Source organism: Schistocerca piceifrons, chromosome 1 (assembly GCF_021461385.2).
Source record: "Schistocerca piceifrons isolate TAMUIC-IGC-003096 chromosome 1, iqSchPice1.1, whole genome shotgun sequence".
NCBI lineage: Eukaryota > Metazoa > Arthropoda > Insecta > Orthoptera > Acrididae > Schistocerca > Schistocerca piceifrons.
In genome coordinates, this window is record NC_060138.1 from 568,470,607 (window position 1) to 568,542,695 (window position 72,089).

The window sequence follows — 72,089 nt, forward strand, 5'->3', positions numbered from 1 at the left end:
ACAATGATTAATTGGTGCTTGGTAGAGGGTATTTTCTGTGGGGACATTACAAGCTGCCTACTTGCCATTCATTTCGCTGCTCTGAAGTAGCAGATCTATGTTTTACAACTCAGTCTCAGAATTCTTTCAGTGGTCGATTCCCCACGTAGCAAACACAGACCTATCATCGTAGAGATAGAGATGCCTATACATACCTGTTGTACTATCACACCCTAATCTGAGATGGAACCTCAAGAAAGCCAACTGGACTGAATTTGCAAAGTGAACAGACTCGAATATTACACGGGCCAGTCACATTAATGTGACTACGTATGTTCGACGTCAACTCGCAGTAACGAGTCAGAGACGGAAGGTGGCAGTACTATACGAGTATAAGGAGTCCGTAGGCCCTTACTATAACTTTGCACTCGGCACAGGTCGATAGGGCGAACAATCGATTGTGACGTGTTGCGAGAGCGAGTGTCGAGATGCGCCAGAGTGGTTGGCGGGAATGGTGTGTGTGTGTGTGTGTGTGTGTGTGTGTGTGTGGAGGCCATTATTGGAATAAAGGGTTTTTAACCGAGAAGGGTGTCACCATCGCCGTGGTTAGACCCCTAAATAATAAATAAATACCGGGAAAGTGATGAAGTATCTTTATAAAAGTGATCAGTGACGTTACTAGTGCAAATATTTAGTTTCGCGTCTACCGCACCGGCCTAACCTTGGATTGCAGTGTTGGATGCAGTGATGGATTAGCGTGTGACGATAATGGCAAATGAAGAAAGCCTGTGCTGAGATTAGCCGTAATTAGATATGTATGACGAAGGCAGTGGCTGTCTCCTTTTTGTGTTGTGAGAAGAATATAAGTTCGTAATTAGTAAAACTGTGTTGGTGTTCCTTATTACCATACATTCAGTATTATAGTATTGAACAGGACTAACTGGAAAGTAACAACCGTAGCGGTCAATTCCGATTGCCAGCCCCATTAGGTTCACGGTCATGTTAATAATAAATATTGGGCTGCTATTCGATCAGATCAAGTCGGGATAAAAACGGAGGTTTTACAACTAGCAGTGGAGGGTATATAAAGCGCGTCGGGGAACGTGGGAAACAGTGTGGTCGTTGTGGTAATGAGGACACGCAGCGATGAATCTGACGTCCAAAAGGCACGATCATTTCCGAAACGGCTAAGTTTGTAATCTGTTCGCGTGCCGAAATGGTTAAAGTATACCGTGCAGGGCAAATTGACGCTATCTAAAACCGGCAACTGGGGGGAATCATGGGTCGTAGACGACAGGGGTGAACGGCAACTGCGGAGATGTGTAGGGGCGAATAGGCGTGCAACTGTTGAGCAACTGACCGCCCAGATGAACCAAGGGGCTATCAAAAGTGACTCCACAACGACCGTTCAGCGAAGTTACCTGCGTAAGGAACTCCGCTGCAGGTGCTTGGTTCATCATCCATGCTGACTGCTCTTCATCGGAGGCGAAGAATGGAATTTGCACGCCAGTGCTGCACCTGGACGTCCACTAAATGGCGACAGGTGGCCTTTTCAGATGACGAATAGCCGCTAGCGTGTACGTCGTGAAACATCTGACAGCAGATATTCTGGAACAACAGTCGGGAAGGTCCAGGACATAGGAGGGAGAGTTATGGTCTGGGGAATGTTTTTATGCCGTTCCCTGGGTGATGTCTTCTTTCAGTAAGGCGCAATGGATCAACATAAGTAAGTATCTATCCTTGGGGACCTTGTCTACCCCTGCACTCAATTTGTTTTCCTCGCATACTTGCGTGGCTCGAAGATCGTCAGGGTGAGTTTAGCGAACGTCCCTGACCACTAGACTCCCAGAATTTAAACCCAATGGAGAATATGTGGGAGCACCTCGATCAGGCTGTTCGCGCCATGGTTTCTCAACCGAGAAACGTAGCGTAGCTGGCCGCGTCATTGGAGACAGCGTGGCTCCACATCGCTTTCGGTACCTTCGAGATCCTCAATGACTCCATTCCTACACGTCTCGCAGATGTCAGCGCTGCAAAAGGTGATTATACATGCTTTTGGCAGGTGTTCACATTACTGTGACTGGACAGTGTAAATGGGTCAAATCAACCTTCAACAACTACACTAGATTTGTTGGGGTTATTGAGGCTGCAGCTAGACGGTGCATTCCTAATTGGTATCGTAAAAAGTGCATCCGTGGTTGGAGTGAAGATAGTGACAAATTACTAAGAGAATATAAAAAACATCCTAGCTCTCACAATGCAACAGATTTCCAATCCTTGAATGAAGGTCAAAGGAAGATCTGGCATGAAACAGTACAATTCTTAGATTATACCCACTCCAGCAGGAAAACCTAGTCGATCATTAGGAAACTAGATTGTAAAATCCAGCAACCAAAAGATCAAAAATCAGCATCACTATCACTGACTTTGCTAAACATCTAGTATAAAGAAAAAAACGAAAACAAATGGGATGTCAAACTACAACTGAATACGAAAAAAAGAGCTGCCGTACAGACTTCTGAATTCTCCATTCCATTTCAAGAAGAGGAAACATAAAATGTAATCAGAAGTATGAAACTTGAAAAAGCTGCTGGATTTGACGCAATATACTCTGAATGTTATCCCATGTCGCAAACTTACAGACTTTCTTATAACGTATTAACCAACAGATACTTTCAGATCTATTCTGACAGTGACAGAACTAAATGATGGTTCTGTTTTGACTCTCCTCCTTTTCAGTCTGTACATCCACGACTTATCGCAAGTGTCTTCAAGAAAATTCATTTATGCTGATGACATTTGTTTGGTGATCCAGAGCTCCAGTTCTTCTAGTGCTGAGTGTTCGGACTACCAATGACAGATTCAGCCATCAGCGCGAAATCAGAGAATCTCAAACAGGTGGCCGCAAACGATGTATACAATGATTCTGTTGTACAAAAGCTTTATAATGCCAAATAATCAAAGCTTGTGAAATATCTCTGCACAACTCGGCAATGGGAAACACAAATTACATTAGTTTGCCACTTTTGCGTAATTTTTCCTACGATACAAGCAAATTATTTCGTTATTTAAACGTGCGGATAGTGTCCTCATTTTTTAATAATGTGGAATGACCAACCGAACAAAGACGGGGTCATGAGTGTGGGGAATGCGACTCTACCTATATAGACCAGACTGGCAGAACTTTTAAGGCCAGATTTCATGACGATCTTTTAAAAAAGAAAGGCCAGATGAAAGATAATTCGGTTTTTGCCGGACACTTAAAAGCAGCTCCCCACCGATCATCCCCGTCATTGAATTTGAAAGTCCTGCATCCTGCACAAAAAGCGAAAAAAATATTCTTGAGGAAATCGAGATTGTAAAACACGCACGAGGATCAAATAAGCGCCTTGAAAATGATCAACTAATTAGTAAAAATCAAGTACGTTGCGATGTAAGTTCCTTGCTGAGAAATTTGTGGCAAATTCCATAAAAGAGCTGACTTCGCATCAGCAGAAAAACGATGCTGCTCTAAATATTACGGCCCAGATACACTCTACGCTTGTATTAATGTATTTTCGGTTTCACAGTGATAATCACTTCATTTAGCTGAATGGTGTTCATATCTAAAATCGCCGCTTCACAGGAAAATACACAACGCAATCCATCTGAATAGTGCTCTTTCCATCACAGCATCTTGTAACACGGCTGTTATTCCTACGGTTACCATATGAGGAGCATCTGGCACATCTTGTACCGTCAAAGACTGCTGCAACTCTCAGTTTACGTGCCCCTGTTCCAGTCCAGCTGTTCAGTCTATGATACCATATTGCAATCTACACACTCCTCCACCTATACTACTAATTTAAGCGGGTGCCACCAAGAAGTAATCACTGAAAAATGCGTTTGTACTCGCATTAGCTTTGACAAAGCACTTATAGGCCATTTCCACGCTGTACAGCCTTCGGTATATAATAATAATTACATTGCACCCATTTGAGTACCAGAATGGAAATGAAGTCCCATGCTTCTTGGCAGAGCGTAGGGTAACGATGCGGATAACCCGCACCGCCGTACTAGGCAAGGTTCTAATGGAAGTGTTTGCCGTTGCCTTCCTCCCACGGTAATGGGGATGAATGATGATGATGAATACGACACAACAACAACCAGTTATCTCGGGGCAGGTGAAAATCCCTGACCCCGCCGGGAATCGAACCCGGGACTCTGTGCTCGGGAAGCGAGAACGCTACCGCGAGACATATTTAAGTACTTGACACCACAAAATTCATGAAGAGGGACATATCGCTGTGCTACGAGGAGCATTCAATAACTAACGAAACATGAAACTTCCTGGCAGATTAAAACTGTGTGCCGTACCGCGCCTCGAACTCGGGAACTTTGCCTTTCGCGGGCAATTGCTCTACCATTGGGTAAACTTTACAGAAGCTCTCCTGTGAACCTTGCAGAACTAGATCCCGAGTTCTAGTCTCTGTTCGGCACACTGTTTTGATCTGCCAGGAAGTTTCATATCAGCGCACACTGCGCTGCAGAGTGAAAATCTCATTCTGGAAACATCCCCCAGGCTGTGGCTAAGCCATGTCTCTGCAATATCCTTTCTTTCAGGAGTGCTAGTTCTGCGAGGTTCGCTGGAGAGCTTCTGTAAAGTTTGGAAGGTAGGAGACGAGATACTGGCAGAAGTAAAGCTGTGAGGACGGGACGTGAGTCGTGCTTGGGTAGCTCAGTTGGTAGAGCACTTGCCCGCGAAAGGCAAAGGTCCCAAGTTCGAGTCTCAGTCCTAAGAACAAGTTGGTTTATTGAGGTTTCCGGTACTCCACATTATTCTCCACACTTTTGGCTGTATGATCCTATTTTCCAACGTAATTTCCGTTCAATGGTATAGCCTTATAGCATCTTACTGGGAGGGCTTCAGCCGGCCGGAGTGACCGAGCGGTTCTGGGCGCTACAGTCTGGAACCGCGCGACCGCTACGGCCGCAGGTTCGAATCCTGCCTCGGGCATGGATGTGTGTGATGTCTTTAGGTTGGTTAGGTTTAAGTAGTTCTAAGTTCTAGGGGACTTATGACCACAGCAGTTGAGTCCCATAGTGCTCACAGCCATTTGAACCATTTTTTTTGGGAGGGCTTCTATGCCCGCGTGGTACCACTCTACCGGTCACCGTCAGAGCCAACGTCTTGCTGCATTAATAACCACCCCATTATCCACATACTTCTTCCTGCAGATTGGATCTTTCACTGGGCCAAACGAACGAAAGGTCTTTACTGTCTTCTTTTAGGCGGCGAAGATCCCAGGGTGCACACACCTTTGAGCGACGAGTGTGTCAGCGCTACGATCAGAGCCGCTCAGTTGAGCGGTAAGGTGTTTGTGGTTCATCGACCACCTCGAATGGGCGCGTCCGCACGTTCCAACACTACAGGAGTCAGAGTTGTGTGGGGCCGACCGGCACGTAGGAGACTGAACAAGTTTGCGCGACCTTGTTGCGATGATGTCAGACGCCTCGATTACAGACTCACCGTGCTTTTGTTCACTGGCAGACCTCCGTAAACATTCTGCAAGTGCCTATGAATATCTGCGCTGCTCTGGTTTTCCGCCAAAAGAAACACAATGACAGCTCTCTGCCTGGAATGCACCTCCGTTACAGACGCCATTTTTAAGACTACGTATAGCGCCGCCACCTATCGCCACTTAATGAAACTATAGGTTCCGAAACGGGAATATTCCATGATGTCCCAAACAAATTCCGCATTTTTTCAAACGAAGTCGGACAATGTGTTGCATTAGTTATAGAACCCCCCCCCCGCCCCCCTCCCCCATGAACCGCGGACCTTGGCGTCGGTGGGGAGGCTTGCGTGCCTCAACGATACAGATAGCCGTACCGTAGGTGCAACCACAACGGAGGGGTATCTGTTGAGAGGCCAGACAAACATGTGGTTCCTGAAGAGGGGCAGCAGCCTTTTCAGTAGTTGCAGGGGCAACAGTCTTCGATGATTGACTGATCTGGCCTTGTAACACTAACCAAAATAGTCTTGCTGTTCTGGTACTGCGAGCGGCTGAAAGCAAGGGGAAACTACAGCTGTAATTTTTCCCGAGGGCATGCAGCTTTACTGTATGATTAAATGATGATGGCATCCTCTAGCGTAAAACATTCCGGAGGTAAAATAGTCCCCCATTCGGATCTCCGGGCGGGGACTACTCAGGAGGACGTTATGAGGAGAAAGAAAACTGGCGTTCTACAGATCGGAGCGTGGAGTGTCAGATCCCTTAATCGGGCAGGTAGGTTGGAAAATTTAAAAAGGGAAATGGATAGGTTAAAGTTAGATATGGTGGGAATTAGTGCAGTTCGGTGGCAGGAGGAACAAGACTTTTGGTCAGGTGAATACAGGGTAAGAAATACAAAATCAAATAGGGGTAATGCAGGAGTAGGTTTAATAATGAATAAAAAATAGGAGTACGGGTAAGCTACTACAAACAGCATAGTGAACGCATTATTGTGGCCAAGATAGACACGAAGCCCACGCCTACTACAGTAGTACAATTTTATATGCCAACTAGCTCTGCAGATGACGAAGAAATTGATGAAATGTATTATAATATACAAGAAATTATTCAGGTAGTGAAGAGAGACGAAAATTTAATAGCCATGGGTGACTGGAATTCAAGCGTAGGAAAAGGGAGAGAAGGAAACATAGTCGGTGAATATGGATTGGGGTAAGAAACGAAAGAGGAAGCCGCCTGGTAGAATTTTGCGCAGAGCATAACTTAATCATAGCTAACACTTGGTTTAAGAATCATGAAAGAAGGTTATACACATGGAAGAACCCTGGAGATACTAAAAGTTATCAGATAGATTATATAATGGTAAGACAGAGATTTAGGAACCAGGTTTTAAATTGTAAGACATTTCCAGGGGCAGATGTTGACTCTGACCACAATCTATTGGTTATGAACTGTACATTAAAACTGAAGAAACTGCAAAAAGGTGGGAATTTAAGGAGATGGGACCTGGATAAATTGACAGAACCAGAGGTTGTACAGAGTTTCAGGGAGAGCATAAGGGAACAATTGGCAGGAATGGGGGGAAGAAGTACAGTAGAAGAAGAATGGGTAACTTTGAGGGATGAAATAGTGAAGGCAGCAGAGGATCAAATAGGTAAAAGGACGAGGGCTAGTAGAAACCCTTGGGTAACAGAAGAAATATTGAATTTAATAGATGAAAGGAGAAAATATAAAAATGCAGTAAATGGAGCAGGCAAACAGGAACACAAACGTCTCAAAAATGATATCGACAGGAAGTGCAAAATGGCTAAGCAGGGTTGGCTAGAGCACAAATGTAAGGACGCAGAGGCTTATCTCACTAGGGGTAAGATAGATACGGCGTACAGGGAAATTAAAGATACCTTTGGAGAAAGGAGAACCACTTGCATGAATATCAAGAGCTCAGATGGAAACCCAGTTCTAAGCAAAGAAGGGAAAGCAGAAAGGTGGAAGGAGTATATAGAGGGTCTATACAAGGGCGATGTACTTGAGGACAATATTATGGAAATGGAAGAGGATATAGATGAACATGAAATGGGAGATATGATACTGCGTGAAGAGTTCGACAGAGCACTGAAAGACCTGAGTCGAAACAAGGCCCCGGAGTAGACAACGTTCCATTAGAACTACTGACAGCCTCTGGAGAGCCAGTCCTGACATAACTCTACCATCTGGTGAGCAAAATATATGAGACAGGCGAAATACCCTCAGACTTCAAGAAGAATATAATAATTCCAATCCCAAAGAAAGCAGGTGTTGACAGATGTGAAAATTACCGAACTATCAGTTTAATAAGTCACGGCTGCAAAATACTAACGTGAATTCTTTGCAGACGAATGGAAAAACTAGTAGAAGCCGACCTCGGGGAAGATCAGTTTGTATTCCGTAGAAATATTGGAACACGTGAGGCAATACTGACCCTACGACTTATCTCAGAAGAAAGATTAAGGAAAGGCAAACCTACGTTTGTAGCATTTGTAGACTTAGAGAAAGCTTTTGACAATGTTGATTGGAATACTCTCTTTCAAATTCTAAAGATGGCAGGGGTAAAATACAGGGAGCGAAAGGCTATTTACAATTTGTACAGAAAGCAGATGGCAGTTATAAGAGTCGAGGGGTATGAAAGGGAAGCAGTGGTTGGAAAGGGAGTGAGACAGGGTTGTAGCCTATCGCCGATGTTATTCAATCTGTATATTGAGCAAGCAATAAAGGAAACAAAAGAAAAGTTCGGAGTAGGTATTAAAATCCATGGAGAAGAAATAAAAACTTTGAGGTTTGCCGATGACATTGTAATTCTGTCGGAGACAGCAAAGGACTTGGAAGAGCAGTTGAACGGAATGGACAGTGTCTTGAAAGGAGGGTATAAGATGAACATCAACAAAAGCAAAACGAGGATAATGGATTGTAGTCGAATTAAGTCGGGTGATGCTGAGGGAATTAGATTACGAAATGAGACACTTAAAGTAGTAACGGAGTTTTGCTATTTGGGGAGCAAAATAACTGATGATGGTCGAAGTAGAGAGGATATAAAATGTAGACTGGCAATGGCAAGGAAAGCTTTTCTGAAGAAGAGAAATTTGTCAACATCGAGTATTGATTTAAGTGTTAGGAAGTCGTTTCTGAAAGTATTTCAAAAATGGCTCTGAGCACTATGGGACTTAACATCTGTGGTCATCAGTCCCCTAGAACTTAGAACTACTTAAACGTAACTAACCTAAGGACATCACACACATCCATGCCCGAGGCAGGATTCGAACCTGCGACCGTAGCGGTCACGCGTTTCCAAACTGAAGCGCCTAGAACCTACGGCCACACCGGCCGGCTGAAAGTATTTGTATGGAGTGTAGCCATGTATGGAAGTGAAACGTGGACGATAAATTATTTGGACAAGAAGAGAATAGAAGCTTTCTAAATGTGGTGCTACAGAAGAATGCTGAAGGTTAGATGGGTAGATCACATAACTAATGAGGAGGTATTGAATAGAATTGGGGAGAAGAGGAGCTTGTGGCACAACTTGACAAGAAGAAGGGACCGGTTAGTGGGACGTGTTCTGAGGCATCAGGGGATCACCAATTTAGTATTGGAAGGCAGCGTGGAGGGTATAAATCGTAGAGGGAGACCAAGAGGTGAATACACTAAGCAGATTCAGAAGGATGTAGGCTGCAGTAGGTACTGGGAGATGAAGAAGCTTGCACAGGATAGAGTAGCATGGAGAGCTGCATCAAACCAGTCTCAGGAGTGAAGACCACAACAACAACAAAAGTTATAGAACGCCACTCGTATGTTAAATAACTTAGTTAACTCATCACAACATTAGTTACTTTTAGTATCATCCAAATAAGAACTTATGTGCCCTAGCGTCTGCATTACGAGCTAGCCCATGCACTAGGTTTCTTTACAGCTATGTGACTACATGCATTACGTGCATGATCTGAAAAATCCTTCTCCACGGTTTATGTCTGTACTTAATTTCACTAATTATATTCTAATATGCTTGAGTTTTAACGTAGTCACTGAAGGCACTGTTAATATAAAACAGCATTAGTTTCCTATACTACTTTATATATAAAAAATGTAACGTTATCTGGAAAAGCTTGAAAACAACTACTGTAACACTGTGCAATTTAACTAATGGCGTACCAGTGCCACCTTCATGAAAAATGTACTCTTGCTGCAGGCAAATGCGCCTCAGCACTCAGTATGGTTGAAACGTCCCCTTTGAAAAATTATGAATGATTGTGCTGGTAAAACAGCTGACCAAAACTCAACGTACTCAAACAGTTTTCTCTTTACTTATTCTGATCATCACTAAACTGACACAATATTTTCAGAGCAACGAAATCTGACTTTCAAAAATCCCTACAAAAGAATGGCCTGACTAACAATAACCTAGACCTTTCATAAATCACTTACCTCACAAAAATCTTCTTTACTCGAACTACTGCAATACAGCGAGCGATATATATATATATATATATATATATATATATATATACTCCTGGAAATGGAAAAAAGAACACATTGACACCGGTGTGTCAGACCCACCATACTTGCTCCGGACACTGCGAGAGGGCTGTACAAGCAATGATCACACGCACGGCACAGCGGAGACACCAGGAACCGCGGTGTTGGCCGTCGAATGGCGCTAGCTGCGCAGCATTTGTGCACCGCCGCCGTCAGTGTCAGCCAGTTTGCCGTGGCATACGGAGCTCCATCGCAGTCTTTAACACTGGTAGCATGCCGCGACAGCGTGGACGTGAACCGTATGTGCAGTTGACGGACTTTGAGCGAGGGCGTATAGTGGGCATGCGGGAGGCCGGGTGGACGTACCGCCGAATTGCTCAACACGTGGGGCGTGAGGTCTCCACAGTACATCGATGTTGTCGCCAGTGGTCGGCGGAAGGTGCACGTGCCCGTCGACCTGGGACCGGACCGCAGCGACGCACGGATGCACGCCAAGACCGTAGGATCCTACGCAGTGCCGTAGGGGACCGCACCGCCACTTCCCAGCAAATTAGGGACACTGTTGCTCCTGGGGTATCGGTGAGGACCATTCGCAACCGTCTCCATGAAGCTGGGCTACGGTTCCGCACACCGTTAGGCCGTCTTCCGCTCACGCCCCAACATCGTGCAGCCCGCTTCCAGTGGTGTCGCGACAGGCGTGAATGGAGGGACGAATGGAGACGTGTCGTCTTCAGCGATGAGAGTCGCTTCTGCCTTGGTACCAATGATGGTCGTATGCGTGTTTGGCGCCGTGCAGGTGAGCGCCACAATCAGGACTGCATACGACCGAGGCACACAGGGCCAACTCCCGGCATCATGGTGTGGGGAGCGATCTCCAACACTGGCCGTACACCACTGGTGATCGTCGAGGGGACACTGAATAGTGCACGGTACATCCAAACCGTCATCGAACCCATCGTTCTACCATTCCTAGACCGGCAAGGGAACTTGCTGTTCCAACAGGACAATGCACGTCCGCATGTATCCCGCGCCACCCAACGTGCTCTAGAAGGTGTAAGTCAACTGCCCTGGCCAGCAAGATCTCCGGATCTGTCCCCCGTTGAGCATGTTTGGGACTGGATGAAGCGTCGTCTCACGCGGTCTGCACGTCCAGCACGAACGCTGGTCCAACTGAGGCGCCAGGTGGAAATGGCATGGCAAGCCATTCCACAGGACTACATCCAGCATCTCTACGATCGTCTCCATGGGAGAATAGCAGCCTGCATTGCTGCGAAAGGTGGATATACACTGTACTAGTGCCGACATTGTGCATGCTCTGTTGCCTGTGTCTATGTGCCTGTGGTTCTGTCAGTGTGATCATGTGATGTATCTGACCCCAGGAATGTGTCAATAAAGTTTCCCCTTCCTGGGACAATGAATTCACGGTGTTCTTATTTCAATTTCCAGGAGTGTATATATATATATATATATATATATATATATATATATATATATATATATATATATATATCAGTTCATGACATCCAGTCTTACAAATTTCCTTTTTCTACGGACACACGTCCAGATCGTCCACTCCCAAAACTCTGGCATCTCTCTCCCCACATCCACCACTGCTGGCGGCTCACCTCCAACTGCCCAACGCTACGGGCTGTTCACATCCAACTGCCCAACACAACAATAGCGAGTATTCCAACAATGCCAACCAGCCACAGACTGCACACAGCACAGTCAGTGCTTTTCATACAGAGCGCTACGTGGCGTTACCAACATAAAATCCTAAACAACCTACTTACATGGTGTACCAGACCAGAGAACAAGAACGAGCTACACAGACCAGCTACACAGGCTAGCAAGGTAATTAATTTACTTCTTCTTCCATTTTCTTACCCATACGGACAATAGCCATAGTAAAGCCTACTGCTATAAATTTTTCCATATTTTAGTTTAATTTATTCATCCATAGGTGATTGGGGAATACGCTATTAACGCATGACGTGAGCACATGCTTGCTTCGATTTATTTTACTATTTATGACGACGGCAGTCTATTTTTACCGATGTCCTAATCGTTGCACCGAAAACCCACGTAACCAACAGCATTCTCGCAATTCTTCAAGCTTTCCCGGCGGATACGTTGTAAATAGTTTTCACGGGTTTGTTGCCGGATGACGTTGTGCAGATACCACAATATTACATCGGAGCAACTGTCCGACATCTTCAGGTGGTTGAACCTTGCTGGTGGCTAGTGTCCGCACGTCGATGCCCCGTATTTGGAACACGCGAGCAAAGAAAGCGCAGGCGCGGAAATCAGACATGGGCTATGATTTGCAGATAGATGGTGCCATACTCAAACGCCCTCTGCCGAAAATCGTAGAGCGGCACTCCTGCGCGTGTGTTCTACGCTATTTGAGCTAACAGTGTGACCAGACATTAGTCACTAAGGAACCGTACCAGACCAATGTTATGACTGGCCTGTTATCGAAAAATCTTGAGTTTCTCGTCGTAATTTAATAGCAGCCAACGCAGGGTTCCAAACTGTGCTCAGTTGAAATTCCGCATCCCTGTTGATGAGCTTATCAACTGTACGGTTATGTATTGCTTCCTTCATGACACAGTCCCAGAAAGATGATGCTGTGTGCCGGGGATAAAACTTCCGTCTTTTCATACATCATGCAATGTCCTGTATTCAGACAATGTTCTGCAATTGCCGATTTCTCCGGTTGGTGTAGGCATTTATGACGCTGATCTCCTCCGCAGCGTTCTTGTACTGTGCGGCATGTCTGGCCTATATATGCCGCCCGACATTGATAAGGAATCTTACATACATCACGTTTCCTCTGGCCAAAATCATCCTTAACCGAACCCAACAGGTTCCTCAGTAATGCAGATGATCGAAAAACATAATGTCATATCTTCCGAGAACTCTTCCGATTCTTGACGACAGTCACCAAAATACAAGAAGACCAGAGTTTTGGGTGTCTTCGCATCGTCATTCTGTTCCATGGACTGGGCCTGAGAGCATTACGTATCTGTCTCTCAGAATAACCGTTTTGTCGGAACACTGTCTTCAGATGTTGTTATCTCACCCGAGAGGCTTTCAGGATCAGATGCCACATACGCTCTAGGAACTATCGTACGTAATGCACTCCCTCGTTGGGCAGGAGAGCTGCATAAAATCGGTCTTCGGCGTTAAGACACAACGTAGCCTATGTCCGTCAGAATGTTCGTTAGTGTCGTGTAAAAATATGAAGTAAATCTGTCAGGTCCTTTTTGAGATCTTTGGTAATAAAGTTAAACGACGACTTGTCTTTATATAGTGACTAGCTAACCCGGAAATGCTAAGCAATAGCAAAATATATATGGGAATTGGATATACATTGTGGTCTCCTTATTTCGCAACCTCTCTCTCAGTTCATCATCGCCTTCCCTATTTCTCTCCATCTCCTCCTCCCTCTTCTCCCTGTCCGTCTTCCCCTTCCACCTACCTATGTCCATTTTCTCCCCTCCTCCCTCTCTACCAGTCTCCTCTTTCTGACCTTGAGCCTTGTTTATTGTTATAGCCAGAGAAAACTGAAGAAAACTCGACTGGGAATTGAAGTCGCTTAAAATAAATGGATAAATCGTTTGGTATCGTTGGTGTGGAGGGTATGACGCCTGACTCCTGCAGCTGGATCTGTGAGAGTAGTGGCTTCAATATCAGTATTTCGCATAGTTTGTATTTGTAGACGGGTAGATTTACAAAGTTTTGCACAGTACAGAAATGGGTTCCGCAGTATTATTCTAATCATGAAGAAATAAGCCATACCTATAACTTTCGTGTTTTCTGTTAAAACCGACTGAAGACGAAGAAACCTAAATAACACATAGTGTATATAAAGTTTTTGTTTAAAATTATGCATAAGGAGGAAGAACTTATATGAGAGAAACAATTTATCTAATGGTTTAAATGTCCTCCTAAGTGAGTCGGTCATAAACTTTTTGCCGTCCGAACGTTTATTGAAGTACTGTGTAAATATAGGTAGGTACGTTTCAAGATTTTTGATAACAACGTTAAACAACGACTTGTCTTTATATAGTAGCTAAGGTATGGATATGAGATATGATATAAGATTTTAATCGTTGTTTTACGTAAAAAAGAAAAAGAAAAAATGCTACCAAACTGATACATCAGTATTTCAATGCCTGTTGGTCGTGTTCATTAAAATTTCGTTCTTACTCGTATTTGAGCTTATTTTCAGTTAGGAAAAAAGCTACTCCTATAGATGAAAAATGGCGTGAGGACATGATACGTATCGGCTGTATCTAACAACGTTACTGGGAAATTTCAGGTGAAGATCGCCAGACAGCATATCCAGAGACAGTGCACTTGTAGTTTATCGCCATATTTCGGTCTCTGAGAAAGGCCAATTTGTTGGCACGAGAGGCATGGGACCATCACATCACTAAATCTCACAGACAGCGGACTGTAGCGCAATTGGTGCAGAACGAGAAGTGAGGAGAAGGGCCTAGAACTACAGTGGGGCAAGCAGAGTAGGCACGGTTCTTTCCAGAAAGACTACACCACAAGAAGATGGTAGGATCGTTTGACTAGACCTGGCGAAGAAACGAATGAAAACAGACAACTTCCAGGAAGAGATCGAAGGCAGAGTGTTACCTCGAACTCTCAGGAAGAGATTACTGGAAGCTGTGTTGAGATCTCTAGCTGGCATGCCGTTATCACAGACAACAGATATTTGCACGGTGTAGATCCAGGGCCATCTGGAACACTGACTGGCCTTCTGTGGTGTCCCGCAATGACCATCGATTCGGTTTGTGGCGATCAGATTGGGACCAACTTGTCCGGGGGCAACCTCATTAAAGGACACGGGAAGCAGCTATTTTCGAGACTCATACCTCTGCAAGTCCTGGAATCGTGGTGTGGTGAGCTGTTGTATATGACAACAAGGCTGATTTGGAAATGGTTAAGGAGAGATTGAATGCTCACCAGTATGTGGAAAGAGTGATTTACACTATGACTATACACTTCATGGCGAAGTACCAATGACAGAGCAAGATTACACGCCGCGGTTTACCCCAAAAAGGCCTTGCGGAATTTACGGATCATTGATTGGCTCGCCTGAGCTCTATAGGGCATGTTTGGTATGTGATGGGAAGATATATGATTTCATACCAGCTGCAGTCTTTAAAAACTGACAGAGTTTGTGTTTCTGGCAAGACACGAAATTCCTAAAGACGACAGTCGGAGTCTGTTTGCTTCCATGCTGCAAAGAGTACAAGAATGTGCTCGTGCCGATAGGGATTGATGATGGACATCAGTTCTGAATGGAATGAAAGTTTAATGATTTAATAACCGGCATGTGAAAACACTTCCACAAAATATAATAAATATTTTGCACGTGCATCATGGGGTAACACTTTGAATTTCTATAAGTGACGGAGATACTAACGATTATTACACTGTTGTGCAAAACTTAACGACGAAAGTGATTTTCGCCTGATGTGTCACCGCCAAGTAACATAGCTCCGTGGAACTTGGACTGTATATAGAAAGAACTGCTACAGTATAGTGCAGAAGGTAGATGAAACAAACACGCAGTGAGACCAACAGAAATTACACTTTGATTGAAAGACAATAATTACACTGAGGTCATTACGATTTTTGAGGGGTCTCTGGACATTACAAAAGGCGGGACATGGTTCTTAACACAGGTTATGATCATTACGGACGGCAGCAACTTGCTCTTATGCTAACCACAATGTGGCTAAGCAATTCTTGTGGTGGGGCGTTCCAGCGTTCCACTTTTCCAGCAGCGCGGTTGACCAAAGCTGGATGGTCGTTGGTGCATGGTGATGATGATGATTGGTTTGTGGGCACTCAACTGCGCGGTTGTCAGCGCCCGTACAAAGTCCCAATTTTTACACAGTCCAATTCTTTACGCATTCCAATCTAGTCACTGTCACGAATGGTGATGATGATGTTGATGATGATGATGAAAGGAAGAGAACAACACAACACCTAGTCCCCGGACAGGTTGTTGCATGGTGTGCAGACGTAATGCACCTAAGGAAATTGTTGAACATGAACACTAAACTGCCCATGTTTGTTACTACAAGCAATACGACTTTTCTTAGATTACTTGTTACAAAAAATCTATTTCATCCTGTATGTTATAATGAAAAACATTAGGAATTCGTAGCATACGTATCAGTCGGCCGCAGTGGCCATGCGGTTCTAGGCGCTTCAGACTGAAACCGCGCGACCGCTACGGTCGCAGGTTCGAATCCTGCTTCGGGCATGGATGTGTGTGATGGCCATAGGTTAGTTAGGTTTAATTAGTTCTAAGTTCTAGGGGACTGATGCCCTCATATGTTAAGTCCCATAGTGCTCAGAACCATTTGAACCATACGTATAAAAAAAACCTTCTAGGTCATTCTCCCCAGTCAAAAATTCGACGTTAAATGTATCAGTTCACTGAGTCCTCCATTTACACGTCCAACGAAGAACAAGCAATGTCGCCTCCATAGCGTCGTCAGACGACAACCAATCACTCCTTTCCTCCTCACACTTCATCCCCATACGCCTCCGAAGTATCCATATCCTCCTTTATGTAGCGAAAATGGGAAATACGGAAGTCTGCATGCACAGTCAATAAAGCGACAGTACCGCATCATCTCCAATTGCTATTTCGTTGGAATCAAAAATTACTAAGACTCTACGCCTAATGTTCAGACTTGTAGATCCAGGAATACCCTTATTAATTTATACAACCAAGTCTGATTCAAATTAGTTTACAAACTCTAATGGAAAGTCATTGTCTTCTGATATTATATTGTTACTGGTTTGCTTTTTACATTAACAGTGACAGACCTAACTTCAACGATTCGCTTAAGATTAGCAGCATATTGCATCCACCTAGCTCATTCAAATACTGCAAATAAAATACGCTTACGAAAGTTAAGCCAAACCCAAAGTCAGAACAACTCGACGTGAGAACATGTTGCGTCCATGTGTTCAAATGGTTCAAATTGCTCTGAGCACTGTGGGACTTAATATCTGAGGTCATCAGTCCCCTAGAACTTAGAACTACTTAAACCTAACTAACATAAGGACATCACACACATCCATGCCCGAGGCAGGATTCGAACCTGCGACCGTAGCGAAGTGCCTAGAACCGCTCGGCCACACTGGCCAGCCGTCCATGTGTTACGCTGTGGGAAGGTGTAATGTTGCATTGGCGTACTGACCTCAAAATCTTTCAACATTGTCCACTCATCGGTCATCGTTTTTGTGGCACTGTACTTCTTCCCCATGTGCGTCCCTTCAAGGGTGCGTTCGGGCCTGACTTCACTTTTGTGGATGACAATGCGCGACCGCATAAAACTGCTCAGGTATTCGGGGAATGGATTGACCTGGCCGTTCCGACGACTTAAATCCCACTGAACACGTGTGGGACACGTTGGGGAGAGATGTTGCAGCACGTCTACATCCAGCAACCACCGACCAGCATTTATCAACCATTATCAACCTCGCTGGTGCAGGAATGGAACACCTTGCCACAAGAACTCATAAGCAGCCTTATGGCCAGCATAGCGTGATTGTTGTCCGTGATGATCGCACACCCCACTAAGAAGCAAGTATCGCGTTGTGTAATGTCCAGGGGACCACCTTAAATCCCAGTGTCGGTGTACTTAGCGCCTGAATAAAAGAGTCGTTTCTGTCGCGTATTTCTTTGAGTTATCTTCAGTGCTATACTGTAGCAATTCTGTATATTGTCGAAGTTTCATCGAGCTATGTTACTTTGCTGTGACATGTCATGCGAAAGTTACTGTCCTTAAGTTTTGGGTACCAGTGTATTAAAATTATCATTAGGTAGTTGTTTACTTTTAGAACGATTCACGTAAGTAACGAAGTAAATTAATGGGAAGGTCGCACTCAAAATGTAGTACATTGGAACAAAAATTGTGGCAGACCGGGATGTCCCTGGCACGTGCCGCCACTTGAGACGACACAGTAAGCACCGGACCTCTAGGCGACCTATCACCCAAGAAAGTTGGTCAGTCGGGCAGCCTTCGATGTAGACTGCATCTTAGATAAGGAGTGCGTTCGCTTTCCTGTGGTGCAAATGTTGTGTGGCTTTCGCAATTGCAGCACGTGTAGCTATGACTGACCGCGATCGAGGTCTCTACCATTCAGAACACAGATTCTGTAAAGTGGGTCTTTTGCGGCAACACTTACAACATGTGCGTCCCCAGATTAAGAAAAAAAACGAGTGTCCTGGATTCCACGGTTAACGCCTGATAAACGCTGTGCGTTGCAGTGGAGCTAGATCACGCAGTGATAGCGTATGATACCGACATGAAGGCAAGGTTACCCTCGTATACACTTAAAGCGCAGAGTGACAGTGTAGGAAGAAAGTTAAGGAACATTAGAGTTTAACATCCCGTCGACAGTGCTGTCATTAGAGACAGAACAAAGTTCGGAATACGAAACATGGGGAGGACACCAACCGTGCCTTTTTCAAAGGAACCACACTGCATTTACTTGAAGCGATTTAGCAAAATCACGAAAAATCTAAATAAGGATGAAACTGCCTGGCAGATTAAAACTGTGTGCCGGACCGAGTCTCGAACTCGGGAACTTTGCCTCTCACGGGCAAGTGCTCTACCAACTTTTTTTTTCTTATTTTGTTCGATATAGTTCGTTGCGTTTGGTCCGGACGGACGTCACAAGACATCTGTTCAAGTTGATCGTTGATTCTTTGACTCAGTTTTTTTATTACAGAGAGCACGCAGCCCTCTGACCAGACACGCTGAGCTACCGTGCCGGCTCCAACTGAGCTACCCAAGCACGACTCACGACCCGTCCTCACAGCTTCAATTCTGGCAGTACCTCGTCTCCTACCTTCCAAACTTCACAGAAGCCCTTCTGCGAACCTTGCAGAACTAGCACTCCCGGAAGAAAGTATACTGCTGAGACGTGGCTTAGCCACCGTCTGGGCGATGTTTCCAGAATGAATTTTTCACTTCGCTTCGCAGTGTGCGCTGATATGAAACTTCCTGGCAGATTAAAACTCTTCATACGTATAGTGTGGTCACAGTAGCATCCTAGTTTGTGATAATTTGTCACTTTTGTTCCCTGAGATACGTGTATGATGAATCACGTTTGTACTAAATGTTTCACAGGAGACAGATTTGTAAGACATACCGGTATGAAGAAAGTTGTATGTGGTACAAAACTTATGACGGGCAGCCGCCTTCCACATCACTAAGTGCCAGTGATCTCGACTAAATGCTCCAGTCCCTCTGAGACGTTTCATCTCGTGTAGCACATGCATCGGGCTTCGTGCTATACTGCGGGGAAAATTAACTGTTAGCAGTTTTGAGCTGAAAGTATTCTCAGGAATATGTACGATACTGCAGTGCCTGTGTCGTTCAGAAGTTGATGCCTGTCCGACGGTAAAGTCACTGCGGCGACTGCAGTCTACCCTGTACGCGAATATACGTAATGGATGTAGGAGTGCAGGTTGCAGATACGTGATTGACGTTATATGGAAGTTTGGGTCTAGCCGTTAAGCGTGCACGGATAGCCTAACGCAAGACGACCGCTCGCGATAAGCGAGTTCGACTCCCGGTCCGGCATAAATTTCCATTGTCGTCGTTCCATTACACAGATGATGATTGGCCATGTTCCCAACTGAGAATACATGTCAAGGGATTGTATGCCTTAAAGTAAGAATTTCTAAGGAATGAGTATAGCGTACTGTTCTTGTCACGAACATCAAACCGTAATTGTCATTTGATGTAAGTATAACCCTGTTAGTTTAACTTTTGCGCTACGCCCGAAGCTTCAGTATTCCACGGGTGCTAATGAACCAAAAAATTATGAGCACTGCCACCGAGAGATCCAGTACTGCCTGGTGGCGTTACGGGCACTTGATGTGGTTAGCAAAGTATATAAGAGGTGTGATTGGAAAGTTTTAAGAATCGATCCGCTACTGCTTACTGGTTTGGCGGGCAGGTACACGGAGGGCGGGGAGTGAGCCATTGCCTTGTCCTTGAAACGCTTCTGACAGGAAACTGCGTTTCCTTTATTCAGTTCGTTGTGGCAGCTGCTTCATCTTCATCTACTTCTACACGGATACTCTCCAAATCACATTTAATTGCCTGGCAGAGGGTTCATCGAACCACCTGCACAATTCTCTATTATTTCAATCTCGTACAGCGCGGAAAGAAACGAACACCTATATCTTCCCGTACGAGTTCTGATTTCCCTTATTTTATTGTGGTGATTATTTCTCCCTATGTAGGTCGGTGTCAACAAAATACACTCCTGGAAATGGAAAAAAGAACACATTGACACCGGTGTGTCAGACCCACCATACTTGCTCCGGACACTGCGAGAGGGCTGTACAAGCAATGATCACACGCACGGCACAGTGGACACACCAGGAACCGCGGTGTTGGCCGTCGAATGGCGCTAGCTGCGCAGCATTTGTGCACCGCCGCCGTCAGTGTCAGCCAGTTTGCCGTGGCATACGGAGCTCCATCGCAGTCTTTAACACTGGTAGCATGCCGCGACAGCGTGGACGTGAACCGTATGTGCAGTTGACGGACTTTGAGCGAGGGCGTATAGTGGGCATGCGGGAGGCCGGGTGGACGTACCGCCGAATTGCTCAACACGTGGGGCGTGAGGTCTCCACAGTACATCGATGTTGTCGCCAGTGGTCGGCGGAAGGTGCACGTGCCCGTCGACCTGGGACCGGACCGCAGCGACGCACGGATGCACGCCAAGACCGTAGGATCCTACGCAGTGCCGTAGGGGACCGCACCGCCACTTCCCAGCAAATTAGGGACACTGTTGCTCCTGGGGTATCGGCGAGGACCATTCGCAACCGTCTCCATGAAGCTGGGCTACGGTCCCGCACACCGTTAGGCCGTCTTCCGCTCACGCCCCAACATCGTGCAGCCCGCCTCCAGTGGTGTCGCGACAGGCGTGAATGGAGGGACGAATGGAGACGTGTCGTCTTCAGCGATGAGAGTCGCTTCTGCCTTGGTGCCAATGATGGTCGTATGCGTGTTTGGCGCCGTGCAGGTGAGCGCCACAATCAGGACTGCATACGACCGAGGCACACAGGGCCAACTCCCGGCATCATGGTGTGGGGAGCGATCTCCAACACTGGCCGTACACCACTGGTGATCGTCGAGGGGACACTGAATAGTGCACGGTACATCCAAACCGTCATCGAACCCATCGTTCTACCATTCCTAGACCGGCAAGGGAACTTGCTGTTCCAACAGGACAATGCACGTCCGCATGTATCCCGTGCCACCCAACGTGCTCTAGAAGGTGTAAGTCAACTACCCTGGCCAGCAAGATCTCCGGATCTGTCCCCCATTGAGCATGTTTGGGACTGGATGAAGCGTCGTCTCACGCGGTCTGCACGTCCAGCACGAACGCTGGTCCAACTGAGGCGCCAGGTGGAAATGGCATGGCAAGCCGTTCCACAGGACTACATCCAGCATCTCTACGATCGTCTCCATGGGAGAATAGCAGCCTGCATTGCTGCGAAAGGTGGATATACACTGTACTAGTGCCGACATTGTGCATGCTCTGTTGCCTGTGTCTATGTGCCTGTGGTTCTGTCAGTGTGATCATGTGATGTATCTGACCCCAGGAATGTGTCAATAAAGTTTCCCCTTCCTGGGACAATGAATTCACGGTGTTCTTATTTCAATTTCCAGGAGTGTATTTTCGCACTCGGAAGAGAAGGTTGGTGACTGGAATTTCGTGAGAAGATTCTGTCGCAACGAAAAACGCGTTTCTTTTAATGATGTCCAGCCCAAATCCTGTATCATTTCAGTGACACTCTCTCCCATATTTCGCGATAATGCAAAACGTGCTGCCCTTCTTTGAACTTTTTCGATATACTCCGTCAGTCCTATCTGGTAAGGATCCCACACCGCGCAGCAGTATTCTAAAAGAGGACGGACAATTATAGTGTAGCCTGTCTTCTTAGTAGCTCTGTCACATTTTCTAGGTGTCCTGCCAATAAACGCAGTCTTTGGTTAGCCTTCCCCAGAACATTTCCTATGTGTTCCTTCCAGTTTAAGTTATTCGTAATTGTAATTCCTAAGTATTTAGTTGAATTTACGGCCTTTAGATTTGACTGATATATCGTGTAACCGAAGTTTAACGAATTCCTTTTAGCACTCATGTGGACGATCTCAAAATTTTCGTTATTTAGGGTCAACTGCCAATTGTCGCACCGTTCACATATCTTTACTAACTCGCTTTGCAATTGTTTTTGATCTTCTGATGACTTTATTAGTTGATAAACGACAGCGTCATCTGCAAACAACCTAAGACGGCTGCTCAAATTGTCTCCCAAATCGTTTGTATAGACAAGGAACAGTAAAGGGCCTATAACACTACCTTGGGGAACCCCAGAAATCACTTCTGTTTTACTCGATGACTTTCCGTCAATTACTACGAACTGTGACCACACTGACAGGAAGCCACAAATCCAGTCCCATAACTGAGACGCTATTCCATAAGCACGCAATTTCACTACAAGCCGGTTGTTGGTACAGTGTCAAAAGCCTTCCGGAAATCCAGAAATACGGAATCAATCTGAAATCCCTTGTCAATAGCACTCAGCACCTCGTGCGAACCAAGAGCTAGTTGTGTTTCACGAGAACAATGATTTCTAAACCCATGTTGACTGTGTGTCAATAGACTGTTTTCTTCGACGTAATTCTTAATGTTCGAAAACAATATATGTTCCAAAATCCTGCTGCATATCGACGTTAATGATATGGACCTTTATTAAGTGCATTACTCCTACTACCTTTCTTGAATATTGGTGTGACCTGTGAAATTTTCCAGTCTTTGAGTATGGATCTTCGGTCGAGCAAATGATTGTATGCGATTGTTAAGCATGGAGCTAATGCATCAGCATACTCTGAAAGGAACCTTATTGGTGTATAGTCTGGATCTGAAGACGCTTTTATTAAGTGATTCAAGTTGCTTCAATACTCCGAGGATATTTACTTGTTTGTTACTCATGTTGGCAGCCGTTATTGATTTGAATTCTGGAATATTTACCTTGTCGTCTTTTGTGAAGGCATTTCGGAAGGCTGTGTTTAGTAACTCTGCTTTGGCAGCACTTTCTTCGATAGCATCTCCACTGTTATCACGCAGAGAAGGCATTGATTGTTTCTTGCCGCTAACATACTTCACATACGGCCAGAATCTCTTTGGATTTTCCGCTAGGTTTCGAGACAAACCTTCGTTGTGGAAACTGTTATAAGCATCTCGCATTGTAGTCCGCGCTAAATTTCGAGCTTCTGTAAAAGATCACCAATCTTGGGGATTTTGCGTCTGTTTAATTTTGGCATGTTTTTTTCGTTGTTTCTGCAACAGTGTTTTGTCCCGTTTTGTGTACCAAGGAGGATCAGCTCCGTCGTTCGTTAATTTATTTGGTATAAATCTCTCAATTGCTGACGATACTGTTCCTTTGAATTTAAGCCACATCGGGTCTACATTTATATTATTAACTTGGAAGGAGACTTACATTGTTGATTTAGAAGAAGTGAAGGTTGTCTCTCAGGAAGGCGTCAAGTGAATTTTTATCTGCTTTTTTCAATAGGTATCTTTTTCGTATATTTTTGGAGGATTTGGGGGTTACAATATTCAATCTCGCTACGACAACCCTGTGCATTAATACTTGTGTCCGTTTTGATGCTTGTTATTAACTCAGGATTATTTGTTGCTGAGAGGTCAAGTGTGTTTTCACAACCGTTTACTATTCGCGTGGGCTCATGAACTAACTGGTCGAAATAATTTTCAGAGAATGCGTTTAGCACAATTTCGGATGACGTTTTATGCGTACCTCCGGAATTAAACATGTATTTTCACCAACATATCGAGGATAAATGAAAGTCACCACCAAGTATAATCGTATGAGTCGGGTACGTGTTTGAAATCAAACTCGAGGAATCTGCAGCGTACACGGTCACAAAACCGTCTGAGCTTCTGATTCAGACCCTCCACTCGGCTCTGTACCAGAGGTCCGCAATCGGTCCTGTCGACTATGCTGCAAATGGTCAGCTCTGCTTTCATCTTGCAAGCAAGACTGGCAGCCTTTACCACTTATGTTAGCCGCTCGAAACCATAGAGAATGTTGATGACGATGATTGGTTTGTGGGGGGGCTCATCTGCGCGGTTATCAGCGCCCTCCCAACCTTTGCGCAGTCCAGTCTCGCCACTTTCATGAATGATGATGAAATGATGGGGGCAACACAAACACCCGGTCATCTTGAGGCTGGTGAAAATTCCTCACCCCACCGGGAATCAAACCCGGGACCCCGTGCTCGCGAAGCGAGAACGCGACCGCGAGACCACGAGCTGCGGACTAGAGAGAATCTCCTCTGATCCAAAATGACACACATCATTGGTACCGACGTGAGCAGCCACCAGCAGTTGGCTGCGACCAGTCCTCGTCATAGCATCCGGAAGGACCTGTTCCACATCTGGAATGACTCCACCCAGTATGCACACGGAGTGCACATTGGTTTTCTTTCCCTTCTTGGCAGCTATGTCCCTAAGGCGACCCATAACGCACCTAACTTTGGAACTCCCAACTATCAATAATCCCACCCTCTGTGACTGTCCGGATATTGCAGGCTGAGAGGTTTCCTCTGAAACAGGACAAGCGACAGCATCTGGCTCAGCGCAGTGTCAGCCACAGACAGCACCTGGAACCTGTTTTCAGACAAACCGGGGAGGCCTTATGTGAGGCCGCCTGGGAAGTCTTTCGCCGCCTGCTACACCCTGGAGCGACCACCCACTCAACGTCAGTGCGAGCAGTAACTGGGCTGGCCACCGGTGAGGACCGATCGGAGGACTCGGACGTGCTGGACGTCCGTTGGATCCCCATGGCCGGCCCACAACAGTGGTGCCCATCCACTGCAGCCTCAAGCTGTGTAACCGAAGCCATCACTGCCTGAAGCTGAGAGCGAAGTGTCACTAACTCGGCCCGCATCCGCACACAACAATCGCAGTCCCTGTCCACACTAAAAACCGTGGAAAACTAAACTATGCAGACAAACGAAATACGTGCTGCGCAACTCTACTGTAGATACTGACGAAAACGCAGGAACTGTGTCTAATAAATTAGATTAATACGCAGAGATTCAAAAACCTAATTACTGAAGCACTCAGGTGAAACTAAAGAATTCGCCCCTGGTTAGGAACTTGTAATATGTCACAAAATTGGTTTACTTTCTGATGCAAACGAAAACGCGAGAACTGTGGCTATTAGATATTAAATAAACACGCAGAAATTCAGGAAACTAAACAATTAAAGCACACAGATGATATTATAAAATTCGCTCCTGGTTAGTTACTCCCCTGTTGCTGCTTGTGTCTCAGCCGGCTACTACTACCTGCGGGTCTGTTAGCGCTTGTTGCTGGATTCTGTCTGCGTGAAAATGGACGTAAAAACGGAACAACTAATTTGTGTGAAATTTTGTTTTAAAACTGGGAAATCAGCTCTGGGACTTGCGAACTATTAAAAACAGCTTTTGGAGATGATTGTGTGAGCCAGTCAAATGTTTCTTTCTGGTTCAACAGATTTAAAAATGGCCGCGAATCATTTGAAGATGAACCACAGTCCGGCCGTCCTTCCACCTCAAAAACGAATAAAAATGTTGTGTACGTTCGCGACTTAGTGCGCGTTGATCGTAGACTTACAATTAGGGAGATGGCTGATGAACTTAATTCAAGTTTCTATGCAGTTCAGTCAATTTTAACTGAAGATCTGAACATGTGTCGAGTGTCCGCAAAATTCATTCCAAAGGTGTTGTCCGGTGACCAGAGACAATACCGACTTGAAGTGTACCAAGAACTGATTAATCGGACTAAAAATGACCCAGATTTGTTAAATAGGGTAATTACAGGTGACGAATCCTGAGTATATGGATATGATCCTGCAACCAAAGTGCAGTCTTCGCAGTAGAAGACTCCAGATTCACCACGACCGAAAAAAGCACGGTAAAGTAGGTGGATGTGTGTGATGTCCTTAGGTTACTTAGGTTTAAGTAGTTCTAAGTTCTAGGGGACTGATGACCTCAGAGCCATTTGAACCAAAGTCGGTGGAAAGTGAAGACAATGTTGGTGATTTTTTTTTTTATTCTACCGTATTGTGCATCATGAATTTACCCCTGGAGGACAGACAATTAACCAGAAATACTACAAATGTGCCCTTGAGCGTTTGCGTGAAAAGGTGCGGAAGAAAAGGCCTGCGTTGTGGAAAGACAGGAGTTGGGTGCTACACCATGACAATGCTCCGGCTCATCGTGCCTTCTCCATCGTTGAATTTTTAACCAGATTCAAAATTCGTGTGCTTCCACAACCGCCATATTCCCCTGATTTGGCCCCTGGGGACTTCTACCTGTTTCCTAAACTGTAATTTTCACTGAAAGGGAAGCGATTTGATTCGATTGAAGACACCCAGGCAAATACCGAGAGCATCCTTAACACACTACAGGAAAAAATTTTCCAGGAGTGTTTCCAAATGTGGAAACACCGTTGGAGTCGGTGTGTTCAGTCAGAAGGGGACTATTTTGAAGGAGATGTATCACAGTAGCATGTAAGTACCATCATTGTGCAGTTACAAGCTCATTCTTAAAACTTTGCAATCACACGTCTTAGTTACTCTTTCCAGTAACATTAATGTGAACACCTGTCAGAAGTCTGAGTAACCATCTTTTGGAGCGTGGATCGTTGCGAGACTAGCAGGGAGAAAGTCAGTTATGCTCTGGAAGGTACCGACAGGGATTTGCAATCATGTCGACTCCAGTACCGTGGCCAGATGCCCTGTGTTTCTCGATTGAGGATCCATGGCGCGTACATCCGACCGAGGTGGCTCCACAGATTCTCGATTGGATTTCAATCCGGGGAGTTTGGTGGCCAGGGGTGTACGATAAACTTATCCTGGTGCTCTTCGAACGAACCACGTACACTGGAACTGTGTGACACGTTGCATTGCCCTACTGTTTGGTGCCATTGCGCCGAGGAAAAGCAAACTGCATTTAGGGGTGGGTATGTACCCTGAGGACAGATGCATACTTGTGTTGATCCATTGTGCCTTACAGCATCCATACAGGGTGCGTCGCTTAAATCCAGACAAAGTTCAATTTGAATTTCCCGCCGTATCGTAGTTCTGCCGGAGGTCGTCATTGGTGTTCTTGAAATCCGTAGGTATCTAGTAAACATTCAGAACCTCAAAATGGCCGAGATGTTACTGACAAGTGTGGAGTACAGCCGAAGAGCCGCGATTATCGAAAGTCTTTGCGTTGGGCGTTCGCCCACTGAAATAATTCGATTGTTCGGGTACCCGAGATCAACTGTTTACGATATTATGGTCAAGTATAATGCTTCGGAGAAGTCTGGGGAAGGTTCCGCTAACCAGGCGAAGAAATCTCGTTAGAGAAAACACGTGTCACGATTCGCGGCGGTCATCGAAAAGGCTCAGGCGCTCATTTCGGAGGCTCCGGGGCAATCGCTGAGGAAATTGGTGTCAGTATTGATTGTCAGGGAGGGAACAATGAGTCGCATGACAGAGGAGGACCTCATACGAGACATTTAGTCCAAAACTGGCTCTAATATAACGTTCTGGTCAATGGAGTTCTGGCCCGAGAATAGCTCAGGTTTGAACCCTCTCGACTACTATGTTTGAAGCGTAGTTGGAAGAGTTACCAATAAGATGGCCCGCGTCCGACCATCCTGATTTAGGTTTTCCGTGATTTCCCTAAATCACTCCAGGTAAATGCCGAGATGGTTCCATTGAAAGGGCACGGCCGACTTCCTTCCCAGTCCTTTCCTAATCCTGTAAGACCAATGATCTCGCTGTCTGGTCTTCTCCCCAAGCAACCCAACCCCAACCCAGTAAGACGGGGCAGCCTAATGTCCACGTCTCTAGGCACCGCTGCCGAAGCAGTATTCGCGAATGTGGACAGCGCTGTTTTAAAGTGTGCTTGCAATCGCTTCAGGACCAGATCGGAGGCGGTCAATACGGCTGAAGGGGGTTACATCGAGTAACGTTACTCTTGAAAGATACCGCTAATTATATGTAAAAGGATTTTCATTTTCCTTTGTATTTTGTTTTAATAAATTTGCTTTAAAAATGTTTCATTTGTCCATATTTCAGCTCCGCATCCTGTAGATCCCCATACCATAACGGTCCCTCCTCCGGTGTGGATATTTCAGAAGATTGTTGCAAGGTGTTTGCTTACAGATTTTTCACATCGTACTCGCCAACGGCCATGTGTCCGATGAAGCATAAAATGCGATTCATGTGAAAGCGGCACCGGTCGCCACTCAGCGGACGTTCACTTGCACTGGCGTGCTCTCTGGAAGAACGGATGTTGCGGAGATTCGGCTTAGCCACAGGTGAGGGGATAGCTTTTCAGTCTGCCAGTACCTGAAGCCTGGAAGGAAGAAGATGAGGTATTGGTGCAAGTAAAATTGTGAGGACTGCCCGTGTGTAGTGCTTGGATACCTCAGTCGGTGAACACTTGTCTGTCGGTGGCACAGGTGCCCAGTTAGAATCTCAGTCCAGGATACAGCTTTAATCTGCCAGGAAGTTTCAAATCCTATACACTCCGCTACAAAGTGAAAATTCATTCTGGACTTAGGTTTCGCCATAACCAGCAAACTGACATTGCTGAGGCAAACGGCTGAAGTCTGATAGCAGGTCAAACGACGACTGTGTGCCTCTTACCCAACTGTTAAAGAACACGCTCTTAGAAATGAGCTAGTGATGTACCGGACTATCATGAGACTAGTTATGGACTACGGAATCTCAACATGGGGTACTGCAGCGAAACACGTGTTCAGAGGCTGCAGACTGCAGAATAGAGCACTACAAAGAAATGTCCATTAGCTAGATAAGTTTCCAGCTAAATATCTACACGAAGCGGCAGAAGAGCCAAAAGACCTGGGCCGTTTCAAGAAGATTGCAAAAACCCTGTATCAGAAACCAGATAGGTCTAGAACCCACTTATTAGGGACGTACAGTCCTTCACGACGACCAAGACCGTTACAAACAACCCGTAATTCGACACCGCCGACAGTAAATCTACTCGAAGGTAACGCTTAGTTGAGAAAAATACTACAATAAAGAAGACAAACTGATACCCTGAACATTTTTGTAGCATTTTTTGGAACAGCGATCTTGTAATCTGTATAAAATCACTGAAGGAACAAATAGTTCACGATGGGTATTTTATTAAAGTGATCTGTTTCCGCCTAGGCTTAGGCAATCTTCAGACAGCACCATCAGTGAAGTTGATGATGCGTACAACAGTCAGTCAACCTCTGTCGCTGAAACAGTTTCAGCGTAAACTTCAGCTGATGGTGCTGTCTGAAGATAGCCTAAGCCTAGGCCGAAACAGGTTATTTTAATAAAATACCCATCGCAAACTACACTGTTTTTTCACTGTTTTGATAATAAACTGATATTCTTACTGATATCATATCCAAAAGATAAAGTAGTAAATGCCTCTGGTCAAACACTACACTACAGATTCCGAAGCTTCCGGGAACATTCTAGCAACGCTATAGGCTCCAAGTAGCGAAATACACTGACGCAGTGACATTAGCGAATGAGTACGTGTTATTAATATTTTGAGTTTCCCTAGGGCACAGCCCTATGTAATCCGGAACTGAACATTAAACGTCACGTGAGATGTACCGACCAATTTTAAATTAGGCGTAGAGTATCGCCTTGCCGGTAGGGAAATAGTAACAGCAGAATGTGTCTGTGTGGAGATCTCAGTGTCGGCCGCCGATGAGTAACAAATTTCAGGGTGGTGCATAAGTTCGTAGGGTTTTTGTTTCGTATGTAGGTATTCTAGTTGCTATGGGTCTGTTTATCTATTGTCATTTTTTATTTGTAGTTCGCTGTTGGAGTTCACATATTGTCATTTTGTCATTTAGAGGTAGTGAGTGGAGCCGTGGACGCTAGAAAATGGAGTGACAAATGGAGAAATTGGAACATTTTCGACACTTTCTTCTGTCTCGGTTCAGCAGAGGGATGACAGCAGCGGTGTCAGCCAGAAACTTTTGCGCCGTGTTTGGTGTAAAGCTTTTGGACAGAGCATGACAAAACAATAATGCTTTTCTCGTTTTAAGGAGGATGGCTTTGACATTAGAGAATCTCAAAGTTCAGGAAGAAGATCGTTTAAACGCATTAATCCACAATGATCCATGTCAGTGTACTCGAGAACTGGCAAATGTAATGAACTGTGATCATTCCACCATCGTGTGACATTTGGTATTGTCGGGAGGGGTATATGGGTACCGCATGCTGTAAGCCAAAATCACAAAAATCTGCGGGTGGCCATATGTTCTTCTCTGCTTGCTGTTCATTAATTGGCTCGTGAACTACACCAACCATGTATGTCTTGTATGTTTACTGGCGTCGAGAGATGGTGTGTTGATGCTAACATAAGGAAAATAAAGGTATGGTTGAACCCAAACAAAGCAGCATCTCCCCTTAAAATGACCAGCGCGCATCCACAAAAGATGATGTTATGCATCTGGTGGAACAGCGACGGTGTTGTGTACTACGAATTGCTTCCCCGACGTGTAACCATCTTTTCTGACATTTTTTGATGACAACTGAGACATCTTGAGGACACAATCCGAGAACAACGACCAGGAAGATCGTGTATAGTGATGCTACTCCACTATAACGGCCGTCCGCATTCTGCTAGACTGACAAGAAAACATTATGCAGGAGTTGGATTGGAAAGTCATTTCTCGCCCACCTTATCTACCTGATCTTACGCCCTGAGATTTTCACCTTTTCCGTTCTCTATCGAACAACCTTCAAGGAACTTCCTTTCTGGATGGAAATGCTCTCCGAACATGGTTCGACGAGTTCTTCGTCTCAAAACCACGTGATTTCTACAGTCGCAGAATCGAAAAGTTACCCCATCGTTGCCGTACTACAGGGTGGTCCAAAAGTCCGGAAACACCCTGATAAAATCCAAATGTAGTAGCAAACAAGGAAACAGAGTCCCTACACACGAGGAACATGGCGGCCATCTTGAAAACCGCCATCTTGGATTCAACTCCAATACTCCAAATGGGAGTGTGGTCATGTGACATATCAAACAGATAGAGAATTTCACCAGAAAAACAATGCCACTGTTATTTTAAATATAGCTTTATTCATTCTCGGGATATAGCCAATCATTTGCGACAGCAGTGGGACGCTCGGCAGCGTGAGTATTACGTACTGAGAAGTCATAAAATGGAGTCTGAAACGGTGCAAAGTGACTATCCCATGCCTGATATGCTACATGTGTTTAACTGTTAGGTATCATTTACTCATGCTAACGTTTCAGTCATTGTTTCCTTATTTACAAGAACGCATTGAAATCATCTTGATATCAGGAGAAAGAAGCACACGGGCCATTGCTGAGGATTTCAACAGTCGTCACCCAACAAGACAGCCAATCACTCACAGCCTAGTTGCCAAGCTTTTGGCCAAATTTCGAGCAACCGGTTCTGTCGCAGATAAACCTAAGGCTGGAAGACCAAAATCTGCAACCGATGGAGCAACAACACTGAGCGCGTTGGCACCATTTAGCAAGAGTCCGCAACTGAGTACTCGTCGTCTGTCACAAGAATGTGGGGTTAGCCGTACCCCTATACTGCGAATTTTATCGCAGCGCAAATGGCACCTGTACAAAATTCAGTTGCTCCAACACCTGAAGGAGGATGATCCAGACCGTCGGGTGAATGTGTGACACAGCAGCTGCAAATAAACCCACGTTTTCCCTATCAGGTGATATTCAGTGATGAAGCCAATTTCTTTATCAATGGTGAAGTGAACAAGCAGAATCACATATACTGGTCCGACACAAATCCGCACTGGATTGATGCTTCCAAATCGGTCGACTCACAAAACGTGATGGTCTGGTGTGTTGTGTGGGGTACCAAAGTCGTTGGACCTTTTTTTATTGATGGTACGTTAACAGCCAACGGATATCTGAGGTCACTGGATGAAGAAGTGTTTCCCTCGTTGTTAACGGAGGACGGGACTTTTCTGGAATTCTTCCAGCATGATTGAGCCCCACCTCACTATGGGTACAATGTGCGAGCATAACTGGATGTGCAGTTCCCTCAAAAGTGGATTGGTCGTAGGGGTGCTGTGGAGTGGCCACCACATTCACCAGATTTGTCTCTTTTGGATTTTTATGCGTGAGGTCATGTCAAGGCACTGATTTACTCTGTGAAAATATTGGATTTGCATCATCTAAAGCAGCGCATTGTTGATGCGTGTGGTCAAATTCAGGCAGATATGTTGGTCAAAGTTCATCAGGACTGGGTTCGGAGGATAGCATTAACAATCCAACATAATGGACAACATATCGAGCCATTCCTATGACTGTTGGTGATCTCTCTGGACTGTGAAACAGCGGCGTAATGTCTCTTCGGCACACATCACACATGCTGCCGAGCTTCCCACCGCTGCCACATGTAACTGGTTATAACCCGAGAGTGAATAAAGCTATATTTATAATTACAATGGCATTGTTTTTCTGGTGAAATTCTCTATCTGTTTGATACGTCACTTGACCACATTCCCATTTGAAATTTTGGAATTGAATCCAAGATGGCGGCTTTCAATATGGCCGCCATGTTGGTGGCATAGCTTATAAAGTTTTCCCCTTCCCTTTCCTCGTGTGTAGGGACTCTGTTTCCTTGTTTGCTACTCGATTTGAATTTTATGAGGGTGTTTCCGGACTTTTGGACCACCCTGTATTGTAAATAGTGAAGGTGAATATATATTATTGATCGTTAAAGGCTCTGTTACGTGTATCAGTTGTGTTTATTAAACTTATAGAAAAACTCTACGAACTTATGCATCAACCCAATACATCAGGGACAGTTCAACTCTTCTAAAGCTGCCCAAGCCGACCGTTGCTGACGTGTAGGGAAGTGGAAACGCGAAAGAACAGTCACATATAAATCGAGACCGGGCATACTTCATGGACTGACGGACAGGCACCATCGATCATCGCTGAGGGTCGTTCTAGAATTTCACATGAAATCAGCAAAGAAATCACTCGTGAGTTACAGAGTGCAATCAGCAGTCGAGCAAGCAGAATGACAGAGTTGAAAAGAAAGGCGCACAGTAGTCGAGCAGCTCCTCATAAAGCACACATTTCTGCACTCGATGTTTGAGGCGGCGTAAAGAACGGCGCTACTGGACAGTGGGAGACAAAACGAGAGATTTGGAGTGATAAGTTATACTATACTCCGCGCTAATCCGATGGAAGCGTTTGCTTTGAGCGAACACCTGCCTTCATGTGTAGTGCCAAAAGTGAAGTACAGAGGCTTTACAGTATTGGAGTGTTTTTCATGGGTAGGACATGGTTGCCGTACAGAACTTAATAAAACGCTAAATGCGGAAGAATGTGGATACATTTTGCAGTATTGTATACTGTGTATATTCGAAGAAAAGGATGGCAATGCAGTCTATAAAAAAGCTTCATCTCTGAGACAATGCTTTGTGGCCATAAACATTCCTGAAACGGACTGACCTGCCCAGAGTCTCGACCTGAACCCAATGGAACACCTTTAGCATTAGTTACTATACAGACTTCCCTCCAGATCTCAGCGCCCAACAATACTACCTGCTCTGGTTTCGGCTCTTGAGGAAGAATGACATTCAGATATCCCATTGAACGTGTCTCCACTAGAGTTCAAGCCGAAGCGTCGACACACTCCTTATTAGCGTCCACTAACAGGTGATCGTATGTTTTACACCAGACAGTGAGTGGAAGCAGGAAGCATTAAAGGAAGAATTTCGACCCAAAAACTACATTAATGCCTGATAATTAGCTGATTTGCTGCATGTCATGCGTGTGATGGCCGGTCGTAAGCCGTGCTTGGACAGGTCAGTCGCCAGTGAAAAGGCAAAAGTCCGAGATTCGGATCGCGATCAGGGACACGATTTTAATCTAACAGGAAGTTTCAAATTAGAATTAACGATTTGCACATATCCGTTAACCTGAAACGGCCTTATGTTTACTAATCAGCTGAATGAGTGCTGCTTCCATCTCTTTTCATTTGAATTGGAAAGACTCCACGGTATCTTGTGTATCCGTTGCTATCTACATTCATTTCTTTGCTTTCATTTGCTAGTAGGTTCTTCTGATGATCTATTGTTAATTGAGATACTAACACCCTTTCTTTGGAGTACAGTTTTGATTCCAATACTGTAAATGCTTAAAACAAATGGTTCAAATGGCTCTGAATGGGACTTAACATCTGAGGTCATCAGTCCCCTAGAACTTAGAGCTACTTAAACCTAACTAACCTAAGGACATCACACACATCCATGTTCGAGGCTGGATTCGAACCTGCGACCGTAGCGGTAGCGCGGTTCCAGACTGCAGCCCCTAGAACCGCTCGGCCACACCGGCCGGCGGTTAAAACAAATGATAAAGAAAAATCCTACAGGAAATCAACTCAATACATGTATATCTGCTGTATGAAAAATAATGTAAATGTCGTGTGACTAGGGCCTCCCGTGGGTAGACCGTTCGACGTGTGCAAGTCTTTTGATTCGACGCTACTTCGGCGACTTGCGCGTCAATGGGGATGAAATGATGATGATTAGGACAACACAACACCCAGTCCCTGAGCGGATAAAATCTCTGACCCCGCCGGGAGCCGAACTCGGGACCTTAGGATTGACGTTCCGTCGTGCTGACCACTCTTTTCTTTAATATCATTTTGTTCGTTTTTTTAGTTCGTTGCATCTACTCGGGGCGGACGTTGCAAGACACCCGTTTCAGTTCGTCGTTGATCCATTAGCTCAGTTTGTTTTATTACGGAGGGCAGCTCACTCTCTGACCGAACACACTGAGCTACCGTGCCGGCAAACCACTCAGCTACCGGGGACGGACGCAGTGTGAAAAGACCAGTGGCTATTTAACATGCATTTATTGTAGACGTTATTCCAGTAGAGAATAAGATGAAATTTCTGGTAAGTAGGTAGGCACGTCACTTATTTGCAGTACTTTGTCTCTTATTATCTCCAAAAAAAGTTATCGTAACTGTAAATTATACGCGATGTAAACTAAGCTCATTTAATAGAATATACGAAAGAGAATCGCAATACACAGTGAGTATCCAGAATGAGATTTTCACTCTGCAGCGAAGTGTGCGCTGATATGAAACTTCCTGGCAGATTAAAACTGTGGGCGCCGACCGAGACTCGAACTCGGGACCTTTGCCTTTCGCGGGCAAGTGCTCCACCATCTGAGCTACCGAAGCGCGACTCACGCCCGGTCTCACAGCTTCACTTCTGCCAGTACCTGCCAGGAAGTTTCATATCAGCGCACACTCCGCTGCAGAGTGAAAATCTCATTCTGGAAACATCCCACAGGCTGTGGCTAAGCCATGTCTCCGCAGTATCTTTTCTTTCAGAAGTGCTAGTTCTGCAAGGTTCGCAGGAGAGCTTCTGTAAAGTGTGGAAGGTAGGACACGAGGTACTGGCAGAAGTGAAGCTGTGAGAGCGGCCGTGAGTCGTGCTTCGGTAGCTCAGATGGTAGAGCACTTGCCCGCGAAAGGCAAAGATCCCGAGTTCGAGTCTCGGTCGGCGCACACAGTTTTAATCTGCCAGGAAGTTTCACAGCGAGTATGTTCAGCATAACGCATACAGAATGAGCTGAAACGCAATTGTTCCATCAGTAAATAGAATCTATTTAGTCTACACTGGTCAAAAAGAATTGCTTTCCATCAAAAATGGTAATATTTGTCATTGTAACACGCAATAGCAGTAAGAGCTCAGATTCTAGTCACGTACTATACTACTTCACTTTCACAGTGAATTTTATTTTATTCAACGATAGATTTCGAATGCCAAGCACCTATTTTAAAGCGACAATAATTAGTGGTGATATCATCACTTCGTCACAGACTGAGGGGACCACAAATACTCTTTTAAATACATTTTACTGCGTAAGTGAATTGGTATACCAAATTCATAGTAAGAATAAAACAGTTTATGAAAAATCTTGAGGTTGTCTACAATTAATAAAATAATTTTCAAGCTTCATCGGTATCTTCAACAATACCGGAAAAATAATAATTACGCTGTGAAACGCTTACCTAAGATTACTGAATGTAATAGACTTAATTTTTAAAGCACTGCAAGCTAAAAAGATACGCTTTAATAATATGCACAAAATGTAAAATGTTAACCAAAAAATTAACTTTAAAAATAGGGATTGCTTTTTTTTTAATTATGGAAAACTTAGAGGCGTCATATACAACTTAGTTGCTACGCTGTATTATTTCATCATGTCCGCCCCGGTAGCTGAGTGGTCAGCGTGACAGACTGTTAATCCTAAGGGCCCGGGTTCGATTCCCGGCTGGGTCGGAAATTTTCTACGCTCAGGGACTGGGTGTTGTGTTGTCCTTATCATCATCATTTCATCCCCATCGACGCGCAGGTCGCCGAAGTGGCGTCAAATCGAAAGACCTGCACCAGGCGAACGGCCTACCCGACGGGAGGCCCTAGCCACACGACATTTCCATTTTATTTCATCATCCTTCAAACAGGAGACTGCGGCAGAGAGCACTTTTTTTCGCAACTTCGATGTGAACCTGGCGTACTTCTGTCGTTAGAAATACTGTGAATGGTGAAAGGAATTGATATCTTATTTTGCAATTATATAAAGAGATGGAAATTAATGCCACCACACAGCCGACATGCTTCCAGAAGCAGAAAAAAGACCAAAGATTTCGATATCATTTCAACTTCCTAAAGAATTCCTTTCAAAAGTCTGGATCTCTGACTGATATGGCCATATAAAGTCAACCAAAATGGCCTTGCTGTGCTAGTACCGCGAATGACTGAAAGCAAGGGGAAACTATAGCCGTTATTTTCCGCGAGGGCATGCAGCATTACTATGTGGTTAAATAATGACGTGATCGTCTTGGGTAAAATATTCCGGAGGTGAAATAGTCAGTACATTCAGATCTCTGGGCGGGGACTACTCAGTAGGTGTCGTTACCTGGAGAAACAAAACTGACATTCTAAGGATAGGAGCGTGGAATGTTAGAGTCCTTAATCGCGCAGGTAAGTTAGAAAACCTAAAAAGGCAAAGAGGTGGGCTGAAGTTAGATATAGTGGAAATTAGTGAATTCCGTGGTGGAGGACCAGGACTCCTGGTCAGGTGAATATAGGTTTTTAAATACAAAATCAAATAGAAGTAATACAGAGGGGGTCTAATAATGAATAAGAAAACAGGAATGCGATTAAGTTACTATGAACAGCATAGTGAACGCATTATCGTAGCTAAAATGGACATGAAATCCACACCCACCACAGTAGTACAACTTAATATGCCAATTAGCTTCGCAAACGACGAAAAGACTGAAGAAATTGTAAGTCAAGAAAGGGATGAAATAGAGTAGAAGAAAGGGAAAGAGACAGAGGGGCAAAAGAAACACCCTATCTTGTACTAACCACTAAATAAAAAAATAAATTAATAGATCAACAGAACAACACAAAAACGGGACACAAAACAGACTAACAATTTCTTGTAGTATTGAGTATCCTTCAACATGTGCACAAACAAGAAATGACACACACTCCATAAAAGGATGAAGAAGTGGTAGGACATAATTAGAATAAAGAAAAGAAATCATATATATATATATATATATATATATATATATATATATATATATATATATATATATCAATCTAATAATTCTTGCCACTATCAGAAAATCTTTGCATTATATAAAATCAGAGTTTTTTCATAAATAACAATAACAAATATATTTAAAACAAAAATTGTAAATATTTCTACCCATCAGAGGGACATCGCCACCAAAATCAATCGCCAGCTCCCTCAACACCAGATTTTTCAAGATAGCGACGGAGGGGGTACAGACATGTTGAGAAAGCACTTAGGGCAATGACAACAACATGAAGACCAACGCCACAATGGAAATGCAGGATGCAACCAGGTTGGACTTTAGAAGAACAACGTGCAGCATGGACATTTCATATGCCACGATACTGCTACTTCATGGACAAGAATCATGATACAACGAGACTACAAAGAAGGTCCAAGAAATAAACTCATCAACGTATATTTGGAAAGGCAGTCAGATCCTACAAATCCTGTATCTCTCTTACATTAAAATTCACATATTCCTAGCTCAAGAAGAACAGAAGAATGCAAGAAAGAAGAGAAGAACAGATGATGCAAGACGAAGAAGGGCAGAAGACAGCAAGATACCTTTCTCTCCTATTCTACAAAGAAAATTGTTACAAACGTCTTTCCATTAACTTACAGGCATGGTAACTACTACAACCACCTCTCCAAAAATAAACCTTGAATAATCAAACAAATACAAACGAACGGCAAACAGAATACTAAGCGGTACCAACAAACATTATCCAATTTTTTGCAATAAATAATACTTTTCGTTCGTTTAACGTTTTTCAAAAAAAATCTTTAAATGTGTGTGAAATCTTAGGTCATCAGTGCCTAAGCTTACACACTACTTAACCTAAATTATCCTAAGGACAAACACACACACCCATGCCCGAGGGAGGACTCGAACCTCCGCCGGGACCAGCCGCGTTTAATGTTTTTCTTACACCAACTAGCAATACTCCTGTACCCAAGTATTCCACTAGTTACGTAAGAATATACAATATTTTTGTGTCTTTTTCTTACAGCGGACGACTCCAGAATATATTTGTTGCTGAATGTTTTTCAAGCAGTTCTTGTTGGTACATTAGGAGCGTCTGTCTGACTTAGTAGTGTGTGAGGTGGAAATTGTTTCTTGAGGAGCCAAAGGGTACTTATTGGATCAATCCATTGCGCAACTTGATAATATAAAATCCACACGCTCACAAAATGTGTGATCAGATAAAAGAAATGATTCAGATCGTTAAGGCAGACGAAAATTTAATGGTCACGGGGGACTGTATAATATTATTACCGCTCAAAACAAGAAATTAATGTTTTAAGCTGGTAATATTAAACTCTTTGTTGTTGAACTAGTCTGTGTAATGTCTCTGTTTGTAAGTTTGTGAAGGACAATATCCCGAGCGCGGTCGACTACTCCCAAAGTGTACGTTATTTCGCACACGTAGACAAGTTACTCTCGTGGTGTAGAAGCAGCTGCCGCCTCAGATGGTTGCCTGTAAAATTCTTGTACTGTAAGAGAAAGAAAATTTCTATAGGATTTTCTCGAAGTGGAGTACTGCCGTTCGCATTTGGTCATTCGATGATTGCGAGTGAAATGAGTTAGTTTTAGCTGAGAAAACTTTTTCTATGCTTTTGACCGTGTAATTGAAGCAGGTTCTACGGCAAACATCGGCCACCAAATGTTCTAAGTCCTATACAAGCTTGTCGTACATTAAAATTCATCACAGAATATTTTGATCAAAAATAAATACACGAAATTACCTTTGAAATGCTCCAGCCTGTATTATGGCTGTTACTAAATTCCACATTGACGTTACATATCGCTTGTGAATCTCAAAAAACACAAATTATACAATATGGCGGCTAACAATGACTGTTTTATTGCACACACTTCATACACGTCCTCTCGTTATCCTATCTCGTCACAAAGTCCCGTCACAATCCGATTTTCTTACTTTTCTTCGCTCGCCATGGAGCAACACTAAGTCAAGGAATAAATATTTCGCTCGCGCAGGCGAAACAAGCCACCTCGCGATATATATATTCACTTTAAAGCTCCTGGGCCAAACCATTTTCACGATCCATGACCCTTACCTCACCTAAGCTGTCCCTTTCGTGGACCACCTTTGGAGCCAGCATCGCATGGCGGAATCTGACCGGAAATATTCCACTACCTTTGCAAGATTTCTTAAAGTGTTGCTGGATCATGGTTATTAAAAGGTGTTCCGGGCTGACTAAGGCACCTGTACAAGAATTGCCTGAGTGTAGCCCTGGATCTTTGTCACTCGGACTTTCAAACTATCCTTGACTTGCCTATACCCCAGATTTGACATTGGCCTTCTGGGCATCACTAGACTGTTCTATGATACTGATAATATGGAAACTGGTAACATCTTTGTCACTCGGACTTTCAAACTACCCTTGACTTGCCTATACCCCAGATTTGACATTGGCCTTCTGGGCATCACTAGAGTAGACTGTTCTATGATACTGATAATATGGAAACTGGTAACATGTAAATTGTGTAAACCTTGCATGAAACATTATTGGAAAATTGGAAAACACGTAATCTATCTTAGAGGATTATTACTTAGTTAATTCTATGGGCGACGGGATTATCTCGCCAGTTTCGTTTTCATTTGAATGAGCTGCCGTCCCTGTTTTTTATTTTGCCTTCATTTCTGTCTTTATTTCTTTCTTTTTCGTTCCTACAATCATCACTTGCTTCACACCTGCAAATGGAGGTGTGTTTCTGTGTAGTGTGTCGTCGCCTCCTGAGGCATAGCAAAGTATGCCTCCGCTTTTATTTTCAGTTTATGGCAATAAGTCTTGCTACTAACAGCACCCTGCTTTACGTGCTGCGTCGACACTAGAGGATGGCGGCATTTTTGGAGAGGAAAAGGTAGGGCTATAGGGGAGGTAGGAGCCCCACAAACACAAAACAAAAAAAAGTCACGTGGTAGAACCTTATCGAAAGCCTAATAGAAAATCGTTTTTTGGAAAATACCAGAATTCACAGCGTGGCTTCAGACTGGCTACATGATGGTAAGACAGAGATTTCGGAACCAGACTTTACATTGTAAGACATTTCGAGGGATGGACTCCGAACACAATTTATTGGTTACGAACTTTAGGTTTAAACTGAAGAAACTCCTAAAAGGTAGGAATTTTGGGAGATAGGATCTGGATAATTTGAAAGAATCAGAGGTTTTGTGAGTTTCAGAGGAAGCATTAGGCAACGATTGACTAGAATGAGAGAAAGCAATGCAGTAGAAGACGAATGAGTAGCTCTGAGACATTAAATTGTGAAAATAGCAGAGGCAAGTGCTAGTAGAAATCCTTGAATACCAAAAGTGATTTTGAATTAAATTGATGAAAGGAGAAAGTATAAAAAAGAAGCAGGCGAAAGGGAATACAGAGAAAGAGATTGACAGGAACTGCAAAATGGCTAGAGGCCTAATGTGAGTATATAAACTTACCAGCCAGAAAATTATGCCCACCTACCTAATAGTCGGGGCAACGGCCTTGGTGCAGTGGATACACCAGTTCCCGTGAGATCACCGAAGTTAAGCGCTGTCGGGCGTGGTCGGCACTTGGATGGGTGACCATCCAGGCCGCCATACGCTGTTGCCATTTTTCGGGGTGCACTCATCCTCGTGATGCCAATTGAGGAAATGCTCGACTGAATAGTAGCTGCTTCGGTCAAGAATACCATCATAACGACCGGGAGAGCGGTGTGCTGACCCCACGCCCCTCCTATCCGCATCCTCGACAGAGGATGACACGGCAGTCGGATGGTCCCAATAGGCCACTCGTGGCCTGAAGACAGAGTAAACCTACCTAATAGACGGTATGTCCACAGATCACAGCGGCGACACGTCGTAGCATGGAAGTACGAGACCTTGGTAGGTCGCACACACAAGTCACCTAATTCCCGTAAATACTGGGGAGAGGGACGACGAGCTCTGACGCCACGTTCAATCACATCCAAGATTGGCTAGTTGGGAGCCACCACGTCAATTGTAGCTCGCCGCTGCGTTCCTCGAACCACTCCATCACTCTCCTGGTCTTGTGACATGGCGCACAATCTTCCTGAAAAATGCCACTGCCATCGGGAAACATTATCGTCATAAGGGTTGTACGTGGTCTGCAACCAGTGTACGATATTCCTTGGCCGTCTGGTGCCTTGCACGAGCTCCACTGGACCCATGGATGCCCACCTGAATGTTCTCCAGAGCATAATAGAGGCGCTGACAGCTGGTCTTCGTTCCACAGTACAGGTGTCAAGGAGCCGTACCCCTGGAAGGCGACGGATTCGCGCATTCCCATCGGCATGATTAAGAAGGTATCGGGATGTATCAGACCATGCAACGCTCTACCACTGCGCCAACGTCTAGTACCGATGGTCATGAGCCCATTTCAGTCGTAGTTGAAGATGTCGTGGTATTAACATTGTCATGTGCGCGTATCGTCGGCTGCGGAGGCTCGTCTTTGGAGTGTTCGGTGCACTGTGTGTTCAGACAATCTTGTACTCTGTTCAGCATTAGTCTGATGTTAGTTCTGTCACAGTTCGCCGGCGTCCTGTTTTACCAGTCTGCCCAGCCTACGACATCTGTAGTGTGGGGTGACCACCCAACCCCACGACTTCTGGACGTGGTTTCGCCACATGTTGAAGACACTCACCGCAGCACTTCTCAAACACCCGACAAGTCGATCCACTTCCGAAATGCTCGTGTCGAACCTCCGGGCCATCACAATCTGTCTTCCGTCAGACTAAGATAGATCGCGCCCCTTCCGCATTTTACAGACGGGCAGCACGCTGACTCATGCTACATGCGCCGTTCGTGTGTCTGACTAGCAGTCATTCCTCGCTGGGTGAAACTGCTGTCGCCTGGACGGGTTTATGTAGATTGTAGGTTGGTGGGCACGATGGTTTGGGTGATCAGTATAGAAGCTTAATAACTAGGGGAAAGATCGATACTGCCTGTAGGAAAATTAAAGAGGAGTTTGAAGAAAAGAGAAGCAGCTGTATGAATATCAAGAGCCAGATAGAAAACCAGTAGAAAGCAAAGAAGGGAAAGTTGAAAGGAGGAAGGAGTAAACAGAAGACCTGTTTAAGAGATATTGTTAATAGGTTGTTTAGGTTTTTATGTTGGTAACGCCACGTAGCGCTCTGTGTGAAAATCACTGCCTGTACTGTGTGCAGTCTGTGGCTGGTTTGCATTGGGGGAATATTTGCTATTGAAGAATTGGGCAGTTGGATGTGAACAGTGCGAAGCGTTGCGCAGTTGGAGGTGAGTCGCCAGCAGTGGTGGATGTGGGGAGGGAGATGGCGGAGTTTTGAGAGCGGACGATCTGGACGTTTGTCCGTCAGATAAAGGAAATTTGTAAGACTGGATGTCATATAATGACTTTTGAACACTGTTAAGGTAAATACATTGTTTGTTCTCCATCAAAATCTTTCATTTGCTAAATATACGCCTATCAGTAGTCAGTGCCTGCAGTAGTTAGAATCTTTTATTTAGCTGGCAGTACTGGCGCTTGCTGTATTGCAGTAGTTCGAGTAACGAAGATTTTTGTGAGGTAAGTGATTCATGAAAGGTACAGGTTATTGTTAGTCAGGGCCATTCTTTTGTAGGGATTATTGAAAGTCAGACTGCGTTGCGCTAAAAATATTGTGTGTCAGTTTAGTGATGATCAGAATAAGTAAAGAAAAAACTGATTAAGTACGTTGAGTTTTGCTCAGCTGTTTGAAAATCAAATAACGTAAGACGTTTACCAGCACTGTCATTTATAAGGGGATATTTCAAGATGAACTTGAAAGCAATATTATACAAAGGCAAGAGGACGTAGATGGAGATGAGATGGGAAATATGATACTGCGAACTGAATTTGACAGAGCACTGAAAAACGTAAATCGAAAAAAGGCCCCTAGAGTATACGACATTCCGTCAGAACCACTGATATCCTTGGGAGAGCAAGCCACAATAAAATTATTCTATCTGATTTGCAAGATTTATAACACAGGTGGAATACCCTCACACTTCAAGAAGATTGTAATAATTCTAACCCCAAAGAAAGCAGTTCAGTTACCCATGGTTGCAAAACACTAGCACGCATTCTTTACGGAAAAATGGACAAACTGGTGGAAACCGATCTCGGGGAAGATCAGTTAGTATATCGGCGAAGTATAGGAACATGCGAGGCAATACTGATCGTACCACTTATCTTAGAAGATAGATTAAGGAAAGGCAAACCTACATTTATGGCATTTGTAGACTTCCAGAAAGCTTTTAAAAGAGCTGACTGGAATACACGCTGAAATTCTGAAGGTTAACAGGGGTAGAATACAGGTAGCGAAAGCATATTTACAACTTGTACAGAAAGAAGACGGCAGTTATAAGAATCGAAGGGCATGAGAGGGAAGAAGTGGTTGAGAAAAGAGAGCGACGGTGTTGTAGCCTATCCCCCATGTTATTCAATCTATACACAGAGCAAGCAGTAAAGCAAATCAAAGAAAAATGTGGAGACTGAATTGTTGTTCAAGGAGAAAAAATAAAATCTTTGAGGTTTGCCATGACATTGCAATTCTGTCAGAGATAGCAAAGAATATGAAGAGCAGCCGAACGGAATAGAAAGTTTGAAAATTCGTGATAAGGTCTTATGGGACCAAACTGCTGAGGTCATCGGTCCCTAAGCTTACGCACTACTTAATCTAATTTAAACTAACTTACCCTAAGGACAACACCCACACTCGTGCCCGAGAGAGGACTTGAACCACCGACGGGGTGGGGGGTGGGGGGGGGGGGGGGGAGCCGCGCGGGCCGTGACAAGGCGCCTTAGACAGCGGAACGGAATAGACAGTGTCTTGAAAGGAGGATGTAAGATGAACATCAACACAACAAAACGGGGATAATGGAATATAGTCGAATTAAATCAGCTGACGCTGAGGGAATTAGATTAGCAATTGTGATACTAAAAGTAGTAGACGAGTTTTGCTATTGGGGCAGCAAAATAACTGATGACGGCCGAAATAGAGAGTATGTAAAACGTAGACTGGCAATGACAAGAAAAGCTTTTCTGAAGAAAAGTTTGTGTGCATGAAATACAGGTTTAAGTGTTTGGAAGTCTTTTCTAAAAGTATTTGTGTATAGTGGAACTGAAAGGTGGACGATTAATAGTGTAGACTAAAAGGGAATAGCAGATTCTTAAATGTCGTGTTACAGAAGAATGCTGAAAATTAGGTGGGTAGATCGCGCAACTAATGAGGGGTTACTGAACAGAACTGGGGAGACAACAAAGTTTAGTCAAGTTGTGCCACAACTTGACTAAATGAAGAGATCGGTTGATAGTACACTTCTCAGACGTCAAGGGATTACCAGTTTAGTGTTGGAAGGAAGTGTGTGGAGGGTAAGAGGGGAAGGGTGGTAAAATCGTCGTAGAGGGACACCAAGAGAGGAATACAGTAAGCAGATTCAGAAGGGTGTAGGTTGCCGTAGTTATTCGGAGACGAAGTGTCTTGCACAGAATAGAGTAGAATGGAGAGTTGCATCAAACCAGAAATTGAAGAATCACATGGATCAAACCAGTCTTCTGGCTGAAGGCCAGAACAACAACAATGTAGTTGCCATACTATGGGAGCTATATTAGATTATTTACTGTTTGTACTACTAACGTTTTCCCTCCCCTCCCCGTCGCTATTCCGTCGCCCTCCGCCACCCTCTTTCTATCTACTGAACTGTGGTAAGCTTCTGCATGGGAGAATTTGAACAATCGCAAATGAGAATGTTCTGAACTGTAATGTCGAGAGATGCAGTCATCTTTTTTACTCGTGATGAAGCCGTGTAAAACTCAAACGTAAATTTTTATCTTTAGGTTAAGAAAAAGCAAACCTACGTTTATAGCATTTCTTGACGTAGAGAAAGCTTTTGACAGCGTTGATTGGAATAGACTCTTCAAAACTGTGAATGTAGCAGGAACAAAATACAGGAACCGAAAGGTTATATGTAGCTCGCGCGGAAATTAGACAGCAGTTATGAGTCGAAAGACATGAAAGGAAAGAAGTAGTTGAGAAGGGAGTGGGACATGGTTGTAGCCTATTGCCAATATCATTCAGTCTGTACTCTGAGCAACTAGTAAAGGGAACCGAAGAAAAATTTGGAGAAAGAATTAAAGCTCAGTGAGAACAAATACAAAGAAGTGTGCTACTGATATTGTAATTGTCAGAATCTGCAAAGGACTTGCAAGAGCAATTGAACCGAATGGGTAGAGACTTAAAACAAAAGTCTACATCATATTCTACAAGCCACCTAATGGCGTGAAGTGGAGGGTACTTCTGGCTCCACTAACTGTTTCCTCCCTTCCATGTTCCACTCGCAAACGACTCTTGGGAAGAATAATTGTCGGTAAGCCGCTGCTGCAGCTCTGATTTTTCGAATTATCTCGTCGTGGTCGTTTCTGGAGATGTATGTGGAAGAAAGTAATATGTTGTTCTACTCTTCCCGGAAAGTGCTGCCTCGAAATTTCAGTAGTAACCTCCCCATGATTCTCAACCCCTCTCTTATAAAGTCTGGCACTGGAGATCGTTGAGTACCCCTGTGACGCTCTTCGTTCGATCTTCTGTCTCCCCTAGCAGTTCTGCCTGGTAAGGATCACATATTCATGAACAAAACAAGAATCGGTGGAACAAGCGCCTTATAAACCACTTTCTTCGTGGATGATTTACATTTCCTTAATATTCTTCCGATGAATCTCTGTCTGGCATCTGCTTTTCCTATTTATTTTGTGTAATTGTTCCACGAAAGGTCGATCTGGATAGTTACTCCTAGATGTTTTACCGTAGATACCGTTTCCAGCAGTTTGTCGTCAATACTGTTGTTCATGGGTGACCAAGAACTCGGCTCGCGACCTCTGCCCTGAAACGAATGCCATAGCGCTCAGCCTCGCTACACAATTCCCCCACTGCCATGCCACCTTGAGCGCGAGGAGGGGAACGAGGGGAAACTGTGAACGTCTCGCATTTAAATGCAGGTACAGTCTCGCTGCATTCGACTTGGTTCTATATTTCATATTTTTCAACAATACAGATCAAAAACAAAACAAATTTTTGGTATTATTTCATTATTTTTGGAGCGCTGAAGACATAATTTTAAGCTGATACAGACTATCGATATACGGACAGATGCAGACAATTTCAGATTTTCGCTCTCAGGTTGCCACGTAACTGGAACTTATTTACTTTCATAATCGAAAAATCATCATTCACACACATATGTTGATCGAAACATTGTGGCGCTTTTGCAGCCTCATTATGGTGACGTCGAAACTCTACCTGATGAATGTAATCTACATGTCCTGGACAGCTTTAACGTTAAAGCGATTTGTCTTTAAAACGGGAATTACCTTACAGATCAGTTAGTTACATCTGCACACGCGCAGCGGCGCTTTCAACTGAAACGACAAACTATCTCGAATAAAACTCGAAAAACAGATGTAAGACTGGCAGTGTCCTCAAAACGTTTAGGAAACTATACTTGTAATTCTTTCAAAGCTACAATGAAGTCTTCAGACCTCACGTTTTCTTTAACATCAGTGAGCTTGGGGAACTGGACTGCGCGTGTAAAAACACCTTCTCCGATGCGATTTTCTTTTTGAATGCATCCCCATCAAATCAGAATGTTTCCTCTGTTATGCCAGTGTTGCCTGGATCTCCGCACCCACCCGCTTTTACGAGGCCCTCCAAATCCTCGAACGCCATGCACTCCACCTTGCCTTCTGTATCTGCCTTCCTTCCCCCACATGGCTCCTGTATGAACTCATCCCCTTCCCCCACCTCCTCCTTTTCCACCAACATCCTTTACACTGTCCGCAGGCTTGATCCCCCCCCCCCCACCCCCTGGTTTCGTCCTTCCTCTCCACCCCCTGCCCATTGCCGCGCCTCTATCGCTGTATCCCTCCCTCTCTCCACCTCCACACCCTCCATCTCCTTCATCCGGGCAATTTCCATCGCCTCTCCCTCCCAGATGATGAACTTCGCCATGAAATATACCCTTCCTTCCAACTATAACCTGGCCTTGTCCCCCCCCCCCCCCCAGGGTCCCCTTTTTCCTCACCCCTCCATCTCCCAGAGCGGGTTTTCCTCCTACCCTCCTTGGCTGTTTTCCTCTCCCGTCCCTTCCCTTCCCAGCCCTTCTTCGGCGCCCCCCCCCCCTTCATCCCCCTTTCTCTCCCCTCCTCCTAGCATCCTTCCTCTTCTTCCCTTTTTCCCCCTCCCATGCAAATCCTCCCAGGGTTTTATTCGGTATCAGTGTGCTACGTTAGTGTTGTGTTTCAGTGCCGTTTTACAGTGTCATTTAGTCATGTGGGTTTTAATTGTGTGCTCGACCTGTTTATTTTCCATGACAGTTCCTTGCTACACCGCCCGTCATGTGGCTGTTTTACTCATTCTACGGACTTTCATGGTTCGACCGTACTTTGCCTGATGCCTTTTAATGTAGTGTGTGATTTTTTTTGTGTGACATACTTTCTTAGATTTTTATCTCCGATTTACAGTCACCGCTTTATATATCTTATTTGCTTCTGATCCGCCTTTTTTGTTTCTATGTTCCTCCATGTTATCTCTTTTATATTGTTTTTAAATATCTTCCTGTCTATTTATGTCTCTTGGCTGAAGAGCAGCGTTTATGTTGCTGCCAGCCCGCCCCTGATGGGGAATGGAAATGACAATATAAGAAAAAGAAAATCAGAAAGTTGCTTTTCACCTTGCAATGTCTTACTGTGACCAGCGTGCACTCAAGTCTTCTTAAAATGCGAGGTCGTCAGTCCATTACGGATGTTTTCATTTTCCTTCTTGCACTCATTTTTCCTTCATAAATTCAACAACAGCGAGTTTTAAATATAAAAATCGTTCCAGGCATTTGCAATGGCGTATAAAGTCTCCATATTCTTCTTTCAGTTCCATCGGGAACTTTTGCAACTCTCAGGGGAGTAATGCGTGCGGCTTCAGAAATTTTACTGTTCTTCCCACCAATTTCTTCATGTGCTCCATGCCTCCAAATTTAGCGGGAAGTACTACTTGATGTACAGACCAATGAATCCCGTATGTCGATCGTTGTAATTTTTTGCCATTTCATTATCAACTAAATCACAAATCCCTTCTGCAGGCTACTGTAATATCGTTTCATAGCAAATCTGCGATACCCGTTTCTCATGCGCCTGCATAATTTACATCGAGAATGCTCATACCTCTCTTCTGTGCCTCCCATTCAGTTTTTAAGTCTTGTAACGATAAATCGCTAGACTGCTTCTTTTTGTGAAAACTATCACTGGGCCTGTGAACTCTCGTCACACCAGGAACAAATAGAGAAGGGTAAACAGCGCTGACTCCACCCTGAAGAGAGTTGCGCCGACCAAAAAATGCCACACCGTAACCAACACTCAGTGAAACGTCGCTGTCCCGGGTACTCCCGATAACGATCGAGGCGAAGCCGAAACAGGCCCCCACGCGGTGCACACACCCAGTACGCCGTAGAGGGCCCTGGCGTGGCTGTACAGTAGTGGATTTCTTTTCCTTCACATGCGCAGTATGTTACATTTATTTACGTTGAGGTCAACTGATAGGGCCTGCACCATTCATCGGTCCTCTACAGGCCTTTCTGCAAACCTATACTGACCCTGACGTTGATCTTTGTTACAGAAAACCGCATCATCTGCGAACAGTCTTAAAGAGCTTCCGATGCTTTTTGTGTGATCATTTACGTACATTGTACGGTCCTATCAAACTTCCTTACTTCCTTGTGGTACTCTGGAAAATGCACTGACATCTGTCGAGATTTTTTCCTTTTAAGAGCGACATGTTGAGTTCTCTGCCGGAAGTCGTGAATGCAGTCACAAATCTGGTCCGATACGGGGTAAACTCGTATTTTTTCACTAAATGGCAGTGCAGAACAGTTTCAAATGCCTTCCTGAAATCAAGGAATACGGCATCAACCGGAACGCCAATGTCCTACAGCGCTAAGGGTCTCACGGAGGAACAGAGCGAGCTGAGTTTCGCAACGTCAAAAATATATAGGCCTATAATAACGAGCGTGTGTCCTACGGCCCTTCTTGGAAAGCGGAATGACTTTCGTTCCTCCAGTGATCTACGATTAACTGCTGCTAGAAGTGGAGCAAGTTCTTTCGCATAATTTTGTAGAATCTTAAAGATATCTCATTCGATCCCGATACCTTTCTTGTGCTAAGCGACTGTAGTTGCTTTTCTATTCGGAGATGGCTATCTCAATATCTGCCATTTCAATGTTCGCGTGATAAATGAAAGGAGGGTCCGCGCTATGATCTTGCGCAGTGAAACGATTTCGGGACACCGGATGCAGTATTTCGGAAATTCCTCTGTTATCTTCCGTTTCGATGCCAATGTGGTCACCGAGTGAATGAATAGAGGATTTCGAGCTGCTTACTGATTTTAAGGAAGACCAAAACCTTTTTAAGATTTTTACTCACGTTGGTTGACAAATGCAGTCGAGTGAAATCGGGTGATGCCGAGAGAAGAAGATTCCGAAACGAGACACTAAAGTTAGTAAATGCGGTTTGCTGAAGCAGAGAGGGTATGCAGGTTGGATAAAGCAAGGAAATCATTTCAGAAAAAGAGGAATTTATTAGCAGTGAATATCAATTTAAGCGTTAGAAACTCTTTCTTGTAGATATTTATCTGGAGTGGTGAAACGGTGACGATAAGCAGTACAGACAACAACAGAAAAGAATCTTTTCAATTGTGGTGTTGTAAAAGAAAGCTAAAGATTAGGTGAGTAGATCGAGCAACCAATAAGGAGGTACTGAATCGAACTGGTGAGAAAAGAAATTTATGACACAACTTGACTAACAAATGAAATCGATTGATAGCACACGTTGCGAGGGATCAAGGAATTATCTGTTTGGTATTCGAAGGAAATGTGGAAGAGGGAACGGCGGTAAAAACTGCATTGTATGAATACAGTAAGCAGATTCAAATGTGTGCAGGCTGCAGTAGATATTTGAATTCGAACAGACTTGCATAGGATCGAGTAGTGAGGAGAGCTGCATCAAAAAGATCTTCGGACTGAGGACCACACGACGACAGAAATCCAATTTTGATTCAAGACTGTATTATCTGCATCAAACATGTACAGTGTACGTACAGCTCAGACAACAAATAATAAATAGAAACGTAACAACAGCAAAAAGCGCATCAAAATATTTGAACAATCTGTACCCAATAAACAATAATTGATTTAGTTACACTACTGACCATTAAAATTGCTACACCAAGAAGAAATGCAAATGACAAACGGGTATTCATTGGACAAACATATTATACTAGAACTCACATGTGATTACATTTTCACGCAATTTGGGTGCATAGATCCTTAGAAATCACTCTGCGGCTGGTCCCGGCGGAGGTTCGAGTTCTCCCTCGGGCATGGGTGTGTGTGTTTGTCCTTCGGATAATTTAGGTTAAGTAGTGTGTAAGCTTAGGGACTGATGACCTTAACAGTTAAGTCCCATACGATTTCACACACATTTTTCCTGAGAAATCAGCACACAGAAGAACCCCTCTGGCCGTAATAACGGCCCTGATACGTCTGGGCATTGAGTCAGACAGAGCTTGGATGGCGTGTACAGGTACAGCTGCCCATGCAGCTTTAATACGATAACACAGTTCATCAAGAGTAGTGACTGGCGTATTTTGACGAGCCAGTTGCTCTGCCACCATTGACCAGACTTTTCAATTGGTGAGAGATCTGTTTCGCAGGGATCGAATGAAGGGTAGAGCCACGGGTCGTAACAGATCTGAAATGTAACGTCCACTGTTCAACGTGCCGTCAATGCGAACAAGAGGTGACCGAGACGTGTAACCAATGGTACCCCATACCATCACGCCGGGTGATACGCCAGTATGGGATGACGAATACACGCTTCCAATGTACCTTCACCGCGATGTCGCCAAACATGGATGCGACCATCACGACACTGTAAACAGAACCTGGATTCATCCGAAAAAATGACGTTTTGCCATTCGTGCACCAAAGTTCGTCGTTGAGTACACTTCCGCAAGCGCTCATGCCTGGGATGCAGCGTCAAGGGTAGCCGCAGCCATGGTCTCCAAGCTGATAGTCCATGCTGCTGCAAACTGTTCGTGCAGATGGTTGTCTTGCAAACGTCCCCATCTGTTGACTCAGGGTTAGAGACGTGGCTGCACGATCCGTTACAGCCATGCGGATAAGATGCCTGTCATCTCGACTGCTAGTGGTACGAGGCTGTTGGGATCCACCACGGCGTTCCGTATTACCCTCCTGAACCCACCGATTCCATATTCTGCTAACAGTCATTGGATCTCGACCAACGCGAGCAACAATGTCGCGATACTATAAACCACAATCGCGATAGGCTACAATCCGACCTTTATCAAAGTCGGAAACGTGATGGTACGCATTTCTCATCCTTACATGAGGCATCACAACAACGTTTCACCAGGCAACGCCGGTCAACTGCTGTTTGTGTATGAGAAATCGGTTGGACACTTTCCTCATGTCAGCACGTTGTAGGTGTCGCCACCGGCGCCAACCTTGTGTGAATGCTCTGAAAAGCTAATCATTTGCATATCACAGCATCTTCTTCCTGTCGGTTAAATTTCGCGTCTGTAGCACGTTATCTTCGTGGTGTAGCAATTTTAATGGCCAGTAGTGTAGTTCTATGGAACTGAATCTATTTAACCATATCACTCACGATTAATAGTGTTTTCAAGTACGTATTTTTCGACAGGAATTGAAATATCAGGGTATGAGATGTGTGACAGAGAGCGCACTTCAGTCGGAAATAGTGGCAACGAGATACTGGCTTATGGAAGAAGAGAAGGCTGCCTTCATAGCTTAGTTATCACAAAATTTACTGGTAACACTTTATTGATTGTCGGAAATAGTGGGTTTCAACCAGGAACCAGCCAGAAAAGGTCGGTGGAGAAATCGGTATATTGGTGACATAAGCAGTGTGCCAAGATTGTTAGGAATGGCTCTGAGCACTATGGGACTCAACATCTTAGGTCATAAGTCCCCTAGAACTTAGAACCACCCAAACCTAACCAACCCAAGGACATCACACACACCCATGCCCGAGGAAGGATTCGAACCTGCGACCGTAGCAGTCCCGCGGCTCCGGACTGCAGCGCCAGAACCGCTAGACCACCGCGTCCGGCCAAGATTGTTAGGATTATGGACAGTGGTATTTACTTCACGGGTATCGCGAGTATTCTCTTGCGTAGTGTTTTTTCGTTTACTCTTTAGGTTCTGTAAATAAAAGAGAGAGTGATTAAAGTACTTGTAGTGTGTTCGTCCGTTGTCACTGTTCCGCCGCGTGAGAGGAGAGGCCGTTGTCCTCCCGCTGGTCGAGCGCGTGTCGGTTTCTTGAGTCAGCCGTGTCGATTCTTGCGTATCAGCAGTGCCAGCCGCAGCAGAATCCGACGCGTCGCCGGCAACCACCAGCTCCCCGCGCCGCGCCGTCAACATCAGCAGCAGCAGCTACCAGCTGTGCTCCCTGCTGTCGATAAATAACTGCCTGCCTACACTCGGCCCTGGGTTCCAGCAGACGAAGCAGCGACACCATCTCACCAGAGACCGACGGAAGAAGGACAGCGTGGGATAAGACCATGGTGGCTGCTGTGTAAGAGCACAAGAGCACCTCAACACCTTAACTGTCGACACGTTGCGGATTTGTTGGTTATTTTTCTGTGAATGCTGTTAAAAGTAACATAGATACTGCAGTCTGAAAGACACGGCACTTAAATCTACTGCTCCTTCAGAGCACGTGAAACTTGGCAGTAGGGTCGCGAAAACACTACCAGTTGTGCACGTTATAAGAAGGTCTCGCGCATGCGCAACACGCGTGACGTAATTGCCTTACGGTCCAAATGCATACGGATTTGATCAAGAACGTGCACGGTTCACGATGTGCACAGCTAGCCACTGCCACTCAACTACAAGCTTACGCCAGTGCCGCCAATGGTAGTACACTGCAGCAGACTTTTATCCCCATTCGCTCGGCATAAATCCTGCTAGATGATTGCACACTCCTCAGATATGCTAATCCACTCACGGTATACTGTAGTAAACTTACATCCGACGTCAGTATATGTTAAAGTTGTACTGACAGTAAACCTATTTTCTGGGTTTGTGAATGAGTTATGGTATATTAAATTATGAAATTTATCATACAGTAATCCATTTGAAGCACTGAGAACCATAAGGGCCGGAAGCACATCACCGTCGATTGTGAGATTTGGCATTTATTCATGGCGCTGAAATCTGTTGATCTTGTGGTGATCCAGGTTTATCTGTGGTGTAGGTCCACATTATATACATGAAATTCACGAAAAGCTGTATCACTGGTTCTCTGATATTCACTTAAACGTGGGATCGTCGCCGGTGTGCTTTAGGCCTTTGGGCCTCAGAGCCTCATTTGTACTCTAGGCACCTGACCATGTTGGTAGACATTACTACTTGAGTTTAATCATTTTCAAAAACGGCACTTCGTGTTTGGAATTGGTTGTTTACTGTGCAGGAATTGGCTTTCGTGTGCAGTGTACATACGAACTAGGTTGGATATATTTTAAATACAAACAGAAAAGTAAAACTGTCAGGATGGGTCTTGAGCCGTGCTTGGGTAGCTCAGTAGGAAGAGCACTTGCTCGCCAAAGGGAAAGGTCCCGAGCTCAAGTCTCGGTCCGGTACACAGGCTCAGACTCCCAGGAAATTTCATATCCGTGCACACTCCACTGCAGAGTGTTCTCATTCTGGGAACAGAAAAGTAAATTACCAGGAAAAGTTAACAACAAAAAATTAGGGCCTCCGAAAACAATTCCTTTGATTGAGAGTCACGAGATGAAATAAGCTTGATTCCAAGCGAACATTGAACAAGGATCTGTAGAGTTAGCACAAGTTGCTGTGTGGTTGGAGCATAAAAATACCTGATGTTCAGCTCGGAAGGAAATTCGTGTACTAATGCATCTGTTAGGGATCTCTTACATTCATCAGCAAAAATGGAAAAGCACGAAAACTCCCACTTACACAAAAATGCGAAATGAAGAGTTGTGGAAAGGCTTACACATTATTTCGTTATCGTCCTAAAAAGCACTTAATTATGTACAAAACAACCAAATGCCCCAAAAATATTTCTTTGTTTTGTCAGATAAGTTGTGGTTCAAAATGGTTCAAATGGCTCTGAGCACTATGGGATTTAACATCTATGGTCATCAGTCCCCTAGAACTTAGAACTACTTAAACCTAACCAACCTAAGAACATCACACAACACCCAGTCTAAGTTATGCATCTTATTATTATTATTATTATTATTATTACTGTTGTTGTTGTTGTTATTATTGTTGGCAATGGCTGTTGTTGTATAAATTGTTGATAAACATAATTGTTATACAGCAGGCACTCTCAGACTTATCTGAAACTAAAAATTTGTGAACACCCATAACGTATACCCACGAGCAACGCTGGGTTAGCTCAAGCCATCGACGTCATATCCCGAAAGGAACACTTGGAGGAAGAACCCGTGTTTATGTCTCCCAGTCAAAAGATAACAGCCATAGACAAAATACTGAGCGAAATAGAAGTGGAACTAAAAGCTAAGCATGCTTCATCTGCGCTGTTAACCGTCATTAGAGACAGAGTGTTTCCCTCCGCTTTCCAAATGACTAGCCTTGAAGCTACATTATCCTCCCTAGTTAAAGATTTACTGTGCAAGAGAAGGCTGAGAAATTAGAGGAGGACTAAATAGGGAACAGAGCAGCCAGTGATGTAAAGGCCATCCTTCTACATACGACAGTGTGAAACAAAATCACGTACAAAAAAGTGAATGATGTTTTTTGTTCATTAGTCTGCGCCTTACTGCACATTCATAATTAATGTCTTTGCCGACACTTATGGCTGGGCTTTGATTCTGATATTACTGCTGTTTCATTTTTTAATAAATTTTAACTTTACCATATCTGGCGGTCTTTCATCGTGTGCCTATACAAGGTTCGAACGGTTTCAGTGTGATTGTCCCACTGTGATCCAGCCAGTTTTCTTAACAGATTGTTCCTGGTGGAAACTTTCAACCTGCACTGTTTCTTGAAACTAAGAGATCTGTCCGGCGTCACTCCTGGGTACTTTGGAGCGCAGCAATGTTGTAACTCAACTCCTGACCATACTGTCATCAACTTACGAGTAGCTTCCCTATTACTCAAATGAGAAGCACACACTTGACTCTTGGGGGGTTTGGTTAAAGCTGATTTGTGCTCTAGTATCTTGACAGGCCTTCAGGGGCATTCGTGAGGGAATTCTCCACTGATTCAAAGTCTGAATTCTGAGTGGCAAGAGCGAAGTCATCAGCATGCAAGAAACTCCTGGTGTTGAGGTCTATAGGTTGGTCGTTTGTGTTTCATGTTGAATAGGATTAGAGCCAACGCGCCTCCTTGAGGAAGACCCTTTTCCTGTTCTCCCCATCGACTGCGCTGCCCTTGAAAGTCAACGAAGAACCTGCAGTTTTATAAATAATTTGACCAGCAGTAGCTGGTGGTTGATAGTATCACAGGCCGCTGATACGTCGACAAATACCGCCCCTGTCACCTTACGAGCTCCAAATCCATCTTCTATGAACTGCGTAAGATTCAGCAGTAGTCCAGTGCAGCTTTTACAAGGACTAAATCCAGCTTTTAAGGGAATTAGCAGGGAGTCAGCGACAGGTAGGAGGCGATTTAAGATCATTCTTTCCAGCAATTTATATAGATGACAGAGTATTGAAAGTGGTCTAAAATCTTCTGGACGTTTTCTTCTTCACCAGGTTCCAGCAAAGCAACTACACGGCTCTTCCGCCATATCTTTGGGATTTGACATCCGTTCACACAATTATTAAAGAGTTGCAGAATCCATTTCTTTGTTGTTATGCCGAAGTGCTTAATTTGCTCTATTAGTTCATCATCTAAGCAATCCGATTTTCCATTCTTATTTTGTTTAATAGCCTTAGCCAATACTTCCATGCTGAACGATGTTGTAAGCTGATTATTCTTCATAAAAATCCAAATGTCAATGATAAGGAATGTACAATGCACGACTTCCTCAAAAAAATGGTTCAAATGGCTTTGAGCACTATGGGACTTAACTTCTGAGGTCATCAGTCCCCTAGAACTTAGAACTACTTAAACCTAACTAACCTAAGGACATCACACACATCCATGCCCGAGGCAGTCGAACCTGCGACCGTAGCGATCGCTCGGTTCCAGACTGTAGCGGCTAGAACCGCACGGCCACTCCGGCCGGCATACGACTTCCTCCCTGACTTAATGGAACGGTTGAGAATGAAACATATCGATCCCAGCCACGTTATGGTACATTTATTAAATGGACACAGACCCTATCCCACGCACTTAAACCGTGTGTTTCTGAGACAAACGTCAACATGCACGTGTGGGGAAGAAGGGGAAGAAGTTTCCCCAGAACATACTGTCTTCTTCTGCGGGCAATATGCAAACAATAGACATACACTACACTTAGATAGAAACAGCAATAAGAGACAAAGAACAACAGGCACAATTAAATGCATTGGCAAACAGCACTTCAAAAACAACACACGAAGAGTACCTGCAGAGACGACTTAACAGACATGCCTATACGCAACGTAACAACAATCTCCATATGGTGGACTGTGAGACCCGCAGTGACAGAGAAAAGAATGACACTGAAGAAGATGTGGAGGTGGAGGAGGAGGACGAAATGTAACAGTAAATAAGACACCTAGAATTATGAATCAGACATAACATGCTAAAATGTACTGACAGATGGTACATGTCAGTGAAATAACAGTTAAGGATAGCGGATACTACAGTAAATGTGGTATAAGGTGCTGGCAATCTAGCCAAGAAAGCACCCAATGTAGTACACGTATGGATACCTGATGTTAATGCATCGGATTAGAAACACTATTTCTTTACCACAAACTATTCTTTTTTTGTTGTGACTGACAGTCAACAGTTTGAAGAAAACATTCCGAGGTATTCACCGCCAGTCACAGTCGGTGATGGCGCTGACGAATCTCCCCTCCATCCTTTCATTTTACACACTTCTTAATACAACAAAATTTTATTTATGAGTCAACGTAAAATGATTGTTATTCTAAGAAAAGTATCATACATTGTCAAATATTGCAGATAAAAACAAAACTAAAAGAGCTACAAAAAAGATGGCAAACGAAAACTTTAATGTGTATGACCAGTTTTAAAACATCAGGTAACAGATATTTGGATTTGCAATAAATAAGTGTAAATAGAAAAAATAATAACTATGGTACATCTGATAAGGAGTCTTACACATCTCAACCTAATCATACCTTGGCGTTTGCCTTAAGGAGCTCTGAAATTTCGTAGCCCATATCAAGAAAATTAGTACACGAATAGTAAATCAGTAAATAAAATGAGTAAACTGATTAATATGACTAGGCAGAAAAAAATTGTATGTACCACGCACATCAATGAAATTTCACAACAGTGCATATCTAATAAAACAGATATTAATACAGAAACGTATACAGCCATTACTGCGTCTCCCAGCTTTCTTCTTATTAACTTAGGTATTTAATCACTAGAAGTAATAGTTTAACAACGTACATGTTTTAAATTCTGCAAGGTCAAGTTGGACAAAATAATAAAAACTGGGTGAACACATTGTAAATAAATTTCAGTTTAAAAATGGCATCTTGAAAAATATCCAAAGACTATTGGACATAACGGACTCTGCTTATTGTTCATAGTCCCCTTTCCGCTTACCTAAAAAGGATCGGCAGACTGACCACAAACAATGCCACCACAGCGCTCAGTGGTCAGCATATCACATGTTATGAGGAAAAATCTTCGTATGAAAAACAGGGGGACAGGTAGAAGCGCCCTGTCAAATCTTTTTACCTGTCATACCTAGGTAGGAAAGAGTTTGGTGTACCACCAAGGCACTGTCACCAGCAATTTCTATAAATGCTAGTGATGATTAGTTCTGCTCAACGTTGCGTAGGTGTTACACTGCCACTTTCACATAACTGGTTGAAGAGGTTGACAAATAACTGCCGAGATGTTTGTCGTCTATTGCGATATATACACTGTACAAGAACGAACTGCATTCTTCTTACACTTGCCATACACCATTAACATGTTGGCTTTTTCTGCGTTGCTAAAATCCATCGTCCATATTGCTTGGACTGTCACACATTAACTGTTGCGTTATCTTGGAATAAATAAATAATTCAAATTTGAGTCATATCACCTTTGAATGTAGCTAGTTATATAAATAAACAGATGATATACGCTTATTATTATATTAGACGTAATTCCATCGTCGCGGGGGCATAACATGAATAGTAATACATGTAGTGTGCAGGGCGCCGCAGCCTCGCGCGTGTGCCTCTTATTAGGATATGCGAATTTGTGTACGTGTCTACGGAAACGCCTCGGTGTTGTTTACGGTATATAGACATTTATACAGTAACGCCTCGGTGTTTATAGCGCTTTGTTGACGGATATCGTTTTGATTTTGTGGTCTATAGCGCTTCGCAGTTGAAAGCTGTCCCAAGCGTTCCCAACTTTGAGGACTTTCCTTACGCTGTATCTTGTCCTCACGGTTTATGTACCCATAGTCCATTCAATAACTTTTCCATCTGTCTGTTCATCCCTCCAGCATCACCTCTCTGTCCATCTCCCCCTCCACATTCTCCATGTCTATGTCCTCTTCCTCACCTCTCAGTCTACCTTCCTATCTCTATCCATCTCCTTCTTCCCCCTCTCTTTCTGTCCATCTTCTCCTCCTCCCATTGTCTCTGTCCACCTTATCTTCCGACCTCTATATGTCCATCTCCTCTTCCCAACTTACTTTGCTTCTCAATCTGCTCCTCCTCTCTCTATGCCCATCTCCTACTCCCACCTCTCTGTCTATCAGCTATTTACCTCTTTCTCTGGCCGTCCTCCCCCTTCTCACTATCCATCTCATACACACAACTCTATGCTCAGCTGTGCTGATCAGCATGTGTAACCCCTTCAATGTATGCTGATACTACCCACACAATACACATCAAGCAGGGCAGCCTTGATGTTGGGTTGAATACCCTTTCCACACATATCTGCGCCCGTATAGAAACTAGAAGGTTGTTACCCCCATGGTGTTAATTCTCAGATAACAAATAGTAAGGGTAGCAAATTTCCTTGAAATCTATTCAATAAATTAGGAAGAGACGTTGGAACACGCATGAGCACACATGTAGGGTGAATCGACTAAAACTAGCACCGCAAACATTGCGGAAATCGCAAGCGTTATTGATGTGCAGTTTTCATAGAATAGATTGATAGTCAGGGGCTTGTACTGTTAGCCAATCAACAAATTGTAATAATACTTAGAAAGTATATTTTTTGTGCAAACTTACACTTTTTTAAATGGAACAATGCCTACTGATATTAACTAAAAGCAGGATAAATTATAATGTCAACGGTATTTGTTGCAGGATCATAGTGTAAGTCGTTTACAACAAATCGTATTTTGAGATATTCCCACACCAACATTTGTACAATACCTGTGGTAGCATACAATAATGAAAAACACAAGTACATACACTAGTTATGTGGATTCTGACCAGTAACGATACAACTGACCATCACAGGTTGTGCTCAAAATGACCAGCGGCCGGGGCAATGCTGGCTTTCTGTCTGGTACAGAACGACTGCTGCACACGCGCTAGCATTTCAGCAGAGATGCAGTAATACGTCATTGCATGTCATCGGAAATAGTTGGTAAGCCCTTTTAGAGAGCGTCTTTCAGCTTTCCCCACAGGAAAGGTCTACAGGCGACAAATCCGGCGAAGGGGCTGGCTAATGTACAGGCCCTCCGCATCCACTTCACCGATTCAGAAACAATTTGTGAAAACATGCTGTAGAACTTCGTGCATTATGGGTTGGATAGCAAGCATGTTGGTATCACAGGTTCCTCCTGCCCTGCAGAGGAACGTCTCCTAGCAAACCGTGGAAGATGGTCTGTTAGCAGGTTGCAGTGAGAGTTCAGTGATCTGTCTATGAAACACGGTCCTATGAGCTGATGGTTCACTATCCATCGCCACACGTTTACACTCTATGGACGCCGACGTTCCACCTGACGAAGATAACGAGGACTGTCAATAGACCAATAGTGCAAGTTTCGGCGATTTACCTGACTTTGGTCGGTAATTGAGGCTTCATCACTAAACAAGATACGAGGTACATCTGGAGTATCCTGTCTTAATGCCCATGTACATAACTTAACACGATTCTCATAATCGTTTCCATGCAGTTCTTGATGGAGAGAGATGTGTCAGGGATGGAAACTATGTTTACGGAGAATGCGTTGGACACTTGTGTAGCTCATACCAGTTCCTCGTGCGATCGCCCAGGCTCTCTAACGTGCGGATCAACTGCAACAGCAGCAAGAACATTAATTTCTCCATCTTCCGTCGTCCCTTGTTTCCTTCTGTTACGTTGTCTAGGTGTTAGACTACCACATTTACGTAACTGGTTTGATAGGTTGACAAATAATTGCCGAGATAGTTGACGTCTATTGCAATGTATTGCCATATACGCTATATAATAACGAACTGTATTCTTGTTACACTTTCCACACTCACCACGAGGATGTTCGCTTTTTCTGATAGGTAAATCCCACCGTCCACTCTCGATCTGTATTGCCTGGACTCTTACATACTAACTGACTAACAAGGCGCTAAGCACTCAAGGAACACCCAAGCACATTGTAAGAAAACGTAAGAATATCGTACCTAGAAATTATGCAGACTGAATGACAAAAACAAGTGCCATTGTGGAACCTTTTCAAAATACGATGTCTCGTAAGCGACTCGTACTAGAGTCCTGCAACGAACACTACTGACATTCTAATTTATCCTACTTTTAGTTTGTTAATGTCAATAGGCATTGTTCCATTTAGAAAAGTGTGTGCTTGCACAAGAAATATACTTTCTAAGTATTATTACAATCTGTTGATTGGCTAACACTACGAGCCCATGACTACCAATCCATTCTGTGAAAACCGATGGAATGTACTGGTCCTAGAACAGTGGTTTGGTTGATTTTCATACTTCTTAGATGCCTCCTAGTGACATTTGCTTTGCGTGTTACCGCTCCTGAAGTGTTAATTTCATTTCTTTCGTCAATTGATCTTATTTTTCCTTGGCGTATTTGATTCTCCAAACTTCCGGTTTCTAGATCTTTTTTCAGGATATTTGCAAAGACATTGGCGCGATCTGGATACTCTTCAGTATACAATCACACCACTGCTCTAATAGTTTGGGGACATTCACCATAAACGATGTTCACTTTTCCGACTCTCATTTACATTGTGAATGTCTCAAAAGTTTTGTGAGCAAGTTTTTCTGATTGGTACAACAACGGAACACAGACTAATGGGCTTCAAGCGAACAGACTCATACCCGAGTTAAGTGTTCACTTGAATTTAGTGTAACAGGGCAAGCGTTTGAGGAACCTCTTCTTCTGACGGAGGGACAATGGTTTGCGGCGGTTTTATCTCGATACTATTTGATCAAGTCCCATATACGTTATATCATTGAAGTTCTCTTAGAAGCTACTTTCAAGTATCACAGAAAAATGTATGTAGTTCTCTTAGAAAAAAGAAACTACAAAGTCGGTGTCGTAACTCGGAGACTGTAAAAGATAAAACTTATTTCATAACGTCAGTAAATTCAACATATAACTAGGCGAAACCGCACCTCGATATATTAATTCATTCTGGATGTATTTGGGGTGGCCGGTCCTAGTTCAAAAAAAATGGTTCAAATGGCTCTGAGCACTATGGGACTTAACATCTGTGGTCATCAGTCCCCTAGAACTTAGAACTACTTAAACCTAACTAACCTAAGGACATCACACACATCCATGCCCGAGGCAGGATTCGAACCTGCGACCGTAGCAGTAGCGCGGTTCCGGACTGCGCGCCTAGAACCGCGAGACCACCGCGGCCGGCGGTCCTAGTTGCCTCACCCCGTATATACCAGCATTTTAACCACAGTTTCGATGCCAGTGGGAAGCTAGACTCAGTGGTGACAGTCCTAGTGACATTTCACCCCTAGGGGGTGGTGGGAGAGGGGTAGCTGGTGATGTGCCCCAGCATGTCTCTGTAATGTGCGAAGAAATTTCTATCGAACTTGGCTCACGTACCATATGCTATAAGAGAAAATACTGAGAGAATAACGACCCTACCACACCAGTGGCTGAGGGGGAGGGGGCAGGAGGCGTGAAAAGGGGTGACAGAAAAGCATAATTCAGGAGCTCCTGTAACGGTTTTGTATTTATATGAAGTACTAGCTGCTACTGTGGCTGTGCTGCACATCAGTAGTTTTGTTATGACGAGTAAGTAAGGTACTGGACTTGCAATAATGTCAGCTGCCCTCACTTGGCTGCCTATTTGGCTAAATGTAGCTGGTGATGTACCCCAGCCCCACCCCAGTTGCCCCAACGCACAGCGATACAGCACGTGCAAAGTCGCTGCCAACTGGTGTGTACCCAGGGGCAGTGTGCATTTGTTTATCCACTGTGGTACTCAGGTGTGTATACATTTTGCAGGGTATACTTAATACTATAAATTCAATATTTTTTAACATAATTTGTGTTCACTGACGTAAAACACATATTCCTCCATTCCCTACTTCACCCTCTCAGGGTTCAGCTTTTTCTTTTTTTTCTCTCTCTCTCTCTTTCTAGAACAGTCTACATTCTTTCTCAGAGTTCAAGACATCTCTATACCAAATTTCATTCACATTGTTTCAGCAATTTAGTCATGAAAACATAACAGACAGTTACTTCCGCATTTGTAATATTAGTATGAATTATTTGTATAAAAATACTTTGGGAGTTTGATACCTCTACTACTTCCAAGAGAGGGGGAGGAGATGAAAAGGAAGTAATGTAAAAATTATCGAAAATTATCTGCAGGTGAGAGAACGGCGGATAGTACGGGCCACTTAAGCCAAACTTACTATAAAATTTTTGTTATTGTTATGATATAAGGTATAACTTCATGAAACAATTAATTTGACATTTGTTCTTGGTGTAAATGGTGAAAAATAGATTTCTAACCATATCGAAACCCAGCAAGAAAGAAGCTTTCTAAGACTTACAGTTTGAGATGTTAAGAAAAGTGTCGCGCAATACAGGCCATACAAGAGAATATAAGTTTAAAAAAAAAAAAAGAAAAGAAAAAAAAGAAAGGAAGACTGATTTTCTGGTTCACAAACAAATTAATCTGTTTATATGTCAAAACTGCAATTTAATAAGAAACATTTTGTTTAAAAACCTTTAAACGTCAGAGTGAAGCTGACACAAAAAAATGGCTCTGAGCACTATGGGACTTAACATCTATGGTCATCAGTCCCCTAGACCTGAGAACTACTTAAACATAACCAACCTAAGGACATCACACAACACCCAGTCATCACGAGGCAGAGAAAATCCCTGACCCCGACGGGAATCGAACCCGGGAACCCGGGCGTGAGAACCGAGAACGCTACCGCACGACCACGAGCTGCGGACGCTGACACAACGCAATACACTTTTTGACTGAGGTTTTCTGTAAGACGGTTCTATGAGGTTCCTCTTAAAGTTACCATTTTCTTCTCTCTGTCAAATATGTCAGGCATTTTCAAATTTTCTGCCAAATCGTAAGCCAACTATTGAAACCCAAATTTGGGTAGCGGCGTTAACCTGGAATCCAAATCTCTCATGGATCCTGCAAGGATTTCTTCATAATTTTCTTCAAATGTTCGTATGGAAACCCCCAGCTGAGGTGTCATAGATGTCTGCTTACTCCCTACAATGATTTTAACCTCCTTTACAGGATATTTCTAGGAACATTAAAACGGTCGGCAACAGACCTTTCGGTCATTTCGCCTTCCAAAACGCTTGATACCATTTGTTTCATTCCAGTCTCGGACCTCTCCCACTGACGCTCATCAGCAGGCTTAAAGTTGGCATTATGCTTGACTTTAACCAGCAGGGTTGGCAGTGTCAGCTATCTTACTTCCGATAATTATTATGAAAAAACATTCACTATCGTAATATATGATTTATTTTAAATGACCCATTTCATCATATACAGTAGGCCATCTTCAGATTGATTGCACCATTTGCTGGAGCTGGCAGCTTGCTGAGCAGCTGCATGTTGTCAAGATGATGACAGTTATCTTGGAAACAGGCAGCTCCTCAGCACGCTGCCAGATACAGCAAATGGTGCAATCAATCTGAAGATGGCCTACTGTATATGATGAAATCGGTCATTTAAAATAAATCATATATTACGATAGTGAATGTTTCTTCATAAGTAATTGGCATCATGCACTAAAAACAAAACAAAAAGTTACTTATGTGGCCCATTACCACCCAACTTTTTTGGTATGGCCGATGTTACGCAAAGGCAGGCACATAAAACATGGTGGAAACAGAAACTGACTTGAGTGAGCACAATTTCATTATTACGGTACAATCTGTATTAGACTACTTAAATATTAATTCTGGTATGACACTACTTACCTTTAACATTATAAACCGATGCTGAAAATTACACCATCCACCAACTTCGACACTCAGAAACAAACAACATTTAAATGTGACACAAACTCAACAGCTACTTCACTCAGATTAGAGAGAAGGTCAGCGTTGGCCGTAATATTGATGGTTTATTGACTGCAAAATCGATGTTCATTCACATAGTGATCATCTTCGGTGCTGTGGTGTACAAATTAAACTCATAGGCACTGATGATCACTAGGTGATTGAAAATCGATTTTGCAGTCAATAAACCGTCAATATAACGGCCATGCTGACCTTCTAATTTCACGTACATGGTCGTTGTGCACACAGCACTCTATGGAGCAAATGCTGGAGTGAGGGCTGCACTTTTTTCTAAGTTCCGCATATGTGCGATATTTTGCAGTAAACCCGACAAACACGTAGAGGCCCGTACTACCCGCCCGCGCATACTAACCGCCGTTCCCCAGTTTCTTTCCTGTATTTAATTCACTTGGAATACATCAGAACTATGAAACTCTCAATCTGTCTCTTATTTGTGTTGTTCAAAGCGACAACCATTTTTTAAAAAAAAAGAGAAGAAATGCCAACTTCCTAATTTCCATTCGACTGGCTTCGAGCGTAGCGACAGATCATAACCATATTTTAGTATAACATAGCCTTTCATAGTCATCAAATTACAGATTTTCGTTGTAATTATTGAAAAAAAATTTTTTAATTTGTAGTAAGTTCCTGTGGCACCAAATTGCTGGGATCATCGGTCCCTAGGCTTACACACTACTTAATCTAACGTAACCTAACTTACGCTAAGGACAACACACACACCCATGCCCGAGGTAGAGCTCGAACCTCCGATGGGGGAAGCCGCACGAACCGTGACGAGGACCCGAGACCGCGCGGCTAACCCGCATGGCGAAAAGGATTATTTGAAAGTTTCTGCGGAACATTACCACAATGGTAGCAAATTATATGAAGTGGTACTACAAGACATCATCATCACATCGTGCCTACTACAAAATGTTATTTGTATAGCTCGTTTATCAAGTGCAGGTTATTCACCGTAATGTAAAACGATGTTAACTTGACACAGTGTTTACAACGTACCAAGAAGGTGTAGGAAAGATGAGAGGAACAATTTGATACCGAAGATTTGTGGTCTATCAAGCCAAGAAATAACGTCAAATTGGTCTTAAAAAGTAACCTAAGCTATAGCACACCTGTGCCGTGAGCGATATTTTCATTATCCTCTCACTCTCTTAAGCTGAGCACAAACTGAGACGCGTATAGCGCTGTGAAGTGACACGACATTATAGCACCATAGGCACGTTCCACACGTGCTGTGCGGTTCTACGCATATAAAACGCGTGTGTCCTTCAGGCGGAGTGATGCGCACATCCTAGACGCTGGTTACTCAACTACGGCTTGCCAAACTGACAATGTATGATGCGGGATGAGGCGGCTCTCGTAAACTTGATATTTCTTGACTAATGGTGGTGGTTAGTCGTTGCTAACATTGGTTTCTTTCTGATCTCAGGGCGTGGAAATTGTTAATTTTCTTTCTGAGAAGACGCCACAATTTATTTCTTTAAAATTCCTCATAACTTAGGGTTCCAGTGTAACTGAACTTACCGTAGTATCTTTCTCTATTTAAATTTTATGGTTTAATCAACGAACAAAGACGATAATCTTTAAGCAATTCCTTTCCAAATTAATCTTACATTCTTGCAAGTAAGTTAAATTCACGTCAGTAGTTATTTTTGCGAGTTATTATAAAGTCAATGTTCATTAATGTTAGCAGTCAGAAATCCTATGCCTGTATTAACTTTCGTTGGATTTGATGAGAACAATGGCGATCGCTGCGATATCCTGCGTAATGTAGCGATCGAAAATAATTAAATTTCTCACATTTTCAACATTTAATTAATTCCTATCCACTGAAACTCCCTAACCCGATTGTGCGATGTGTAATCTGTAGCTTCACATTAGTCTTAGTCTCAGAAATGGAAAACAGAGCATAAATGCATTTACTTTGCAAATAAACAATTCACTTTTTGGAAAGCAGTTAGTAGTGAAGATATCACCAAACCCCCATAGTACAACGTGTTGTATGACGATGAGGTTATATGGAGAGAAATAAAATGTGAACGTCATGCATGTAACACAAACAAGAGTGCTGTGATGTTTGCGAGTGTAAACTAACGTTAGCGTCTGAAACAGACTTACTTCATCTTTAAAGTAAGATGACGAAACTGCAAAAGTTCATCATTTCTAATAAAATTAAAAGTGTGTGGTCACATAAAATAGAAAATATCTTTCTGAACGTGATATGTGTGAAAAGCAATTACAAACGTAAGCACATGTAAACGGCAACACATTAATATTCAGTTTCTGATCGGTGTGGTGAAGTTTTGTAATTGCTATTTGGTTTTCATATGAGAGAACTGTCGTGTCGTTTGAAAATAAGTTAAAAAGTTCTTTCGTGTTAGATTGTAACCAGCGATCTATGGACATCATCATATAAAATTCGACGTTTTACCGCTGTAACAACTGTGATAACGTCATTTTCACAAAAATGGTTCAAATGGCTCTGAGCACTATGGGACTCAACATCTGTGGTCATCAGTCCCCTAGAACTTAGAATTACTTAAACCTAACTAACCTAAGGACATCACATACATCCATGCCCGAGGCAGGATTCGAACCTGCGACCGTAGCTCATTTTCACAAGAAGTTTAATTTCATTGAATGACGCTATCCTTCGTTGTAACAGTGGAAAGAATATCTTGGACGTAAGTTAATGTTAACTTCACAATGCAACACATTTTTAATTAAGTCAGTGAACTTGTGCGTCAGCGTGGTGGCAATTTGCCGGTACAGTGTAAAGACATTTTACACATCTTCTCATTCTTTGGAACACTCAAAAACAACTTTTCAGGAGTTTTTATAGATGTATTTATAAAGTATGGTACTACACACCATTTGTAACACATTTTCCGAAACGTAAAATCCAAAGCAATACAGCACTGTGAGTTGACATAATGACAGTAGGAGCAGCGATCTAGCCAGTGACGTCACAGGCATCACATGACTCGAATGAAGCGTTTTAGCGAGCTTTCAAATTATTTTAATTTCATTTTCATTTTTATAAGAGAATAATGAATTCAGGAGGAAAAATAGCATGTTAGGAGCATAACATGATGTAATTAATCATTCAGTGCAATTTCCAGCAAACAGTCAAATACCCTATTGTCTCTACACTTTAGTTTTCTTAGATTGTTGGTGTTCTGTACATACAGATTTTCGTCAACGTGGTCGAATTGACGGAAGTTAGGAAAGCAATTTACGGGCGAACCTGAATTATATGTAAAATTTCCATTCCCGATTTCATTGTCATTACCCTGATCGTTTCTATTTCTCTTGTAGTTCTCATTGTTCCTACCGCAATAAAGGCCATTATCGCTGTTATTATCTTTAGAATTTCTGCAAGGTTCGCAGGAGGGCTTCGTAAAGTTTGGAAGGTAGGAGGCGAGGTACTGGCAGAAGTACAGCTATGAGGATGGGGCGTGACTCGTGCTTGGGTAGCTCAGTTGGTAGAGCACTTGCCCGCGAAAGGCAAAGGTCCCGAGTTCGAGTCTCGTTCCTGCACACAGTTTTAATCTGCCAGGAAGTTTCAGTTTATATCGATTTGGAAGCTCGCTCTGTTCTCTGTTAGTTCTAAAAGAAATATTCTCGTGTGCGGTAAAATTACAACTAATTTCACCCTACCATTTCTGAAGAATGATTTTAACTTTTATTTGCTTGAACTAAACTTTCATTTCTTCGATCATTTCTTGCGTACTGGTATTTAAATCTTTATTTGCTGTTTGAATAGCTGCAGCTATTTCGGAGTCGACCTTACTATTAATTTCGGTATTTTTGGCTTCCATGCATTCGACATATCCTTTTCCCACTTTTTACATTGTTTCACCATACATTCATCTATGCGTTTTTGATTGCCTGTTTCTAAGTTTCGATCTTTTGGGTCAACTGATTTTCGTCTCCTTTCCCTGGAAACTTTCTAAAGCTAACTTTATCTGAGCGACCAACTCAGGCAAGCACTCATATTAATTTCTATCAATTTGGTCTAGATTTTGTTCCAAATCGTCGAAAATCTTTCTGTTCCTCTCTGCTAATTTTCTGTCTCGTCCTTTTCCCTCTTCCTCTCTCCGCTTATCCCTCTCTGCGAATTTCTGTCTCATTCTTTTTCCATTTCCTCAAGCTCAATGATTAATCACTTGTACGTTTCCGCCTGTCTCTTCTGCCTTTCCTTTTTTCCTTCATCTAATCTCATTAAAAGAGCGGTAAACGGGTCAGACTTCATTCACCAACTGGGTATCTCCTACGGATTTATTACAGATTCCACGGTTTCATCAACATGTTGATGCAAAACCATTTCAGAACAGAAGTTCTTAGTACACTAATTGGTCTTTCGAAAGGGTTATTCTTAAATAATTCACAGTTACACGAAAGTATTAACGTAATTATTTGAGATCATGGCTTATGGTCCTATAAAAGTGGCTTCAGCGAATAAAAGAGTTGTTATTGTTACACCTGAGTTCCGGGTCAGAATCGGAGGTTAGTTCTGAAGACATTAATGAATAAAACATTCAAATCATCAAATAAAGACATTTTCTTTTAATGGAAAAGCTGTTGACAATTTCAGACTACGAGAAAGATGAAAAATGCTGATTTTGCAGATTACTTCAGAATGACGTTGACAAACGTAAACAATATTGATCCACCACACAACACGGTGGTCAGTATACTGTCAATAACGGAGAATGAAGTGAGCGACAGGAATGTGGAAGCTATCGAGGTGTGCTTTGTGAGGGGAAGAGTTCACAACACTAGAAAAACATTGTAATGGATGTAGGCCTACCCTTTATCAACAATATATTCAAGCAAATTAAACATATCAAATCTTCACAGTCTTTCACAATACAGATACCTTCGGAATAATAACGACCAAATTTTACATTTGTGTAGCCTGTTATATAATTAGTTTATTGATGCTGACACCGTGTAGCCGGCCGCAGTGGCCGTGCGGTTAAAGGCGCTGCAGTCTGGAACCGCAAGACCGCTACGGTCGCAGGTTCGAATCCTGCCTCGGGCATGGATGTTTGTGATGTCCTTAGGTTAGTTAGGTTTAACTAGTTCTAAGTTCTAGGGGACTGATGACCTCAGCAGTTGAGTCCCTTAGTGCTCAGAGCCATTTGAACCATTTTTTGACACCGTGTATGCAACCACTGAAATGCTTTTTGTCGTCATCATAGGACAATTAAAACATAGTCATTTGTGGGATTTGTCGACTGTTTCTGACACAGTGAAAATGTGATGTCCGCGTGCTTATCGTATAACATCTCCTATTACATACATACCCAGGTAATCACAGTGAAACTTATACACATCAGACCTTGGACGCTTTCTACCAGGAACACAAAAGGAATACATCTGTGGTAAATCGCACTTTTCGAATTTTTATCTGGTACAGATATGCCAGCATAATATGTAGCACCTAGAAAACTTTGTTTCACCATATATTTAAAATTGCCTGGGTTGCTTCTGGGTCACATGATTCTGTAATATTCCTTACGATTCCATACCCTCATGGTTCAAATGACTCTAAGCACTATGGGACTTAACATCTGAGGTCATGAGTCCCCTAGACTTAGAACTACTTAAACCTAATTAACCTAAGGATATCACACACATCCATGCCCAAGGCAGGATTCGAACATGCGACCTCAGCAGACGCGTGGTTCCGGACTGAAGCGCCTAGAACCGCTCGACCACAGCGGCCGGCCATACCCTCATGATCAATCGTCTGTCCGTACTTACGATCTGAAGACACCGTGGAGGCAGAAGATAAAATGTTAGTGGCTAATGGCACACCAGTCATTGAACTACGTATTGTTCTTGGCAAAATAAAATCAATAACGAAATAAAACAGCAAAAATCTACATATATATAAAGAACTGTTAAGTATAATATACTAGCCGGCCGGTGTGGCTGAGCGGTTCTAGGCGCTTCAGTCTGGAACCGCGCGACCGCTACAGTCGCAGGCTCGAAACCTGCCTCGGGCATGGATGTGTGTGCTGTCTTTAGGTTAGTTAGGTTTAAGTAGTTCTACGTTCTAGGGGGCTGATGACCTCAGATGTTAAGTCTCATAGTGCTCAGAGCCATTTGAACCATTTATAATGTACTAATGAAAAAAAATCGAGGGCTTACATGGCGAAAAATGAAACGGTACTCAATGACAATCAAGTTTAGTAGTAAGCAACACGTTTTAGGCGGCCAAAATGAGTGGTGTATTAGGCATATGAGAGGACTGGTTTCCCGTTCCCCGCCTCACCACTGCAGTAGCGCTAGCGTGGCGCGTGGTGCGAGAAACCGTGCACAACCGCAACGCCATGCAACCTGGTGCGATTCGCGCCACCATCGCATCGCCTCCTAGTTTGCGCGGTCCCACTTGAACCTGTAAAGATACAAAAACGCGCGCTGTCCTAGGCCGTACCACACTTATGCGCATCTCAATTCGCGCCAAACCTAAGGTGCACCTTCACGGCCAATAATATTGTGCAATTTTAGTGACGTTCATCCTAAACACCTGAGTAATGTTACCAATTATGTTGTTTATAAGGCTGTGCAATAATAAAACGCTTCGAAATATTGGATGATAA